Source organism: Microtus oregoni, unplaced genomic scaffold (assembly GCF_018167655.1).
Source record: "Microtus oregoni isolate MIOR12 unplaced genomic scaffold, Mior012 000062F_ref0000492, whole genome shotgun sequence".
Taxonomy (NCBI): Eukaryota; Metazoa; Chordata; class Mammalia; order Rodentia; family Cricetidae; genus Microtus; species Microtus oregoni.
Genome location: NW_024543872.1, coordinates 6,901,372 through 6,972,995, shown reverse-complemented (window position 1 = coordinate 6,972,995; position 71,624 = coordinate 6,901,372). Strand labels below are relative to the sequence as shown.

The 71,624-nt window shown below is 46.2% G+C and overlaps 1 protein-coding gene across 2 annotated transcripts; it reads left to right on the top strand.

The window, feature by feature from the left end:
- Positions 1-26,205: 26,205 nt before the first annotated feature.
- Positions 26,206-52,985, top strand: LOC121439690 (dnaJ homolog subfamily C member 27). 2 transcript variants are annotated; one of them, XM_041640271.1, is made up of 7 exons: positions 26,206-26,455; positions 29,849-29,931; positions 32,936-33,005; positions 36,979-37,143; positions 37,799-37,921; positions 45,488-45,648; positions 49,134-52,985. In XM_041640271.1, the coding sequence occupies exons 1-7, from the start codon at positions 26,366-26,368 to the stop codon at positions 49,264-49,266; spliced, it is 825 nt and encodes a 274-aa protein (XP_041496205.1). In that variant the 5' UTR covers positions 26,206-26,365; the 3' UTR covers positions 49,267-52,985. The 2 variants fall into 2 exon arrangements, with proteins under 2 accessions (XP_041496205.1, XP_041496206.1); XM_041640272.1 differs by lacking the exon at positions 45,488-45,648.
- The last annotated feature ends 18,639 nt before the right edge of the window (positions 52,986-71,624 follow it).

Genomic DNA, 71,624 nt, shown 5'->3' with positions numbered 1-71,624 from the left:
ACCAAAGTTACGAAGTATAGGACAAAGAAGGCGTTTGGCATATGAGCCCCTGCTTTCCAGGTCTGGTGCTAGTTAATGTTTCTGGATAGTGAGTGTGGAGCACAAACTTCCCTGGGTGCAAGCGAATCTGAGAAGGAAACCAGTGCAAAGGGGTGGGGGCTGGGCACAGAAGAAAAGGGGACACTGTGGTAAACTATAGTCACTATGCAACGTCACTGACGGGGAAGTGGATAGCCTCCCCAAATTTGTAATAGCCCGGTCTTTAGGTCTCTGTGTTTGGACGGGGCCACGGCCGTACCCCTTCCTCTCCTAGGCCCTATAAGCTTGCACCTCCGTTTTCGAACAATTGCCACAAGTTTTCATCCCTAGGGAGGAGGCAGAACTCTGGCTCTGAATGATACAAACAGACGGAAGTAAGGAGAGTGTATTTCCTCAGACTGCTTCTGGAGTTTTTCCTGGAGCCTGGAGATACGGCTCTAGCCGCAGGTGTAGGAAGCCACGCTTTTCCGGGCGCTTGCAGACTCTGCCACGCCTTTTATTTGAAAAGTTAGTGTCTCACTGGGAATAATGGTCCATACATCTACTCCCAGCACTCCAAGGGCAGAAGCAGGCAGATCTCTGAGTTCCAGGATGGCCTAGTCTGCAGAGAGAGAGAGTTCCAGGACAGCCAGGACTACATAGTGAGACTCTGTCTCCAAACTACAAGCTGGTGGTGGTGGTGCACGCCTTTAATCCCAGCACTCGGGAGGCAGAGACAGGAGGATCCCTGAGTTTGGGGTCAGCCTGGTCTAAAGCTCAAGTTCCAGGACAAACAGTGCTACATAAAAAAACCCTGTCTCCAAAAACCGCCGGGAGGTGGTGCCGCATGCCTTTAATCCCAGCACTGGGGAAGCAGAGGCAGGTGGATCTCAGTGAGTTCGAGTTCTGCCTGGTCTACAAGAGCTAGATCCAGGACAGGCCCCAAAGCTACAGAGAAACCCTGTCTTAAAAAAATAAAATAAACAAACCAAACCAAACAAACAAACAAAAAAAAACCCTAAAAAACCCAAAACCAAAGGAACAAACAAAAACACAACAACAATGAAAAGATAGGGTTTCATATAGTCCACACTGACCAACCTCAAACTCGCTGTCTAGCTGAGGAAGGCCTTGCACTCTGTTCCCTCAGTCACCCCTTCCCCAGGGCTTTGACTGCTATCCTGCCTCACCATGCCCAGTTTAGGCAGGATCCAATCCAGAGCCTCCTGTGTGCTAGCAAGCTCTCTGTTACTGACCTGCCACCCCAGACTGGGTCCCCTTTTATGTTCTGACATAGGCTGTTGATGAAGATGCGATAGCATGGCAAACCTAAAATTCAGAAATCAGCCTCCAAGTGGGGCTGGGATGGAGCATGGAGACCGGGAGAAAGAAAAGCCTATCTTTTCGTTGCAGGGTTGTGAGCAGCCCTGACTGTCTCCTTTGAGCTTTTCCTTGATACAATTTGAGCAAAAGGAATTCTAGGCACAGCCTCACATTGGATGTTAAAAGCCAGAATGCTTCTTCCCCAGGGGAGGCAGGAGCACTGACAACAGAGACGGCAGAGCGGAGGGCGGAAGAAGATTGGTGTGGGTGCTGCAGATGGCGAATTTGCCCTTTATGTCCTGCCTGTCCTTAGTGACACTCCAAGGATGTCATTAGCCTCAGAGCTGTCCCTCTCCACTCCTGCTTAGGGCAGGCACCTCCTGAGTCTCTGGGTTCCTCCCCCTTCCCTGCACAGCCACCAACATCAGCATCAGCAGCCAGTGCTGATTCTCCCTAGGTCACTGCTGCAGCCGTCACTGCCCTCCGTCTCAGCAACTCGGAAGCACAGAGGTTGTGCCAGCTGCCGGAGCTCTTTCCCTCTGATCTCTCCAGATGTCCCCAGACAGCCAGAGGAAGGCTGAGCCCACATCCCTGACTAATGATCACGCCTTCAAGACTGGAGGCAGCCTGTGACTCAAACTGTGGAGGCACACACAGCAAGGGGAAGAAAGAGTGGGTGGGAGACAGGAGAGGAACATGGAGGAGACAGCTTGGGGAGAAACCAGGAGAAAACAAAGAAACCACACTGTCTGAGTTTGGCCCCTGTAAGGACCCTCTTTACTGTGGTCTCTGCAGCCTACTCCATCAGCCCAGCAGTCCTATAGCTATCACTTTGGAAGGAGGAGGGGGCCAAGGCTGTAAAGGGTATTGTAACTGCAGATCAGGTAACTGGTAACATGGTCTCATGCATACCCTACATCCAAATGCAGATTTCTGTGGAAAATGGGAACTCCCCAAGGAGCAAGAACCATGGATCCTTTTACCACACGGAAGTGATTGTGTGCCCCAGCTGTCCTGGTTTGGTCATTGTCAAGAATATGAGTCTGGAGATGGCTCAGCAGTTAAGAACACTTTTCCAGAGGACCCAGGTCATTTATTTGTTTGTTTTGTTTTTCAAGACAGGGTTTCTCTATGAAACAATCCTGGTTGTAATGGAACTCACTCTGTAGACCAGGCTGACTTCGAACTCACAGAAATCCACCTGCTTTTGCCTCCCAAATGCTGGGATTAAAGGCATATGCCGCCACCACTTGGCTGAGAACCCAGGTTCAATTCCCAGAACCCACATGGCAGTTTACAACTTCCTGTAACTCCAGTTCCAGAGGATCTGACACCCTCACACAGACATACATGCAGGCAAAACACCAATCAATGCTCATAAAATAAAAAGAAACAAATAATAACTATTTAAAAAATATGAGTCTAGCTGTGCAGTGGTGGTGCATGCCTTTAATCCCAGTACTTGGGAGGCAGAGGCAGGTGGATCTCTGTGAGTTTGAGGTCAACCTGGTCTACAGAGCAAGTTCCAGGACAGCCAAGGCTAGATAGAGAAACCCTGTCTTGGGGGGGAAAATCTGAGTTTGTCTGAGAAGGATATAAGATAGGATATTTTAAGGAGTATTAAGTCCAGTCTTGGCACAAGATAACATCATATTGTAGGAGCTATCATTCAACGTCTGTTATATTTGATGACTGTTGATTGCAGCCATGTTAAAAGAGGCAATTTGTTCTGAATGCAGTATATGTGGACATGAGAGAAAGAGAGGGAGAGAGAGAGAGAGGGAATGAAAGAAAGAGAGAGAGACAAAGAGAGAGAGAGAAGAGAGGACTACAGGTCTACAGCTTTATTTAAAGTATTATTTAATCTGGGCATGTTGGCACAAGCTTACATACCCGGTACTCAGAAGGCTGAGATAGGAATATTGCAACTTTGAGGTCAGCCTAGATTTTACAGTTTTTGCCTTGAGGTCTCTGACCCATCTTGAAGTAATCTCTGTGTGCGATGTTACACAGTCCAGTCTCATTCTTTTGCATGAAGATAGCCAATTCTCTATTTGTCACTGGTTGCAGAGACTGCTCTCCACTCAAGGATCTTGGGATGCTTCTTAAAGATTATTTGACATTAATAATTAATTAATGAGAGTTAATTTCTGGACTCTCTCTTCTGTTGGTCTATGCGTCTGTCCTTATGCCAGTATCACACTGCCTTGCTCACTGTAGCTTTTAATAAGTTTTCATTGAAGAAAGTGACTCCCCAACTCTTTTCTTTTTTTTTTAAATATTTATTTATTATGTATACAATATTCTGTCTGTGTGTATGACTACAGGCCAGAAGAGGGCACCAGACCCCATTACAGATGGTTGTGAGCCACCATGTGGTTGCTGGGAATTGAACTCAGGACCTTTGGAAGAGCAGGCAATGCTCTTAACCACTGAGCCATCTCTCCAGCCCGCCAACTCTTTTCTTTTAAGATTATATATATATATGTATATATTTATGATATATAATAATATATATGTATTTATTGCACATATATATCTATATGTAGATATAGAGATATACCCAAACACACAATTCTATGGGCTTTGTTAGAATTAGACTGAATATGTCAATCATTTTGGATAGAAAAAAATGTCTTAGCAATTTAAAGTCTTATAATTCATGAACACAGAGATGTTTTTCCATTTATTTAACATATCCCCCTTTTGAATTTTAACCACCATATCAGACTTCTTTCTTTCTTTCTTTCTTTCTTTCTTTCTTTCTTTCTTTCTGTAAAGACTTAGTTCTCTAAACACCGAGGAATTGATCTATGCTCCTGTAGTGGTTTGAATGAACCTGTCCCTCATAGGCTCAGACATTAGAACATTTGATTCCCAGAGGGAGGCACTGCCTGGGGGGGGGGGCTTAGGTGGTTCAGCCTTACTGGAGGAAGTTCATCATGGGGGCTGAGATTAAAAGCTTCACAGCCCCTCTAATCCACACTCTATGTCCTCGTGGTTGAGGATGTGAGCGCTCAGCTTTCTGGTTCTGCTGCCATGACTACAGCTTACTGCTATGCTGCCCATCATGACCGACTCAGCCCTTGGGAATTGTGGGCCAAATGAATTCTTCTTCCTGTAAGTTGCCTTGGTCACAATGTTTTATCCCAGCAACAGAAAAGTGACTAATAGAGGCCCCAAATCCTACCCTTTCCCTCTGCCCGACTCAACACTTCTGCATCAGGAACAGGTCCTTTCTTAATTTCTCTAAGTGATTAGTTGGCTTTTCCTTAGCAGGAGAAACTTCCAACAAGAAACCTGGTGAGGTGACTTGGGGATAAAGTGAGATGGAAGATTTGCTGATGTACAAACTTCTCCAATTCAAGACCCAAAAATGGCTTTTATTTCCTCTTTAGAATGCGAAGCACAAAACATTTAAAACTAACATTCGTTATATACTTTAGGTTTTGCTGGTAACAAAATCTCAGCCACAACGATGCGATTGCCAATATGCTTTAGAAGAAGACAGAACCCCAACAAGAAGCACTGATGTGTGCTACACAAAAGATGGACCTTGAAAAAATTACGTTTAAGTGAAAGGGGGCTGACATCAACAGAGCATATTGTTGGTTCTAGTTATATGAAGCATCTAGGCCAGGTGTCTCTACACACCCAGGAAACTGATGAGCGTGTTCCATGGGCTGGGAAATGGGTGGTTATGGCTCTAGAGGCGGTGGGACCTGCGAGAATGGAGCCCATCAATGAAGCAGACTAGAGTCTCATGCAATAGCCAATTTTATTCAGAGCATCAGACAATTTATACTCTGAGGGTTTAGAAGAGTTGCCTGACAGAAGTGACAAGTCGTACATGGCCATAGAGACATATAAACAAATAACAATGGCCAGTTGTAATGACTAATCCAAAGTAAACTCACTCCTCTCCACTATGCCTTGGAGGGCATGAACGTATAAGCCAAGAAACTGAGGTCACGAGAGCCTTGTCTTCTTGGAGTTTTTTCTTTTTTTTTACAAGCACTCAGATTCCCCTCACAGGACTCCATTCCTGGGTGGTTTTTGTTTTTTTTGGAGGGGGATAATGAACATTCTATAATATTAGATGGCAATGATGGTTACAGAACTCTGCGTACACTGAAAATCCCAAATAGCAAGCTTTAAAAAGTGAACTCATGGGTCTGTGGTTAGGAACACTGGCTGTTCTCCCAGTGGACATGGGTTCAATTCCCAGCACCCACACAACAGCTTACAACTGTCTGTAACTCCAAGGCCTAACATCCTCACACAGATCTACACCAATGCACATAAAATAAAAATAAATTATTAAAAAAGAGTGAATCCATGATATGTAAAATTCCTATATAATTTTTAAAAACTAATAGACATGTGTGTACAAAATGGGAATGTTTGCGTTCCAATAAAGTTTTACTTATAAAAACAGTGGATTTGGCTGGCAGATTGTATTTTGCTGTGCCCTGCCCTAGGCCTTAGCATTCATATCATAACAGATTGTACCTTATTTAAAATTTATTTCTAGCACCCAATATAATCCCTTCCAAGTAAGCAGGTATCAGCATAAGTATTCACTGGGTGAATGAAGGATGAGACTGTAGGCTCCGTTGGTCAGCATGAAGTTGTGTCTGCAGAGAGTGCATGGTGACTTTCCTGCCCACCTGTGGGTAAAGCTCTGTCTGTGACCCACTTTTCAGCAACTCCTCTTCCTGATGATCCCAGTCCTCTTCCAGTCTCTCTTCCAAGATGGCGTCGTCTGCCCACTTGTACCTGCTCCTGATAGGTTTTGTTCTCTTCCTTAGATTCTCTCTATGATTTCATTTATGCTTTATTCGTTTAGCAAGTGTTTCTAAAGCGTGAGATATTGCCTCTACCTTAAAAGGAATCTCTGGTCTGTACATGTCTAACATGTACACGTGTGTGTGCCAGTGAGGGTACATGTATGTCATGATGTGCATGTGTGTGTGTGCCAGTGAGGGTACATGTATGTCATGGTGTGCATGTGTGTGTGCCAGTGAGGGTACATGTATGTCATGGTGTGCATGTGTGTGTGCCAGTGAGGGTACATGTATGTCATGGTGTGCATGCGTGTGTGTGCCAGTGAGGGTACATGTATGTCATGGTGTACATGTGGAGGTCAGAGGACATTGCCAGGTGTTTACCTTGTTTGAGTCAAGGTCTCTTCTCCCTATGGCATATACAAGGCTCACCAGCCCTGAACGTCCAGGATTCTGTGTCTCCAACTCCCATAGTGCTGAGAGTATAGTCTTGTGCTACTGACTTTGGGTTCTAGGGACCCAGCCCCAGGCACTTACCCTTGAACTTTTCCCATTGAGCCTTCTCTCCAGTTCTTCCTCTGACTTTTTTTTTTTCCTTTTGAATACTTGACTCACACCGGCCTAGTTTAGGATTTTTTTTTCTTTTTTTTTTAAATTTAATTTATTTATTTATTAAAGATTTCTGCCTCCTCCCCTCCACCACCTCCCATATCCCTCCCCCTCCCCCAGTCAAGTCCCCCTCCCTCATCATCCCGAAGAGCAGTCCGGGTTCCCTGCCTCTGACTTTTAATCCCCACTTCTTCCAATAATGTGGTAAAGCTTGAATGTGAACTTGAGTTCCATGGTCCCTACTTTGTGTGGAGTCAAACTCTATTAAAATTCCCCCAAAAACACAAACATTTGAAAAAAAATAAAATTCCAGTCTCGAAAAACCAAAAAAAATAAAATAAAATAAAATTCCACTAAATCCCACCCTACCTCTTGACTCCATGTCTCCTCTCTGCCTCTCCCTATTTTCCCTTTCCCCTGAGCCAAATGTTTGTTGTGGCTTTTTACAAAGAGGGAAACATTAACTCGGTCATCCACTGCTCTTTCATAGTTAGAAGCAGCATATTTACTCAGTTTGGAGAGTACAGTTCTCTTTGGAAGTCTCAAGGGATAATAACAGATTCTTGATTATTCATGGTGTGTGTTTGAAACCCTTAATGTTGAGGAATGGGGGACTCTATAGAAGTCGCTTTGTCATATACCAGAGAGACTATAGCCACTGGGTAAAGTCGTCAAGTCTATAGGCGCTGACCAGATGATCCTCTACCATGGCTAAAGCAAACAGGAAGCCACCTGCCATCTCCCCAAGGTCCAGACAGAACCAATTGGGACCAGAATAGTGCCAAGGGGTGAGTGAGTGGTCACATACTCACAGAAAGTAAGTCAGGCTGTGGCATCACCAACGTGAACCTCACCCACTCTCCAGGGCTCCCTGATGGGGCTGCTGCACAGCTGCTCCAGATCTGGCTCAAGAGGCAGAGATGTGTCTACACCACTCTTTGCTGCCTCAGTTATATTCCCCCCTTCTTCTTCCTAAGGGCCATCTTGTTTCGTTGTCATTGTAAAACTCTAGGATAACTTTGAAGCCATTTCTGACAACCCTGAGGACATTTCTCAGCAGTAGTGCCCCCCTCCCCTGGGAACCAAGGACCTAACAACTAGACATGCACATACTGAAATGCTGGGAACTTTCCCATCTCCCTGAGTCCTTGTGAGTGTTCTTCAAATAGAGCTTCATTCCTGAAATTGGAACAAGATAACCCACAGATGTCCGCAGATGTTTTGACTCAGTCCCAGGGAAAGGGGCAACCTAACTCTCAAATGTTCCCTCTTACCTCATCTGATCTGGCAACCGCTCTCCAACCAATTATTGGTAATACCCCTTTGAATAAGCCAATCATAATAGTTAGAGAACAATCCCTAGACTCCCCCCCCCCTTGTTTCTGCGACTTTTTGCCTTAAAAGTAGCCTGTACCAGCCATTCGGGGTCTTTCTGGCTTCTCGAATGCTGAAAGACCCTGTCATGACAGAATTAATAAAATCCTCATGCTTTTATATCAACTGTGGTGTGAGAGATGGTCTCTTGGGGTGACTCCTCCTGGTAGTTGGACTTCAGGGTCCAACAGTCATTTCTTTATCCCCAACAGAAAAAAAAATCACCAATTGTGAGAGTTCAATGGGGTCTTAGAGATCGTGATGTCTTTATTAAAGCTTTTTAGCCAAATGGGGCCTTTGAGATAGTGATGTCTTTATTAAAGCTCTTTAGTCAAACATTTGCTCTCAGCTGGGCAGTGGTGGCGCCTTTAATCCCAGCACTCAGGAGGCAGAGGCAGTCAGATCTCTGAGTTGAAGGCCAGCCTGGTTTACAGAACGAGTTCCAGGACAGCCAGGGCTACACAGAGAAACCTTGTCTGGGGAAACAAACAAGTAAATAAATAATGCAAATTTTACTCTTCTTACATGAATTCCACCAATCAAAATCCCCCTGTTCTCTCAGGCAGGCCTGTCCCATAAATGCTTGAGATAGCCCACTCCACACATGACTGAATCTATTTTTCTTTTCTTCATGACACGTGGTTGTGAATTTGTCACTCGTACCCTGTCCTCCTCCCAAAAAACTATCCGCCCATCTGGATTTTTTTTTTTTTTGGTTTTTCGAGACAGGGTTTCTCTGTGATTTTGGAGCCTGTCCTGGAACTAGCTCTTGTAGACCAGGCCGGTCTCGAACTCACAAAGATCCGCCTGCCTCTGCCTCCCGAGTGCTGGGATTAAAGGTGTGCGCCACCACCGCCCGGCTGGATATATTTTTCTTGAATAGTCAAGAAGCTTCATACCAAGCTGGTATGTTTTCTGTTGTGAAGCCTGTGTCCCCTTGCAGGGCAACCCTGGAGTTTGTTGCCTAGGTTGGGGTCACTTCTCAGCCTCCAAAGCTTTCTGTTCCTATAGCACGGCATTGACATGTGTTGGCTTTTCTAAGACCCCTTCCCTTCTGATGCATCTCTCCGGTTACTGGTGCCCACCGCCTGAAGCTGTGGTTCAGTACCCCCTGGATGTGGTCTGCACGGTGAGGTCAGCAGGCTTCCTCTTGTTCTGGCAGAAGCAGGCAAACATCGACTGTCTGGCTTGCAGCTACACAGGGAGACGTTTTCCCTTCCCCAGTTTCCTGTGTTGATTAGTTTGGTTCTATTTCTGTGATCTCTGGTATTAAGTAATCTGTTCTCTCTCAGATGCAAGTTGGATACAGGCCTCTTTTTAAAAGGTTTTTGCTTTTGCAGTGGTGACTTGGTCTCATGCCTCCTTTGCTTCCCACCAAAGTTCAAAGTCTCCTTGGTCAAGCTGAACGGAACTGCATTTCAGGGTCACCTGAATGAGGAGCAGGCTGTCCCGGGCTAGTATTCTGTTTTCTTCCCTACGATACAGTACAAAAATCAAAATTCTATTCTTTGTTGCCCTCTGACTTACCATTTCCTTACAATAGCTTGATTTCTCATTATTTTTTTCTTTTTCTTTTTTTTTTTAAATTTATTTATTATGTGTACAGTATTTTCAGTATTCTGTCTGCATGTATGTCTGCAGGCCAGAAGAGGGCACCAGATCTCATTACAGATGGTTGTGAGCCACCATGTGGTTGCTGGGAATTGAACTCAGGACCTTCGGAAGAGCAGGCAGTGCTCTTAACCGCTGAGCTATCTCTCCAGCCCTCATTATTTTTTTCTTGAACATTAATGTTTTTGGACAAGCAAAGCACAAGATACAAAATTCTGTTCAATAAAAAGCATATCTCCAATGTTTGGTCATTAGCGTTTGTTCTGCCGAGGTAGGAGTTCATATGGTAGCCCAGGCTGGACCTCGCTATGTAGCCAAGGATGACCTTGCACTTTCCTCTAATCATTCTGACTCCACCTCTGGAATGTTGGGATGTCCAGGTTTTTTTTAGTTTTTATTTTTTGACTGGGCCTCACTGTGTAGCCCAGGCTAGCCTTGAATTTTTACCAATCCCGACTCAGCCTCCCAAGGGCTAGGATTACAGGTATCAGCTACCATTATCTCCTTCTCGTCAGAGGACCTAGAACTCCCAGAATCTCTGTTCAGAATCACACATATACATATTCTTAGGACAAACAAGGAAAATCACACATGCTGTTCTGAACCTTACTTTTTATCTTGTCCATCCCAAAACTGACAGATAGTTCCCTCTCAGTGAAATGGAGTGGCCTCCTTTTCTTTCACTAGATGACCAAGGCTGTGCCCTAAAACCAGCTGAACTTCTTCTGATGGTCATGGAGGTTTCCTGATGGTCCAGTCTTCGGTTTGCGTGGATGAATGATTAAGCAGACCAAGAGAAGCAGAACAGCTCATATGTACCATTTATACACGGCCATAACTGAATCCGTAAGGTTTCTCAGACCAGAGGGCCTCACAGTCACTGGGTGAGGGGTAAGTGACTCTCTATCAGACCTTCAAAGCAGGCTCAAGAAGACCGCCTCATCGGTGAGATAGACAAGGCCTCTGCTACTAACTCTGAACACTCATTTCTATGTACCCCTGGCCCTTTCCGTCTCCCCATTTCTATGCCGTATGTGATTAAAAAATGAAACAAATGGTAGAAACAAAATAAAAATTGGCATAGACCAGGCAGGTTGGCACAGGCCTGAACTCTCAGCACTCAGCAGGCCGAGTCTGGAATATTGTGAGTTCAAGGTCAAGCCAGTATTACACAGCAAGAAAAAGTGGCATAAACGTTTTGAAGGAGGTAGGAAGATTTCAAGCATGTGTCAGTGGTAATCTTAAGTAGCGGGTATAAAGGTTAGAGTTGGTGAATTACAGGCAAGGAAAATAGAGAGGGCAAAGTCAGGGTAGACAACGGCCCACATGTGAGAAGATGCAGTAGTTGGGGGACAAAGGCGTCATGCTAAGGAGCAGGGGCACAGGAAAGAGGGAAGACCAGGAGGACCATTATGATGCAGGGGCTGAATCTACAGGTGAAAATTCTGTATCTACTGGAAGAGTTAAAATGTGTCTTCGTATGTGGTAGGGCATGCTTCCCCAACATATCCTTCTTTCTGACATATCCTACTAACAAACCTTTGTTCCTCGTGCATAACTTATGATCATCTCATCATGGTCCTTTTTGGGATTGTGCTTACAATAGCATTGACTCTGTAGACTAGACGGAAGTGACATTTGTTTATTTTGTTAGTTATTCATTGAGTATGTGTTCTGGGGATTGAACCCATAGCCCCATACACTGACATTTCTGTACTTGCAATTTTTTTTTCAAGACAGGTTTCTCTATAGCTTTGGTGGCTGTCCTGGAATTAGCTCTTGTAGACCAGGCTGGCCTCAAACTCACAGAGATCTGCCTGCCCCTGCCTCCTGAGTGCTGGGATTAAAGGCGTGCACCACCACCGCCTGGCTTGCTCATTATTTTATGTCCTCCAGTGAAGTTTATCTTCTCTTCCGGATTGTACTCAACAAACACTAACTGAGCTTGTAGCCTTCAGCAAGCCTTCTTCTAAGTGCCTGGAATATGAATGAAGAAGCGAGACACAGTCTGCTGCCTCGTGAAGGGGACAGCCTAGTGAAATAACAGCCACATACAGTCTGACAAGCACCACTGAAAAGGAAGTTCCCAGGGGTTACAGAAGCCCCCTGGAGCAAACTTGGGGTCCATGGATACAAAACAGGGGTGAGAAATGGTTTCTTGGAGGAAGGAGCTGGCAACCTGATTGCTCACTACTCGCTTGTTACCAACTTCCTGTCACTGTCAATCTTTCTGCCGCTTCTCTCCCCTTCGAGGCCCCTGTTAAGTTTCCTCCGAGGCCTCACACAAGATCTCATCTCCTTATGGTAAAGATGCTAACGTAATAGAGAGGCCAAGCCGATTCAGACCAGTGTGCACACACCGACGAGGCTGAGTCATACAAAAATCACTGAATATTTAACCATTTTTAGCCCACAAAAAAAAGGCGATTCCATATGGCTCAACAATATGACTCGAAAACCTTGCCTGAAGCTTTCCCTCTGCAAATCCACATGCAAACGTACAGTTTAGCTCAAAGGAAACAACCAACGTGGCCGAAAGTGCTGTCTCATGTTTCCTCTAGCGTCGCAAACATGAGCGTTCTCATTTGCATGTCTCCTACCCTACTTCACACACACACACATAAGCTTGCAAAGTGACAAGCTCATTCACACATGTCCTTACACACCACCCAGACAGTCCACACACACAAAACCAACAGATGCACAAGACGCCAGTGTGTACAGCTCTTTGACACACGTTCGTCAGAACCAACAGAGCGGCATACACAGCCGCCTCCGTGTGTGCTTGCCTCCGCGAATCCACACCCAGAAAGATCCAGAGCAACTCTCAAATGCAGCGAAGGCAGGCGCACGCACACCCTCGGGAGAACTTCACCCACCCACTTCTAATGTGTCTTTTGGTAGACCCAGAACAATCAAGGTGCTATAAGGATGTTTAAAATAGGAATTAATAAGCTCTGAAGAACTCTCCTGAGAAAAGAGTGTGTGCTTAGCGCACGGCTTCTGAACACTCACGGTGGCTATGCCAGGGCCTTTAGGTTTCACTTCAGAGCTGAGGTTCCAGCATATGAAATTTAGTGAGTGAGACGTGAAGAGTCCTCCACCAGAGAAGATGCTTTAGTATCAGATTCCTATCAGGATAATGGTGCTGTTGGGTTGGGTGGAACGGAAAGCAGAAACGGAGTGACCTGGAATTGGTCCAGGGCTGTCAACGTTGACAGGCAGAAGTGAACGGTGTGTGGCAAGTCACGTTGGCAGGGAGCTGGCTGAGTAGTGTCAGAAGCCGGGGAGAAGTCTTGTTTCTTGTTGCATGTGCTGCACTTCCCAGTCTCTGCTTCTTTCTTTCTTGTTTCCACGCTGTCTCTGTCTGGTTTCCATGGACACCAAGATCTGTTACAGGAGCAGCGCAGAGACAAACATCAGGCTCTGACTTCTTTCAAAGTCTCACGAAAATCAGGTAGAAATTGTTTCTGTAAACGGTTTTGAATTAAGACGTGATAGAGTAAAGTGCTTGGTTGTCCAACCAGCGTATTTCCACAAAGTGAGTGCATCTGTGTAACCACAGCCGGATTCACACATAGACCATGTCAGGCATGGTGGTACATGTCTGTAATTCCAACGTGGGGGATGCTGAGGCAGGAGGATCACAAGACATTCAAGACCAGCCTCAACTATACAGTGAGATGCTGTCAAAATAAAAGAGAAAGAAAAAGAGAGAGAGAAAAGCAATGATGACAACAACAAAAACTGAACCTGGCCAGCACTCACATCTTGTACTTCTTCATCCACCGTTCCCAAGACAACCATACCCATATTCCTCATACATGGGCACATTTAGTCTGGTTTAAACTTTATATGACAAAACAAATTCATTGTGTCTATTGTTTTTCTGTCAGCTTAGAGACTACACCTGAATCTACCATCTGTGGCCACGCTGCAGTCAACGCCACACCACTCAGGCCTTGGCCTGCTGGGAGTTCTGGTTCCTCCATGGGCCAGGTCTGCAGCAGCCACCAAGTCTCTATCATTCTATTCACCAATAAAGACTCGGGAGTCAGATGTTGGGGTGGAAACCTGCTAGTTCAGACAGGCTGAGAAGCAACCAGCTGACCCTCCTTTTTGGCTGGAGACCCAGCAAGAGAGCATCTCTCCAGCCATTCCAAATCAAAAAGACCTCGAAACTCCAAGTCTCTCCCTACTCCTTCCTGTGTGTCTCTCCACCTTTCTTCTTGACTCCTCTGTACTCTCTATGGCTAATTCCTGTCATGCTGGCTCTGCCCCCTGATCCAAAGTTGATTTTATTAACATAGTCTTGGGTTTCACAGTGTGATCAAATATTCTGCAACAGTCTATTTTAAAAAAAAAATGACATATTTAAGATGGACAGTGGTGGTGCACACCTTTAATCCCAGCACTCAAGAGGCAACGGCAGGTGGGTCTCTGTAAGTTTGAAGCCAGCCTTGTCTACAGCGTAAGTACCAGGACTGGCTCCATAGCTACTGTCTCAAAAAACAGACAAACAAACAAAAAGCAAAAAACAAAACAAAACAAAAAACCCAAGGAAAAAAAGAGAGAGATATAAAAATTTGACATTATATTCTGAGATTTCTGACAGCAGTAGAGAGTAGCATTCTGGTACAGTCTAGAATTGCAAGCCAGGACAGTGGTCACATCTGCAATCCCAGAACTCAGAAGACTAAGGTAGGAAGGTTGTTGTCGGGGTTTCTGTCCTGCCCAGTTCCCACAATCATTAAGTCCCAAAGGAATCACACAGAGGTCTATATTAATGATAAACTGATTGGCCCATTAGCTCAGTCTTCTTATTAACTCTTATAACTTATATTAACCCATTATTCTTATCTATGTTAGCCACATGGCTCGGTACCTTTTTCAACAGGGTAATCACATCTTCCTTCTTCTGTGATTGGGACAGCACTGGGGGGGGGGGGATAGGCTTCCTCCTTCCCAGAATTCTCCTGTTCTCATTGACCCGCCTCTACTTCCTGTCTGGTTGTCCCACCTATACTTCCTGCCTGCTACTGGCCAATCAGCATTTATTAAAACATAATTGACAGAATATAGACAATTGTCCCATACCAGAAGGTTGATGAGAGTTTGAGGATAGCCTGGAGTTATATAACAAGTTTTGAGCTATCCTGGACTATATAGATTGAGACCCTGTCTGAAACAAATAAACAAACAAACAAACAAACAAACAGAAAGCAAAAGAGGAATTACATCTTGAACATACAGGTTAGGTGGAGTGTCTCTCCTCCAAATATCCCAAATCCAAAATTTTCCAAACTCCAAACCGTGTTGAGCACTGATTTGAAGCCACAAGTGGACAGCTTCACACTACAAGCTTTCTTCCTGCTGTATGATTATTATTTACTGTATAAAATTATCTTTAGGGCTGAGAGATGACTCATTTGGTGAAGTATTTGCAGCAGAAGTGTGAAGACCTGAGTTAAAAAAAAAATTTTAGACTTATTTATTGTCTGTGGATGAGTGTTTTGCCTGCAGTAAGTATGGATACCGTGTGCATGCCTAGTGCCTGTGGAGGTCAGAAGAGGATGTTGGATCTCTTAGAACTGGAGTTAGAGATGGTCATGGATGTGGATGCTGGGGTCTGAACCTGGCCCTCTGCAAGAGCAACAAGTGCTCTTGACCACTGACAGTTCTCTAGTCCCAGGACTTGTGTTTCCATGACCAGGAGCCATGTAAAAGTTGTGCTTCTAGTGTGAGCCTGCAAACCCAGTATCGGAGGGTAGGGTGGGTAGACTCCTGGAGGTAACTAGCTAGTCAGCGTAACTGAATCTGTGAGTTCCAGATTCAGTGAGAGATCCTATCTCGAAAAATAAGGTGGAGAGCAATTGAGAAAATCTTAGTGTGGACCTCTGACCTTCACAATCACATGTATGTGCACACATTCAGATACACACACACAATGAACAAATATACATACACTGCACACACATACTAATTTCCTCCAAACTGTGTGTGCCAAGTGTATATGAAATTGAAATTAATTGCATTCTGAGGTTTGGCCCCTCCTACCCGCAAGATGTATGTGTGTGTGTGTATTTTTTTTAATCCACAAACTAACAAAACAAAAAAAATCTGGGGCTGGAGAGGTGGCCCAATAGTTAAGAGCATACACTGCTCTTGCAGGAGACCCATGTCAGGTGGATTTAATGCCTCTGCCTCTGAGGACACTTCCATTGACATACATGCTCACGTGTACACAAACATACACATATAGTTTTTAAAAATTATATTTAATGGAAAATCTAAACTCCGAAACACTTCTGGTCCCAAGCATTCCCAATAAGAGATAGTCAGTCTGTGTATGACATAGTTTACCCGTCTACCACTGTTAGAAAATTGATGACCGCCAGTGTTTTCCTTTTTTTGTTTTTACATATGGATAGATATATATGCATACTCATACATGTGTAGGTTTGTGTGTGTATACATGCATGCTGAGATTGACATTGAGTGTGTCCCTTAATCTCTATCTTATATACTGAGGCAGGGTTTCTTACTTGATTCTAGAAACCTACCCTGTCCTGGGCACCTGTCCACCAGTTCCTTGGTGGGTTCATGGAATTTTCTGTCAATATCACTGTAACTTGTCATGTGTGCCTTATTGATGTACCCACTACTTATTAGCATCAGACTTCCATTGCCTGGCACTTCCAAGATGTCTTAGTCCCAGAGCTGGCAAGTAAGGCTGCTTGTCATATGTGAACTCAGCTGTAGGTGTGCATGTGGGTGTGAGCGTTTCAGCTCCTGCCTCAATGATCTTCAAGGACTTCCTGTCTGGTGGCTGAATTCCAAAGGTGGGTATTACAAGGAAGTCTGAAAAATAATGCATTGCCTTTTACAACTAAGTTTAAGAGGTGGTATAATGTCAGTATAATAATAATATAATATAATATAATATAATATAATATAATATAATAGTCAGTCATAGGACCTTCCAGATTCACTAGAGAGGAAGAATCGTCCTTCTACGTCCCAAAGACTATGCCTGTAATCCCACTGCTGGGAGGTGGAAATGGGAGAATACTTGGGGCAGGCAGCCTATCCTGCTTGGCAAGTTTCATGCCAGCAAGAGACCCTGCCTGTCCCTACAAAAAAGGTGGATGGTTTCTGAGGAATAAAAACTAAGGTTGTTCTCTGGCCTTCATATTCACAAATATGTGCATGTGTGTACACACATACTCATACATATTTTAAAAGATAGTAAATGGTCAAAATGATCCATGTTACATTATATGTACTTTTTTCCACAATAAAAAATAGTCATCTGGAACTAGAGATATTGTGACAGGCATTTTTGAAAAAGGCAAATTGACACACGCTCAATGGAATGGTCAATAACGGATTAGCATCTGCTGTCTGGAGGGCAGCATTCTCCATCTCTGCCTCACTTCCCTGCTGCTGTAATCAAATACTCTGATAGATACTCTGAGAAATGGTTTGTTTGTCTCCCAGCTCCAAGTACTGCCCATCATGGTGGGGAAGTCAAGGCAAGAGATACTTGAAGCAGCTCAACACATCAAATCTACAGTCAGGAAAGAGCAGCTGGGCATAGTGGCACACACCTTTAATCCCCAGCATTCAGAGGCAGAGGCAGAGGCAGAGGCAGAGGCAGAGGCAGGTCCGTCTCTGTGAGTTCTAGGTTGGCCTAGTCTACATAAGGAATTCCAGAACAGCAGAGCTATATAGTGATATCCTGTTTCATGGGGGGGGGGGGGGGGAGAGAAAGAAAGAAAGAACAATGCATGCTGGTGCTCAATTTACTTTCTGCACTTTGTATAATCCAGGAAGCCTGGACTGATGTGGGATTCCCCTCTGTATGCTGTGAATACAATTGGTTAATTAATAAAGAAAACTGCATTAGCCTGTTGATAGGGTAGAATTTAGCTAGGCAGGGAAAACTAACTAAATGCTGGGAGAGAGAAGGCGGAGTCAGAGAAGTCATGTAGCCCCGCCAGAGACAGATGCCAGAACTTTAGCGAACTTTAGCCTATAAGCCGCAGCCTTGTGGCAATACACAAATGAATAGAAATGGGTTAAATTAAGATGTAAGAGTTAGCCAATAAGAAACTAGAGTTAATGAGCCAAGCAGTGATTTAATTAATACAGTTTCTGTGTGATTATTTCTGGAGGACAGGTAGCTGGGATGAACAAGCAGCTCCTTCAACAAGGGACTAGCCCTGTTCACAGTTAAGATGGGTCTTCCCTCGACAGTTGACATAGTCTATGTCCAGAGGCCGATGTCCCAGGTGACTCTGGATCCTGCTGAGCTGAGAGCTGACACTAGCCATCATATCTTATGATTTGGTCACAGTTTACTCAGAATGAAACCTCATATGAATCTTTAATAAATAAATAAATGAGAAAAACAAAAAGAAACCTCATGCGAGAAGATGACAGAATCACTAATCAGAGCCAGGATGTTCCAACGACCTTGTGTTAGTGGGAGAAATGTATCCTTTTGCCAGGTATTTCCACAGGCTTTCCCTCCCCGCCACCATCTGCCAGGCTTCTGGGCAAGTGTTCCACCACTGAGCTCCAGCCCCAGCTCGGCTGTTGGTTTCCATCACTCTTCAGATGTTCCAGGACATTGTTTGCCATCTTACCACAGCTTGTAGTACTTGGTGGGAGAGCTGGTCCAGAGGGTTTTCACTACCGTACTGGAAGCAGACCTCCTCAGAAAATGATTTTGTAGTCGTAAAAGAAACCGAAGACCAAAGAAACAAAACAAACTGCTCAACGACAGGAATTTGTGCTAACTTTTCACTGTGTGGATTAGTTCTCCAGGGGAGCAAAACAAATCACCCTGAAGCTAACAGCTTCAATCCTTAGACACTTAATGTTTGAAATGCATTAAGTTTCCAAGCATGAAATAGCCAGGTCTTCCCGATGGCCACTGAACTACAGGGTGGCTATTTCTCATCTGATGCGCAGGAGCGTCTTCCCAGCCCAGTCAGGTGCTGGGCAGGATTAGCCACTATTTTGAAGAACTGAGTACTGGAGATCAAACCCAGGGCTTCATGCATTTGAGGCAAGTCCTCTGCCCACCACAGCAGAGCCCCAGCTCCTGACTTGAGACTTCAGCTGCGTCTATGAAATTCCTCCATCCCAGTAGTCATGAGGCCAGAACACTAGCGACTGAGGGCAGCCTAGGCTAGATGTTAGGATCTTGTTTCAATAATCTGAAAAGATCCTTCCAAAGTAGCGCCTGAATTGGGGTTTGATTAATAAACTGGAGAAGATGGGAATAGCCCGGGGTCCAGGAATCTTGGAAGTCGTTTTGGAGTTATGCCTACCAGAGACATTATGCTTGTGTTTAAGAGTTTTGCATTTTAAACACGTAATGAAATATGTATGGTTATGGACAATTGTCTCAAAATAACCTGAGTGTGAGAGGGTGAAACAAAAACAGCTACATGTCGGTATCGCTGGGGCTGGGAATGAGCACATGGGATGCTCATCCCATTATTTTCGCAAATGTGTGAGTTTTGTCACATAAACCATCCCATATAAAGAAAGCTAAACAAAATTTCCAAATGTTTTTCATGAAGCAAGTGTAATAACATTTAAGCCAGGAAAAAAAATAACGCAGAGTTACATAATTTAGTGACATGTTTCTTAAGAGAATTATTTAATTGCAATGTTACTTAGGCATGGTATGCAGTTCAATAGCAGAGCACTTAGTTCTCATGCAGAAAGCCCTGGCTTCAATCCTAGCACCACTGCAAACAAACCAATGGGAAGAATGCGGATGCAGAACTATCTCAACGTTGTCTCACAGAATCTGCTAACAAAAGTGTGGCTATGCATTTGCCTCGGGCCCTGTTAGGTCCACTTTTTCCATCGTTGCCAGGTAGGGCTCAGGTCGCCACTGCCTACAGCTCCAGGAGATCCAGTGCCCTCTTCTGGCACCCGCAGACACTGCACCCACGTGTATATTTAAAACAAATATTAAACATATATTAAAAACAAAAATGTTTTAAAAGGGGGGACATTAAAAAATACACCCACAGGGCTGGAGAGAAGATTCAGTGGTTAAGAGCACTGCCTGCTCGTCCAGAGGACCCGGGGCTCAATTCCCAGCCCACGTGGCAGTCCACAACTGTCTGTAATTCCAAGAGCTGACATCCTCACACAGACATACATGCAGGCAAAACACCAATAAAAATGAATTATAAAAATAACCCCATACAACTGCTTATCTGTACAAAATGCTTAGGAGAGAACTTTAGTTTGCTTTTTGTTCTGAGATAAACACTGTGACCAAATGCAGCTTGAGAGGAAATTGTTTATTTCATCTTATATTTTACAGTCTGTTACCAGGGGAAACCAAAGCGGGAACTGAAGCAGAGACCGTGGAGAAACGCTGCCTATCGGCTTGCTCCTGACTAGTTCAGGTTTTTCTTTTTTTTCTTTTCTTTCTTTTTTTCTTTCTTTTTTTTTTTTTCGAGACTGGGTTTCTCTGTAGCTTTGGAGCCTGTCCTGGAGCTAACTCTTGTAGACCAGGCTGGCCTCGAACTCACAGAGATCCGCCTGCTTCTGCCTCCCAAGTGCTGGGATTAAAGGCGTGTGCCACCACCGCCTGACTCAGCTTGCATTCTTATATAATCCTAAACCACTTGCCCGGGGATGGACCAGCCATGGTGGACTGGCCCCTGCCATGTCAATCATTCATCAAGAAAATGTCCCACAGACCCATGTCCTATAGACACACAGGCCAATCTAACAGGTGCATTTTCTCGCTCGAGGTTCCCTTTTCCAGAGGACCCTAGCTATGTTAGGTTAATAATAAACAGGCAAAAGTGACCAATACAGAGAAAGACAGACTCAAAGAGGACGAACAGTCCCAGCAAGGGTCTCTATACCGGAAAAGGGTCAGAGGACTGAAATGGAGGACGGTAGCTTTGAAAGACTGTTCGTGCTTTATATACTAAATGCGACATAATATCTATAATAACCAGAAAATGGGATAAAGTTAAAAGACAATAGAAATAAACCCAACTCTCTTTTTTAAAAAAATTTATTTATTATGTATATAGTGTTCTGAGTACCAGATCTCATTACAGATGGTTGTGAGCCATCATGTGACTGCTGGGAATTGAACTCAGGACCTCCGGAACAGCAGTCAGTTCTCTTAACTTCTGAGCCATCTCTCCAGTCCCCCAACTCTCTTTTTAAAAAAAATGTTTTATTTTATTTTGAAAAATGTACATTGGTGTTTTGCCTGCATATATGTCTGTGTGAAGGTGTCAGCTCCCCAGGAACTAAGGTTGCAGGTGGTTGTGAGCTGGGAATTGAACCTGGGTCCTCTGGAAAAGCAGCCAGTGCTCTTAAACCCTGGGCCATCTCTCCAGCCCCCTACCCAACTCTATTTCAAAGTAATCTTAAGTCACGTTGAAGGGAAGAGAAACAATCTAAGTCAATGGCCTTGAGAACTTACACAGCAATATATCTGTCAGGTTAGGACAGAAACAGTCCCTAAGTACTGAGTTCTAGCTTAAACATTTTCTCTTTTGAAATGGCGCGCTACAATTCAGAAACGCTTTCTATGTATCGCACCTGACTAAATACACTGAGGCCAGCAACACCAGCTTCTCACTGTAAGAGGGAGAACAGTTATGAAAGGGAGACCCTCAGAACACATCCTTTAGGCTGAAATGCATACATGGTGTTTGAAAACACGGGTTTAGATGTCTATATATGTATGTACATGCCAACTGGAGGAGCCAAAAGCAGAGACATGTTAGTGCAGTGAGCACACCTAAGGCTGCTCTAAATGCCACACTGCTTGAGAAGGATGCGGCAAGGCAGGAAGGGTCGCTGCGGCAGGAAGGGGGAAACTGCTCAAGAGTGGCAGAGCCATAGGCAAGAATATGAGCAGGCGGGGTGTTGCTTGGGGATGGGGCTCTTGTCTAGCATACACAGTGGTGGGAGTCCCCAGAGCTCTCTGGCCAGTAAGTCTACCAATCAGCAAGCCACTCAGTGAAAGATAAGGGGGGTGGTACAGGAGGAAGATGCCTGATCCTGCCCCCCAACATTATTGGGACAAATCACAAGATTTGAGAATGAATTAGCTTTCCTAGTTTTCTTGGTTCGTGGTGTCTTTAAAGTCCCCCCCCCACCCCCGTGTGTGTGTGTGTCCTGGCCCAAAGAAACACCTAGGTGCAAGCAAGTCATTAAGTACTGATGACCTAATAATTCAGTAGTCACCTAAAACTATGTGTAAACTGCAGCAAGCGCTTACTGAGTACAGCCTGTTCCTTCTTTAAAACCAGTTACCTGAAAATGCGGCTCGATATGACATCTACAAGGGATGTGGCACCATCTACTGTCGAGATTGCAAACAGCACCAAAGCAGCATTTCTGCAGTTTGTTTTTGTTTTGTATTCATTTTTGTTTGCCTTGAAAATTTAGAACCCTACAGACAGCCCTCTGTGAATTCACTGTGGGAAGTGGAGGCCTCAATGAGATTCATGGGGTCATATATTAATGCTGTTTAAATGTTGAATTGCCTGAATTTAAAAAATCCTTTTACATTTTATTTTGTGTGCTTGTGTGTAGTGTGTGTGAGTGCCTATGCTGCAGTGTCTGTATGAAGGTCAGAGGTCAACCTTTGGGAGCTGGTTCTCTCCTCCACCACGTGGGTCCTGGGGATGAATTCAGGTTGCCAGGTTCGGCAGTAGGTACATCTACCCGATTTGGCATCTTCTTGGCTCTGTAGCGCCTGATTTTGATACATATATCATTGCTATGTAAGATAAAGCTCCTATTCTCAGAAATATATATTGAAGTATTTGTGGATTTAAAAAGTTTGCAAATTAATTTCAAATGACTGAGAAAATGTGCCTGCACGTATGTACAGATGGGGAACCCAACCCATGTAGCAAATGGGCTGAGATATTTAAAACCGAGGTCCTACAAAGAGCTCCAAGATTTACTTTTGTGCCATTCCTAAAACTATTCTTCATTAAATTATTTCAAAATAATATGGATTAATTTTTTGGGGGGGTTTTCGAGACAGGGTTTCTCTGTGTAGCCCTGACTGTCCCGGAATTTGCTCTGTAGATCAGGCTGTCTTTGAACTCATGGACATCCATCTGCTTCTGCCTCTGTGGTGCTGGGATTAAAGGCGTGTGCCACCACCGCCTGGCTCAAAATACTTGCAGAGATGAAATGCAACACTAAATCTTAAACTCCATAGAGTGAGCATTTAAACATTTCTAATGTCTGGACATTGGAAGTCCTAGTGCAGGGAGCTACAAGCTTTTGTGGAGGAAGAGGAGGCAAGGACTGGGAGAGAGGCTGGTGACAGTGATGTTTTACTTAGGTATCTGGGGAGCAGACACTCGAATATTCGTTTCTTCCCTTTCCCCCTTCCTTTATTTTTTTGAGACAGGGCCTCGCCATTAGCTTTGCCTGTCCTCGAACTCACCATGTAGACCAAGCTGGCCTTGAACTCACAGAGATCCACTCGCCTCTGCTTCCTAAGTGCTGGAATTAATGGTACCAGGTACCATTCATTCTTTTTGAGACAAGGACTCACTATATGCCCCTTTCTGGGCAGGAACTTGATAGAGACCAGGCCAGCCCCAAACCCTTCGGAGATCTGCCCACTTCAAGGTGCGTGTCACCATGCCCAACTCATTACTCCTTATACCTTTAAATATCTCCAAATATTTCAAATTTATTTTTTAAAATACTTATTTAAAGGGCCGAGAATACAGTTCAGTTGGGAGAGTGTTTGCACAACACACTCAAAGCCCTGGGTTCAGATCCCTGGCACCACATAAAGCCATGTGTGGTGGTAATATCTGCAATCCTAGGACTCAGGAGGGAAGGAAGGAGGACCAGAAGTTCAGGGTCGTCTTCTTCAGCTGCGTGAGTTTGAGGCTGGCCTGTGTTACATGAGACTGTGTCAAAAAAAAAGTATATATATATATATATATATATATATATATATATATCTCACAAGTAAGCTTAAGCAGACAGCTACTGTTTGCTGAGAGACCTCCAGGTACAATGCCCCCATATCTGTGGATTTCACAGCCATGCACTGAACATATTTAGGAGAAAAAAGAATGCATTTGTACTGAAGACAACCTTTTTTCTTCTCACTATGGTGTAGCAACTGTCTACACAGCATTTACACTGCATTAGTTGTTATCAATAATCTAGGGACAATGTAGAGTGTACGAGGAAATGTGCCTAGGCTGCACGCAAGTGCTGCGCCATTCTACATAAGGTCCTGGAGAGTCATAGATTTACAGATCTACAGGGGTCCGGGAGCTTCGTCCTCAGTCATGACTGTACTCATTCATCATCTCCCACAGCCCTTCCCATGGCCACAAATTACATGCCAGGTATCAGAATAGGTTGTATTTTTTAAGCATTTACTATTTTAAATCAAACATGTTTGACAACTGACTTAAAACAACTACTGAAACTCTAGCCTTCACTCTGTCTCCTCAAACATGTTTTACAATGTTTAAAGCCTATGGTAGCAGAAGCAATGCTACCTTCACCTTTGGGATTACTAAGAAATTAGCAACCATCTCTGCCCAGGGCACTAGATAACCATTTGCCAAGTTCTGTTTACATCTGTAGCTGAAATCACTGACTTAAAAAAAATATGGTGTCTGTCAGGCTGATTTCCATTCAAACAGTTGCTTTCCGATCTCTGAGAATAACAAGTTATTATAGAATTTATGATTCTACCTTATCTTGTCAGCTCAGGGGAAAGAGAACGGATAGCTGTGTGAAGGGTGGATGTCGGTCAGAGGAGGAACCAAAGAGATTAAAGGTATGATCCTCCACCTCCATTAGCTGAACAAACGTAAGGACATCCAGCCTGAGTTTTCCTCCCCAGGACGGGGCCATTAGACCCATGCCAGAGAGGAGCAAACTAAAACTCCTGCCTCTGCTCCAAACGGCAACTCTGTTTTTCAGCTAGTCTTGCCTAAGGTCCTTTTCCAGAACCACGGTCTGGCGCCCTCTTCTCATCTCCTGACGCCACCTTCTTAGCCGAGCAAAAGGAATCTTGCAGGTGGCCCTCTACCCTTCGGGCTGTCTGCAGGTTGATGCAACAGTCCATTAAAAATAACCAGGAATGCAAGGGTAGTGAAAGACAATGATTATGTATTAAACACGTGTGTGTGTGTGTGTGTGTGTGTGTGTGAGAGAGAGAGAGAGAGAGAGAGAGAGACAGATAGACAGACAGACAGAGACAGAGAGACTATTCCCTAAAAGTCAACAACAGAGAATGAAAACTATTTACATTGTAATAGCGTTTACCTTGTATTAGGTAGCTATGTTGGCTCGTTTTATGTCGAGGAGGGAAACTCCTCCATGCCTCCATAACATTAGCTTGTAGGGCATTTTCTTAATTAGTGATTGATGGGGGAGGGCCCAACCCATAGAGGGCGGTGCCATCCCTGGGCTGGTTAGTCCTAGGTGCCATAAGAAAGCAGGTTGAGCCCCAAGTTGGCACACATCTGTAACCCTAGCACCCTGTAATCCTAGCATTCGGGTGGCAGAGGCAGGTGGATCTCTGTGGATTCGAGGCCAGCCTGGTCTATAAGAGCTAGTTCAGGATAGTCAGAACTGTTACATAGAGAAACCTGTCTCGAAAAACTAACAAACAACACCCCCCACCCCCCCACCCCAAAAAAAAAAAGAAAAAGGAAAAGGTTGAAGAGCAAGCCAGTAAACCGAGCTCTTCCATGACCTCTGCCATAGTTCCTGCCCTAATCTCCTTTGATGCTGAACAATACGGAAGTGTAAGGCAGGTTAAGCCCTTTTCTCCCCAAGTTACTTTGGTCATGGTGTTTCTTCACAGCAATAGTAACCCAAAGCCAGAAGTACAAGTAACACAGAGGTGACTTAAAGGAGGCTGAGAACATGCATATATTAGATAAAGATTATACGGTTACCGAAAGATTATATATTTATTTTTGTTTGTCTGAAACAGGATTGTACTATATAGCCCCACTGGCCTTGAAAACACAGAGACCCACTTGCCTCTGCCTCCAGGATGAAAGCATTTGCCTGGACACCCTGCTAATTATGCCATCTTTATGTGACTGGAACATTCGCAGAATCCACTGCGATCCTGGGAGGTCAGTCCCCTGCAGAAACTGAGGGGTCACTGTAATGATGGAGAAAGAAAGAAAAAGTCCATAGTTTGCTTAGACTTTTTGGCGTGCCTGGGCCTTACACTAAATTTCAGAAACTCCCCGTGATGTTCACTCTTCTTTTTGCCACTAAGTACAGACCAACCCTGGGCCAAGCAAAGAAGCCCCGACTTCTAGGTGTCGTCGCCCACGTCGCCTTGGCCCACCAGGACCCCGAGACCCAGTCCTCCCGAGCCCCGCAATGACGTCACGGCACGCTGTCATCGCGAGACTCCGCTCGCCCTCTGCGGCTCGCCGCTTCCCAAGCGCCCGCGACGGTCCGCGGCCAGACAGCGGTGGGGATGGCGAGCCGCGGAGCCAGGGCGGTGACGAGCGCAGCGGCTCCGCCATTGGGCAAGGAGGCCTGAGGGACGGGCTGGCTGGGTGCATAAGGACACCGGAACCGGCAGCCTCGGCAGAGCGAGGGCGATGGAGGCCAACGTGCCTCCGAAGCGGAAGGAGCCAGCCAAGTCCCTCCGCATCAAAGTCATCTCCATGGGCAACGCCGAAGTGGGGAAAGTGAGTAACGCTGGTGCGAGGGGCGGGGCCGCCGCTTGCGGTGAGACATGACCATTGGCTGAGAGAGTAGCCACTCAACAGCCCGAAGCCCCGCCTCATCACTGCTCCGGGAGCAACCCTGGAGGCCTTGCAGCTTCCAGAGGAAAACTACCTTGACCTTTTTTGACCTTTGGGCTGCACGCTCTCGTCACCTCCCACAAGAAGGTGCCTGGGGTGGCCTCTGACCTTTGACTATATTTCGAAGGTAGTAAAGAGGCCTAGGTCCCAAATTTATACTTTAGATATCAAATTTGCTTTCCGAAAGAGGGGTCCAAGACATGAAGGTGGGGAGAGTCATTGCCTCCTAGCTGTGGCGTTTAAAGGGATGTCTGTGATAGATTCAGAAAAATGTCGCCGGGCACAGTGACATTCCCATCAGCAGAACACAACAACCTACTGCGTTTCAGGGAACATGCCCTGGCCGCCCAGGATCTTACGTTGTTTTTGTTATAAATTTCTCATGCTGTCAAGTCATTTTCGCAGAGAAGCCTTTATTCATTCATTCATTTATCCATTTCTTTGTTTATTGAACCGTCTTTCTGTGTGTTCCATCTGCTGTGTATTAGCTATTAAACTTCCTCCCCGATGGGCAGTGGTGACCTAAGACTTTTCCCAAATGAATTCAGATGCCTGTTCTTCTTACTCAAGTTTTCTCCCTTAATGAGGGGAAGCTGTTGGTTAAGAATCCCAAAGTGGGCAAATCAGTGACAGGGAGGGGGATTGGAAGCGGAGTCTACACTCTCTCAAATGCGGAAGACCTACTGATGGGAGTATTTAAACCAGTACACTGCACTTAGAAGACGTTCAGTGAATATTTATTAGTGCTTTACTGTTTAGCTCCCCCCTCTACTACTTAGGTACCATTGTGTATGTTTTAACCAAACCTTTGTTGAAATTTAACATGTATTGACTATTAACTATGTTTCAACTCTGGTTTACAAAGCTAAGAAAGTTGGGAGAGTCAGTGCTGGGCAAGCATGGAGAACAGGTCTATGCCTAGAACCCTGCAAAGACCTGAGCTAGTGGCACAGGCTTCTGAATCCTAGTGCTGGGCAAGCAGAAACAGGGGGATCCCTGGCCCTCACTGACCAACTATCCTAGCCGAGTCAGTGAGCCGCGTGCCACACGTCCCAAGAAAGACCTTGTCTCGCCAGGTGGTGGTAGTGCACGCCTTTAATCCCAGCACTCGGGAGGCAGAGGCAGGCCTAGTCTACAAGAGCTAGTTCCAGGACAGGCCCCAAAGCTACAGAGAAACCCTGTCTCAAAAAACAAAAAAACAAAACAAGAAAGAAAGAAAGACCTTGTCTCAAAAAGATGGCCACTGAAGAATGACATCCATGCGCTTAATTAAAACTCCCATTTCCACCTAAATTTTGGCTTTCTGGGTAGATAAAAATTGAACAGTTTTGAAAAATGTGCTTAATAGATTTAGTAAAACAGTAACCACCATTTTTATTCACTACTATTTTTAAAAATATGCTGTCGAAATTAACATACATATATATATATATATATATATATATATATATATATATATATATGAGAGAGAGAGACATGAGGTTTGTGGTGAATGAGAATGTTGGGTCAGATCCTAGCACACCTGTGAAAATTGGCACGACCTTTGGGGTCCATTGTCAGTGCAAGAAGTTGGATTGAATATTAATAAGGGTCTCTGAGAAATGTCAAGTTTCCCACATGGAAAGGAATAAGCCCTTGGGGTTGGGGTGGGCAGTAAGCCTGGTGACCTCAATCAGTCCCCAGAACTCATGGTAGAAGGAAAAAACCTTTATCCAAATTTCTAATTGCCCTCTGACACAGGGCACACATAGCACATACACACACACACACACACACACACACACACACACACACACAGTCAAATTGAAGGGAAAAAAGAAAAAAGATATTGGAAATAACCCCTTTCTTCCCTAAAGATTAAAAGCCATAAAAAAAAAGTCTTGAATAAAAACGCCTTAATGAGGGCTGGAGAGAGAAGCTAGTTCATCTGTTAGAGGCACTTGCTGCTTCTGCAGAGGACCAGTATGCAGCTCCCAGGACCTGTGTCAGATCGGGTGGCTCACAACTGCCCGTACCCCAGCTCAAGGGGAGCCAACGGCCTGGTCTGTATTGTGTTGCCAGCTGCATTCACATGTGTATACAGCCACAGACATACAGTGTACACGTGATTAAAAATAAGATTTAAATTCAGAACAAAGCCTTGGTGTGATGGAAGTCCCATAGAAATCACTTATTTAAAACATACAACTCGCTGACTTTCAGTTCACTTGCAGTTGTGAAACCGTTACCATCGTCAGTTGTAGAGCGTTTTCATCATCCCCTGAAGAAAAAGTGTAGCTATTAACAGACTCCCTATTTCCCCTAACCAGTAACCCACTTCCTGCCTCTGTGGATTTGCCTGTTCTGGCTATTTCATATGAATGGAGCCACATACTACATGATCTTTTACTACAGACATCTTTCACTTAGTGTAATGCGTATAAGGTGAATCTTTGTTGTGGTATGTATTGGATGTTCTTCATATCGTAGAAATACATTCCATCATGTGGATGTAATACATTTTATTCATCCATCTGGCCTGTTTCTGTTTTTGGATACTGGTACTTAGGATAATGATAATGTGGACTTGAAGACTTGGGCCTTGACTCAAATATGACTTTAGTATCTTGATCCTTTGTCATTGGGAAATGATGGCATGGTTAACAGGGCTCGGTGTCGGCAAGACAGGCTCATCTGGAGACATGCTGAATTGGATGACGGCAGGAGATGCTCAGACATGTGGATCTGGTCCCGGATGTGGCTGTTTGTAATGAAAGTGGGAGGGTGGGGAAGGTCTGCAGAAGGAAAGAGCAATGATTGGGAATAAAACCAGAAACATCCGTATTTGGTATGAAGGTAAGAATTAAAATTCTTTTCTTTAAGCTCTTCACTTGTGCCTTTGATCCCAGTGCTAGGGAGGCAGAGACGTGAGACAGCCTGATCTTCCTAGCGTTCCAGGTCAGCCAGAAATGAGACCTCCTCAAAACAAACGACAAGTAAAACCCTCACTTTTTATACTTGTTTCAGATGCCTTTTATTTTTTTGTCTTTTGGGGGTTTGTTTATCTTTGAGACGAGGTCTCATGTGGTTGAGGCCGGCCTCGACCTCCTCATTGTTCTATTTCTCTTTCTCGAGTGCTGCAGTCACAGCTCTCCACTGCCATGGCAGCTCGTTTCTGCATTTGAGAACACTTTCATTTTCACTGAGGTGGCTGAAGAAACCCTAATGAAGAAATGTACTCATTTGACACATCTTTCCAGTGTGTATTACTAAATGCATGCATTTCTATCCTCCTAGAGCTGTATTATAAAGCGCTACTGTGAGAAGAGGTTTGTGTCTAAATACCTGGCAACAATCGGAATTGACTATGGAGTCACAAAGTAAGTATACTGTTCTCTGGCCTGTTCGTTAGGCAGGTACTCAGAGTGTGTCCTGAGAGAGTCCGAGTCTGCATCAGAGCGTATGCATGGTTGCACTGAAATAGAGGCTTTGAAGATAAACTGGAAAGGATGGGGTAAGGGACTTCTTCAGGCATCTGGTGCCATCCTTTCAGCCGGCCGGTGTGTTAGGTACCTGCCAGCCCAGACCTGGTTTTAGACGTGGGCTTGGCAGCGATGAGCACAAGCCTATCTGGAGCTGGGGCGTCTGAGGACAGATTTCTGTGTGAGCAGGTCCTACCAGCAAGTGGGCTTTTAGGCTGCTTTGTCTTTTGTTGGTTTATGATCTTGATAGCTGGTTGGAATCCAGCAGATTTGAGAATAATGAATTTGGGGATAAGTGGGAATTTATTTGGAGTGAATCTAGAGTGGCTGGAGAGAGGATTAACGCGGCAAACAAAACAAAACAACACAACAACAAACTTTTAAAAATGCCACCAAAGAATAGAATTGGGGTAAACAGCATATTTCTTTTCTTTTTTTTTCCCCATTTTTTTGTTTTTTTGAGACAGGATTTCTCTGTGTAGCTTTGGAGCCTGTCCTGGAACTCACTCTGTAGACCAGGCTGGCCTCAAACTCACTGAGATCCGCCTGCCTCTGCCTCTCGAGTGCTGGGATTAAAGGGTGCACCCCCACTGCTTGGCAATGCCATATTTCTTCCACGTGGAATTTCAGGCCTTACTGTAGAATGCTTGTGCTACTTGTATCTGTTTATTATCCCTGACTTTGAGACAGGGGTATTCTTTTTTTTGTTAACATTTTTATTTATTCTTTGAAAGTTTTATATGTTTGCATAATGTATTTTGATCATATTCACCCACCATTACCTCCGTATGTGCATGGGTGTGAGGCCATTCACTAGCATGGGCTACCTACCAGTGGCCACATTCTCCTTCCCTCAGCAGCCATCAGCTGCCTGCCAGTAGCTTCTCCTACCAAAGACGGGGCCCCAAAGGTTCTCTATCCATGCTGGAATTTTGACTGTCTTGACTTGGTCTTGTCCAGGTGACACCAGTTCTGTGAGTTGGGTGTACAGCTGCCACCATAACCAAAGTCAGCATTTCACATCTTTGTTTCCCACCTGCCATTTCTTACATTCTCCTGCCACCTCTTGCTTGCTGGTCCCTGAGCTGGCTTAGTCGAGGCTGATCTAGACGATTTATCTGTAATTAAGCGTTCGTAGTTATCCTTGGCACTTTGACCAGTTAGCATTTATGTATCAACCATTACCCATTACAAGAAGCTTCTCTGACCAAAGATGAGAAACACACAGGTCTATGGGTGTAAACGTGAGTATTGAGAGGGCAGTTTGACATCATGACCTTTGAACAAAACAACACTAGTTCCTCCTCATCTGTCATCTCCTGGCCGTAGCTTTTGACCAGGTTTACAGTATCAGGCATGAAATCCCTCCTGTGGTAGCTGGTTACTCTCCTAACCGCCATGCCACTATTACGCCATGGACATATCTTGCCAGGCAGGTTGATTTTGTAGCATGTAGGGTCTACCACTGGGGGAGATCATGATCTCTTTTCTTCTGGTACTATGTAGGCTAGTCAGGAGAAAGGGAATTTCCTGGTCAGTCAAGATTGATTTTTTTTATGTCCTGCATCCAAAGTGAGTACTGTAAGAAGAATTTTTATGTTTTCTCCAAATGTCCAGTACAGTGCTTCTCCCTGGTGACTGCTTGGTAAATATTGTTAGAGACATGCACTTAAAGGTGAAAAATTTCCCTATCAGATTATGAAGGCAATATTCAAGGAGTTCAATAAAATTGATGGGGTATGTCTGTAACAGAATATCAGTTGTGTGAAGGACAGGGTCAAGTTTATGTATGTCCTTCCAGACTGTATTAAGTAGTTCAGGTCAGTGGAACTCAGGAGTTCTATGTAAATTCTCTCGCCATTTTTCAACTGAGAGCAGCAGAAGGTGTTTTGCACATTTTCTCTAAAATGTGAAACTTGTAGATCTTGACTGTGAACGTTATGAAGGCCTTCATTTGAAATCCACATTTCTTTCTACTTTTCCTTCCCATTTTCTACTTCCGAGCATACTCATCAGTGATGTGGTGGGTCATCCTATTTAAGACAACTTTGTTCAGAATCCATATCAGTGCTTAGTTTATCTAAGAAATGGAAATTGTTGTACGATACCATGGAATTGTAACTTATTTATTTATTGAGATGGCAAAATAGACTGTTCTGCTTCTTACAGATTTTTTTATTAAAAAAAGATGATTATTCCATGATAAGTATTGTGAAAATTCCTTCCCAAGGGAAACATAAGCCACGTTTACCCCTCTTCCCAAATCTCAATAACAAACCAAGGCAAGATTCCACCTAGGGAACCAGTGTGTTTCTTTGGCTTACAGAGCATAGGTGAGGGGTTACCTGTGGTGTGGGTACTCCTCTTCCAAAAGGTTGCAGTAGAAAGTCTTTACCAGCTGGGAGAAAGTCTTTCCCCATAGCTGCATAGATGACACCCCTGTTGCCCCCTGTGTTTCCTAGTCTGTATACTCTAGCCCTTCCCCAAGGTCATGTGCAATTAAGATTGTGGGGAGTGGCTGGATACTCTGATGAGGGTCTCATAACCCTCCCCCCATCTCCACCTTCCCACTCCCAGGACATAACCAGTCACCAAGCTCAGGTGGGATCAACCCTTCACTTGGGAGCAGCTTGTTGGTTCAGGGTGTGGATTGAAATATCTATAATGGGAAATGGGTCCTTAGTCAGGGCTCAGTGTTCTAAAGCAAGGCAAAAGGCTTCTCTTGTAAAGAATATCCAGAGTGTTGGGCAGTGGTGGTTCAAAAAACAAAAAAGATTATCTGGAGTTAAGAAGAAGAGGAAGAAAGCTTCTGGAAATGTGACCCATTTCCTTTTGAAATCCATAAATAACATAAATGTCAATGCAGAAACACAACCTTTGAGATGGTCTCTGAATATTTCAGGGTCCAAGTCAGAGACAGAGAAATCAAGGTCAACATCTTTGACATGGCTGGACACCCCTTCTTCTACGAGGTAAGAAGCTTTATATCCTGTCTTGATGCTGGAAACAGTAGAAGTTAGTTTAAATCACATGTAAAGTGTAGCTCATGTTGGTTGCTTACCTTCTGAGCCTCAATTTAGTGAATACTCTTTGATCACCTATGCTTTCCTGGAATCGAGATGGGAAGTTTTATGGCTAGTGTTTCAAACATTTGAATGAAAAAGACATTTCGCTTTTAGCGACAGCAGACCTGCGAGCTCTGCCCAGTGGAGGACAGCAGACAGCCTGGAACTCTCCAGCCTTTCCTCCCCAAGCCTCTGAATAAAGTGCTTTGACTCCGGAAAAAAAAAAGACATTTCCACTTTAAGAGGATGCTGGCCTTTCACTTCAGACCTCAATCCAGAGTGTGAGCGGATAATGATCACAGTCCCCTGTGGATGTAACAGCTCAGCAAGGTCCCTGCTTTCACAGCAGGGCTGCGACCTTCCCATCACTCCCCAGCCTTGGAAGAAGGCGAAGCAGGCCTGCTTGGTTTGTGTTCCTTGGTGTGGCAGGCCTGGAAGAGTCGCGCACTCTCTGCTGGTGACCTGTTTGCTGACTTGGCCACTTCACTTTAGTCCTTATCTTTGTTATTTCCTTCTCTGTACTTTGCTTTGCTTTATTTTGCTCTGGGTTCTGGGTTGCCAGTTGCAGACTCTTCTGTGTGCTGAGTGCTGTGGATTCTCTCCTCGGCCTTGCCTCGTGTGTCCACACACACCGAGATGTTTTTATTTTACTTTTAGTTCTGTGGATCTTTTTAGGATTTTGCTGTTTGGGCTTTTCATAGCTTGAATCCTTGAATCTGTAAGTTATAGCTTTTAGCACGTTTGGACATTTTCAGTCATCTTTTCTTTTCTTTTTCTTTCTTTTTTCTTTTTTTCTTTTTGTTTCGTTTTGTTTGTTTTTTGAGGCAGGGTTTCTCTGTGTAGGCCTGGCTGTCCTGGAACTCACTCTGCAGACCAGGCTGGTCTCTAGCTCACAGAGATCTGCCTGTCTCTGTCTCCTGAGTGCTGAGACTAAAGGCGTGCACCACCCCTGCCTGGCATTGCAAGTCATCCTTTCTTTTGAGGCAGGGACTGGCTATGCTGCCCAGACTGGCCTCATATCCAAATTCTCAGTTCTCTTGTCAGAGATGTCTGCCTTGCTAGGGCTGCAACCACCACGCTGCCCATTCTTCATTTGAGCACTCTCAGCTGTCTTCTTCTTATTGATCTTTTTAGTACAATAGGTTCATGAGTCCCTATTAGTTCATTCATAACCCTCCATTCGCCACAGGCACTCATGCGTACATACACACACACACACACACACACACACACACACACCACTCAGATTGGGTGATTTTTGCTGTTCCACTGATTTTTAATTTTTAAAAACTGCATTAATTTTTGTTTCTTTGTTTTCAAAACTGGGTTTCTCTGTAGCTTTGGAGCCTATCCTGGAACTAGCTCTTGTAGACCAGGCTGGCCCCAAACTCACAGAGATCCACCTGCCTCTGCCTCCCAAGTGCTGTGGTTAAAGGCGTGTGCCACCACTTCCTGGCAAAAAATTACATTGATTTTTGATATGTATACATGTGGGCACATGAATGCCATGATGTGTGTGTGTGTGCGCACACGTGCGTGCACGCATACCTGTGTGTAGGTAGGTGAGCTTTGGGGAGTTGGTCTTCTCTTTCCACCGTGTAGCTTTTGGGAAGTAGACTAAGGCCATCAAGCTTGGCAGGAGGTGCTTTACCCACCAAGCCACCTCCCTGGCTGCAGGGGCCGCTGTGACCACCACAGCCAGCAGAGCGTGACCAGCAGAGTAACAGCCCACAGGGGGCCAGAAAGCACTTCAGTTCACCGTGACTCGTTACCTGGTGTCAGATCAAAGTTTAGGACCTGAGTAGTTTAGTTTAGGTATGTTTAAGCACAGCACAGTTGGAGTAAACGTCTCTGGTGATAATTAACTCCATCCTGTATGCACAGTAAAGCACAAAGTAAGCTAAATAAAGATCAGACACGACTACATCAAAACTCTTTGTAAAGTGCATGAGATAGTTTGTTTGTTTGTTTGTTTTTGTTTTTCGAGACAGGGTTTCTCTGTGGCTTGGGAGCCTGTCCTGAAACTAGCTCTGTAGACCAGGCTGGTCTCGAACTCACAGAGATCCGCCTGCCTCTGCCTCCCGAGTGCTGGGATTAAAGGCCTGCGCCATCACCGCCCGGCGAGATAGTTTGTATAGATTAAAAAAAACAAGTTCAACTGGATGGTGGTGGCGTGCACCTTTATTCCCAGCACTGGGGACTCATAAGCAGGCAAATCTCTGTGAGTTCTGAAGCCAGCCTGGTCTACATAATGGATACCAGGACAACCAGGGTTCTGTAGAGAAACCCTGCCTCAACACCTACACCAAAGGGAAAAACAAAACCAAACCCCACCCTGTAATCCCATTTAAATGAGATTGAATTTTGGAGGACATGGGGGTGGGGAAACAACTGGGGAATTTTGAGCCAGGCTTTAAAAAGATAAGTTACAGTGTGGCCTGGTGCTGGGAAGCCAGCAGCAGTGTGGTGAAGGCCGCACTGGACTCTGTGGAAGGAAGGGGAGAGGTGGAGAAGCACGCAGACACGATCCATCCGCAGGACCGTGAGTCTGCTAGAGGGAGACAGAGCAGTGGAGGTGGACACTGGGTCTTCAGCCTTAGCACTGATGTCCCCACATGAGAATTCAGTGAGACCTCCAGCTATCCTGTGCTCGCTAGAAGGAAGCTGAAGCGGGGAGCAGGCTGATCTTGGAGCCTGTCATAGTTGAACCTATGCACGTGGTTGATGGTGCATAACTGTAGAGAAAGATTCACAAAGGAAGAGGGCCCAGGGCAGGATTTGGGGGGTGGGACTGAGAGTAGACAAAGGTAGAGAGAAAGAGTTGGTAGAAGTTCATTTTTATCTATTTCATTATATGTATGTTTATTACATGTATATGTCTATTCTATACTCTCACGTATGTCTGTGCACCATGTGCTTGTGGTGCCCTCAGAGGTCAGAAGAGACTGATGAATCCCCTAGAGCTGGAGTTCTGAACGCTGTAAACCATATTTGGGTGATGGGAGGCCGATCTGTGTCCTCTGCAAGAACAGTGCTCTTAGCTACTGAGCCATCTCTCCAGCCCTGGTAGAAGATACTTTAGGAAGCTAAGAAGATGGCTCATTGGGTAAAGTGCTGGCCACACAGCATGAGGACCCATGTTAGAGCCAGGTGTGGTAGTTCACGTCTCTGACCCTTGATCAGAATGTCTGGACAGTCAGACAGAATACCAGGAAGAAAGGGAGAAGGAGCTTATATGGATTGATTTTCCCAGCGCTATACTAAATGGATTGCCATCATGACCTCACCTGGTCCTAGTCCTATGATCCCCTTTTACGGATGAGGAAGTACAGAAGGGTTCTGTGATTTGCTCAAGGTCACACAACTTCTAGTGGTGTGATCCTAGAGCTGCCTGCCTCCTCAGCTTTGCTCCTTACCATCCAATTACTTTGGTCTCTGAATTTGGGGTTCAAATTGATGTATGGCCCTGGAGCATTCTGGGAAGCTGTGCCTGGAATGCTGGATGAAGTCTGGGATGTGATGTTTGTGTGGTGGAAGCCATTGCTCACAATTGTGTCATTTTCCTTTAAGTTCCTTTTGACTGTTTGCCCACCTCCCTGAGGAGATCTTGACACAACTGTCTTCCAAATCTGCCAACAGCTAGAGAGTGCTCGCTGAGGAGCCATGGTCTGATTTCAGCTAAAAATTCTCCTGACCTACAGATTTCCTTGTTTCATTTTGATTTTATATAAAGTCCTCTAAAAGTCAGTGACTACTGAGATATAATAATGAGTACCCTGACTGCAGAAAAGGACACACTTTGTTAAGTTAATGGCTGTGAAATCCATCCTTACAAAGATCGCAGAGCCAACACCTTGTGCCTCTGTTCTTCCATCTGAAGGTCCGAAACGAATTTTACAAGGACACCCAAGGTGTGATATTGGTCTATGATGTGGGACAGAAAGACTCCTTTGATGCCCTTGATTCATGGCTGGCAGAAATGAAGCAGGAACTTGGGCCTCACGGGAATATGGACAATATCGTCTTTGTTGTGTGTGCCAACAAGGTAACTATTTTGAATTGCTTTGCTAACGTGGCTGTTTGAGGACACGGAAAGGCAAGAGCTGGATGTATGGCTTAGCCTGTAACCCCAGACTCAGCAACTGAAAGCAGGAGGCTTCTGAGCCAGAGGCCAGCCTAAGCTATATAGAGAGTCCAGGCCAGCTTGGGCTAATCAGACCTTGTCTTCAGTCTACAAACATGGATGTACACACATGCACACTGCAGGGAGGCGCTGTTTTAGAACATAGAGTAATTGCCTCTGAGACAGAAACCACAAAACCCTGGTCTAACTGGGTTTTTATTCATTTATTTTTTTCCCTTGGTATCCAGCCTGAGGAAGCAAGCAGTCTGGGAAAAACTTGACCTGGTGGGAGGGGTTGTTCATGGCAACAGCAGAAAGTGGCCTCTTGGGTAGGGCAGGCCATGATGCAACTTTCACAGATGCACATACTGGCTGCTTTCCGGTGGGAGGAAGTGGGAAATGCAACTTAATTAGACAGAACCCAGTCAGTGGGCTTTTGTTGTTTGGTCCCATTTAGCCTGGTAATTTTATAGGTCGCTCTGACACTCAGAGAGGAAGACTTCACTGGGCCTGATGCAGTGGGACAAGGGTGGATCTTCTCTCTGCCCTCCCCCAACTTTCTGACTTTCTGTTTCAGATCGACTGCACCAAACACCGTTGCATTGATGAAAGTGAGGGGCGTCTTTGGGCTGAAAGCAAGGGGTTCCTGTACTTTGAAACATCGGCACAAACTGGAGAGGGAATCAGTGAGATGTTCCAGGTAACCAGACATCCTGCTGTGGTTTGTGTCAAAGCCAGCCATGCCTGTTTAGAGTTAAAAACTGTGAGAAGCAGAACAGTAATGAGACTTTCTCAAAAGAGAGAGAGGGGGGTGGTGGGGAAGGGAGGTGGTGGATCTGTCTGCTCTGTTGTAGGTCAGACCTGCTCATCGTCACAGTCACCTGGAGTTGTAGTTACTGTTCTCATTGCTGCCATCAAATACCTGCTAAAGCACATTAAGGAAGACAGGGGGTTGACTTTAGGTCACAGCTAGAGTACAGGCCATTGTGCAGGGATGCTAAGGGGACGGAGGTTGAGCGTCTGGTCCCGGTGCACCCACGCTCATGAAGCAGAGAAAGGTGAAGTTCATGCTCAGCTTGCTTCCTGTTTCTTCAGTCCAGGACTCATCCCATGGAATGGTGCTGTCATACTTAGGGCGAGTCTTCCTAACGCAGTCTAGAAAAGCCCTCACAGACATTCTGCAGTGAACATAATTCCATCAAGTAGACAGTCAAATGAACCATCACACACGGATGTCTGCTTCCGACCTCTGGAAGCCTCACATTGCCATGGAGACTAGGAATTTTTACTTTTATATTTTGTTTTTTGAGTCAGGGTTTCTCTGTATAACAGTCCTAGCTGTCCTGGAACCAGCTCTGTAGACTAGGCTGGCCTCGAACTCAAAGAGATCCACCTGCCTCTGCTTTCTGAGTGCTGGGATTAAAAGCATGTGTCATCATTGCCTGGCTTTGGATTTTTACTTTTATTTTGGTTGAGACATGGCCTCACTATGTAGTCCTGGTTGTCCTAGAACTTGCTATGTAGACCAGGCTGGCCTTGAACTCACAGAGATCCACCTGCCTCTGCTTCCCAGGTGCTGGGCATGTACCACCACCCCTGACTAGAGTCTAGGAATTTGTGTCTAGAAAACAGTCCAGGTGATTGTGATGGTCTTCAGGTTTAGCAAGTTGCTGTGCTACTTCCCTGGGATGGAGATTTTTCTTCAAAACCATCTTTGGATAATGGTGTTGCATTCATATGAAGCTTTGCTGTGGCAGAATTGCCTTGTTACACACAGATGTCTAACCCTGTACTCACAGAGGTTACAGTTAGCTTAGAGAGTTGGAGACAGGCTTTGCAGAATCCAGTTGGTCCCACATAACAATCCAGAAGGCAGTAGAAGGATGTGCTCACATGGCAGCCTGAGTAGATGGTCATTTCTTGTTATTGTGTGTATATGCATGCACAAGCACTTGGGCCTGACCATATGTGTATAACTCTACTCTCAGGTGTGCAGAGGTAGATGTCTAGTGTCTTTCTCTCTTGCCCTCCACCTTTGAGTCTGGGTGTCTCGATGAACCTGGAGTTCAGCTGTCCAGATTGGCAGTATCCACTTGTCTACATCTTCCCCACCTAGTGCTGGGGCTGTGGGCACCAGCCACTGCTCCTGGCTCCCTAGCCCCAAGTGTCACTCTTTATTTTTTTTTTTTTTATTTTTGTGACAGGGTTTCTTTTTCTCTTTCTTTCTCTCTCTCGGGGTGGTTTTTTTTTTTTTTTTTTTTTTTTTTTGAAACAGGGTTTCTCTGTATCATAATCCTAGCTGTCCTGGAACTAGCTCTTGTAGTCCAGGCTGGCCTCAGACTCACAGAGAGCCACCTGCCTCTGCCTCCTGAGTGCTGTGATTAAAGGTTGCGCCACCACTGCCAGGCTTCCAGATGTCACTTTTTTTTTTTTTAATTTTTAAGGTGCTGAATCCTTTGTATGGGGAACAGTTTAGATGAACACTCTGGGACCTTTTTTTTAAATTAAAGATTTATTTATTTATTAATATACAATATTCTGCCTGCATGTATCCCTGTGGGACAGAAGAGGGCACCAGATCTCATTAGAGATGGTTATGAGCCACCATGTGATTGCTGGGAATTGAACTCAGGACCTCTGGAAGAGCAGCCAGTGCTCTTATCCTCTGAGCCATCTCGCCAGCGCCCAGATGTCACTTTTTAAAGCCATTAATTTTGTATAATTTTAAGAGATGTAGGCTACTTGAAACAATAAGTCATAAAATCAGGGCTTGATCCATTTGGAAGTGGAGGTGTGAATAAGCTATTTGTCTTCTTTTTTGTTTTTGTTTTTGTTTTTGTTTTTCGAGACAGGGTTTCTCTGTGGCTTTGGAGCCTGTCCTGGAACTAGCTCTGTAGACCAGGCTGGTCTCGAACTCACAGAGATCCGCCTGTCTCTGCCTCCCGAGTGCTGGGATTAAAGGCGTGCGCCACCATCGCCCGGCAGCTATTTGTCTTCTTATGACTGTCTGGCGTTTGAGGAATTCCAGCCTTTTGTGTAGTGGAGCTGTCCTGCACTGTCGGTCTTCACTGCTGGGTGGGATTGTACTGACCGTTTCTCTGGATTTTCTTCTCCCAAGAGGTCATCCTGGGCTGGCAGGGTGATGCTGGGTCGCCATGCTTCCTATTCATTTGTGCACACTGGTCTGCGTGTTTGCCTGTGTGTATCTGTGAATCATGCCCGTTCAAGGGCCGACAGTCCTGGGTATTTACACGTCTCACCTTATCTGAGACGTGACAACGTGTGGCAGCTATTGTTTTTGTTTCACATATGAGAGCATCTCAGGGAGTGTATTAGTAACTGTGAGAGATTACAATTGTGTTTTTTTGTAATTCAGAACCTTTTTTTAATAGATTTATTTATTTATTATATATACATGCTTACATGTATGCCTGCAAGTCAGAAGAGGGCACCAGATCTCATTATAGATGGTTGTGAGCCACCATGTGTTTGCTGGGAATTGAACTCAGGACCTCTGGAAGAGCAGGCAATGCTCTTAACCTCTTAACCTGGAGCCATCTCTCCAACCCCTAATTCAGTACTTTAACTGTACATTGTGTGTGATCATTTGATATGCGTATATAATGCTATACTCTGCAAATCAGGAGGCCCTGCTGGTTGGAGGTTGCAATCTACCCTGGCCTGACAGCAACATGGATGACACCCCCTCCCTATCCCTACTCCAGGCAGAAGGTGCTCTGTTCTCCACCTGACCTTATTTGGAGACTGTCTCTAGGCCCAGATGCCTGCCTTATCTCCAGTGTGACCCTGGATGTAGTTCCCTGCTGCCCGTGTGATGATTAGATATTGTGCTAGGAACTTTTGATAGGACTGTGCTTCCACAGATGATAACTAAGACTTGTACTGGGGGCCTTATGATAGGTGTGTGCTGTTTAATGCAAGTTAGGTGATTCGCCACTACCATCCCCAGTCCTTTATATTCCCTGAATGTGGAATAAACCTGAGTTGACTCACTGAAAAAAAATCTTCGTAGATTAAATTCCATTCTGTCTGGCCTCTGTGTGTCTCATAAGGTGGAAGCCATGCTCACTCTCTACGTCTCTGTCCACATTGCATCTTCTTCCATTTCTGGATGCTTTGGAGAGTCCGTCTGCACCTTTGGTTTGCAGCAGCAGGCTATGCTGGGGTGTGTCTCTCTTCATATGTATCCTACCTGGGGTTTATTCATTTCTGAGAGTGCCTGGTGCCCACAGAGGAGCTGGATGGAGTCACAGGCTGTTATGAGCTGCTAGGAATTAAACCCAAGTCCTGCGAGAGCAGCACATACTCTGAACTTTTTTAAAAGCTTTTTTGTTTTTTTAAGAGTAGGTATTTTTCATCAAATGTGGGAAGTCTTGCTGTTTTATTTCTTTGTGTGTGTGTCTGTGTGTGTGTATGTGCACGTGTGCACGCGTGCACGAATATGAAGACCAGAGAACAGTCTTGGGTGTCATTTCCCAGGTTCCATCCCATTGTTTTTTGAGATGGGGATCTGTCACTCATCTGCCACTCACCAATTTACCTAGGCTGGCTGGCCGGCAACCCCGGCACCACCCGTCTGTGGCTCCGCAGTGCTGGGCTATAAACACAAACTCCTATGTGCCGCATTCTTAGAAATGAGGGTCAGACTGAGGGCCTCGTGCTGGTGCAGAAAGTCCTGCCAACTAAGCCATCTCTCCAGCCCCTAGTTTTGTTTTTGTGAGACAATGTTTTCTGTGCAGCCCTAGCTGTCCTGGAACTAGCTCTTGTAGATCAGGCTGGCCTCAAACTCACAGAGATCCGCCTGTCTCTGCCTCCCAAGTGCTGGGATTAAAGGTGTGCACCACCACCACCTGGCTGTCCCCATCCCACTTTTTAAAAAGATTTATTTAATTATTTATTAGTTTCTTATTTTATGTGTATGAGTCTGCCTGGTACCACAGAGGCCAGAAGAGAGTGTTGGATCCCCTCGAGCTGGCGTTGCAGGCAGTTATGAGCTGCCATGTTGGTGCTAGGAACTGAACCCAAGTCCTCTCCAGAGCTTTTAGCTGCTAAGTCATCTCTCCAGTGCCCAAATAAGATTTTTTTGTTAAAGACAGGATTTTTCTGTACTTTGGAGGCTGTCCTGGAACTCACTCTGTAGACCGGGCTGGCCTTGAGCTCACAGAGATCTGACTGCCTCTGCCTCCCAAGTGTTGGGATTAAAGGCGTGCGCCACTACCACCCGGCTAAATAAGATATTTTTTCAAGATATATTTTCCTTTAATTCTTTAAGTGTATTTTTCTTTATTTCCTTCCAGTCTTTCTTATAGATAGCTGTTTTGAAGTCTGTCAAGTCCAGTATTTGAACCAGCATGGGTTTAGTTACCAATGACTGCTTTCGGCTGACAATGGGTCACCTTTCCTAGTCCCTTTGTATGGTAGTGATGTTTTGATCGGGTACCACATCTCTGGAGAGTACATTGTAGAGACCCCGCAGATTCCTCTGTCTTTGCTGGAAGAATATTGCTTCTTATTGCAGGAGGAAGATTGCAATGAATTTGATTTTTGTTTTAATGTCAGAGTTCTGAAGGAAGCCCTAAGTGTTTCCTAAACCTAATTTGGCAGGTTTCAACTTCCAAATTCTGCCTCTAGCCAGTCATGTTGGTCTTGGCTTTGGTATAATTAGGATGGGTGAGGTTCCTGAGATGCACACAACCTTTCTTTGTGCCCCAGGGGGATTTCAGGAGTATCTAGTAGGTGTTCTGGGAAGGCCAAGCTCAGGTAGGTGTCTTGGGCTAGCTCTTCCCCTGGAAAGTATGGATTATATTCTCGGCTCCTGTCTGACAAGCCTGAGGTGGCCTCCATCTCCGTATGAGTAACCTAGTTCTTGGTTAAAAACCCACGAGGAAGCCCAACCTAGAGTGGGCCCAGCTCTGCCCAGTTCCCTTCTGCCCAGTACCTTGCTCTGCTGATTTTTGCTACTGCTATAGCCTCAGACTCTGGTCTCTGTCTCCTTCTCTCAGTGGAACTTCGTGTCTGTAAGATCCAGATATGGCCGCTAGGAAGAGAGTTGGTATTTCACCTCCTGGTAGTTTTTCTGTTGTCCACTCCTGAAAGTGGCTGCTTGTGCTTTTGTTGACCGGCTGACAGGAGGCCTGGTCCAGCTTTCTACACTAGATGGACTAAGCTGAGGTTACCGCTTTGACCGCACGCCTGTGGAGACTAGACTGGGCGTCAACACCGTGTGTTCTCACAGCTGCTTGTGCTCCTAGAATCTATCTGTTTCTAGTTCAAGTTAATCCAGCCTACAGAAGATGTCAACCCTAACTCTGGCAACGCTTGTGAACTGTGAGCCCATCTTCATCTTTTATTCTTCAGTCTGGTTCTTAGTAGACAGGCAGGTAAAGGAGTCTTTGTCCTTGACAGGCTGACAGGAGCACAGCGGCTGCGCTGCTCTGTAGGGAGCCTGGAGCTGTGCTTTCCTAGTGACTCAATTGGATAAACATTCTCTTGATTTCCTACCTGTGTAATAGAGACTTTGTGCCAGGAGGAAGGTGGTTCTGCCTGATCTAACATTGCTAGCAAAGGGTAATGCTAAGGCCACCACACGGGAACCGGCACCCTTTGGTCCTGGCCTGGTGGCTTTCCCCATGGTATTCTTTCTTTCCAGATGTCAAGACTTCTTATTAGGTTCCCAGTTGGTTTGCAGTTAGTAGAAATGAGAAAGAGAAGCTTAAGGGAAAGATACATTTTTAAAAAACTTATTTTATTTTTAATTATGTGTATATGTTTTTGCATGTGATATAAGGAGGCCAGAGGCATCAGGTGAAGGCAGTTGTGAGCCATCTAGCATGGGTGCTGGGATCCAAACTCCGCTCCTCTAGAAGAGCAGTGCACACTCTCAACCTCTGAGCCAGTTCTCTACCCCAAAGATACCTTTACAAAAGGAGATAAAAGGTGCTGCTGAAGAATCTGAAAGAGAGGAAAATATTTTAAGAGAAACTAAGGGAAGAGGAGATACACCAATTAAAAGTAGTTATAGGCACTGGGAGTTTACAGTACTTGCCTAGCAAGAAGGGCAGGGAGAAAGGAGAGGAGAAAGAAGGGGAAGAGAGGAGAGGGAGGAAGGAGAGGAGAGACAGGAGGGAGAAGAGACTTACTGTCCTTATAATTACAGAAATGTGGGCTGGAGAGATGGCTCAGAGGTTAAGAGCTCTTGTTCTTGCAGAAGACTCAGGTTCCGTTCACCCAGGAATACATACTGCAGAGCTGCCTGTGGTAATGGCATGTCTATCATCCTAGCACTGAGAGTTCAGGATCACCCTCTACTACATAGCTAGTTCAGGGCCTGCCTAGGCTATGTGAGACCTTGTCTCAAAAACAAAAAACAAAACAATTCAATATTGTTTGCAGTGACCAAAAGACTTAACTGGCTAGTCCAGGAATAGAAAATTGAATAAACTGTGGTAGAGCCACAATAGGAAACTGAGGTTGCCATAAAACAAAGAAGGTCTGTAAAGGTAGGTCGATTCCAAGGCAGATCTAGGGACCGGACTCAGGTCCTTGCTCACACTAAGCCATCACTCTACTGCTGAGCTGATCCCCAGTCTCCTTAGTTTTACTTTTTGTTTTGAGGCTGGGTCTCATTAAGTTACTGAGGCTGGTCTTGAACTCACTCTGTAGGTTGGGCAGACCTTGAACTCCTGCCAGGTAGCGTGGATAGCAGGCATGCATCACCAGGCCTGCACAAGATGTATTATTGGGAAAACCTCTAGGCATTGTGTTGTGCCCGAGATCTTGCATGTAAATGTTTGTGTAGGACATGCGCTGGTAGCCGATGTTTCTGTAGGGACACCAAAGTATGCTAATGACAGCTGTATCAGGGGAAAGGAAGACTCAGGGTAAAGAAAATTCTTAGATTTTACTGTTGGGATTTTTCTAACAGTGTTCATCTATTAGCAGCCTAAAATGTGCTTCTCTGAGAGTAGGATTATGAGTAATTTTCATTTTTAAAATTAAACTAATAAATTTTAAGTTAGCTGATACTTTTCTGCTTTAAAAATATGTAGTTAGGGGGTCGGGTAGAGTCCTAAGGCCCTGGGCTCTGTCCTCAATGCCAAGGGAATGGTTATAAATACAGTTCGATCACATGAGGAAAGTCTTGCAAGTGAGGGGATGATGACTCGTGACTCTGGAGAATCACTGAAGCGTGTGAAAGGAGCTCATATTTCACACACTCACCTCTCTGGGTGTGTTCTCTTCGCAGACCTTTTACGTGTCCATAGTTGACTTGTGTGAAAATGGCGGGAAACGTCCTACTGCAAATAACTGTGCTAGTTTCACCAAAGAACAAGCTGACACCATTCGCAGGATTCGAAATAGTAAGGACAGTTGGGACATGCTGGGAGTCAGACCTGGGGCCTCGAGGTAAGCAGCTTTAGGGTGCTTAGTGCGGAATTCTGGAAGAGTCCCAAGGCTTTGTTGCCAAAAGTACTACCCAATCTTTCTTCTTCTAATTGGCTGGACACTTGAGGATGTGTGGAAATAAGTTTCAGAAGGACTCTGCCCCACTGACTCAACACAGAAATAGAAGGCGCGTTTCCTACTGAGCGAGCCAAACACTTGGTGAAATGGTCTGCTCCACATTTGATGGTGTTGAGCAAGAATCGGACACAACCTAAGAAAGCTTTACAAAAAGTCATTCTTAAATCATAGGATTTTAGAAGAAGAAAGATATCTCAACTTGCTCTCATTTTTCTGGGGAAACTGGTGTTCACTGAAGTGATTGTTGAGGCCCCAGGAGACAGTGGTGTCTCTCGACCCAGGAACAGTCTGCCCAGCTGCCTTTCTCATGAACCCTGCTTGTTCTCATCTGTGATTGGGTTATGTGTAGTTACCTGTTTTGTTCAAAAGATTTATTTAGGAAGAGTTGGGCATGGCAGTTGAAGAAGAAAAGTTTGGCTCTTTATTGACTTTGGTTAACTAGAATCTACCAGAGCTCTGGTAAATTCCAGGGCCTCTGTGATTTCTGTTCCCTAGCCCATATAAACACAAGTTTATCTGTACAAACTGTGTCTATCAAACGACATTGGCACATTTGGGACAAATCCTTGAACATTAGAGTGTTAAGTTCTAGAGAATTCTGTTCGTACTTGTTTCGGGTCAAATGTTCTTACAGTTCTTGGACTTTAAAGAGATCTCACCACCTGTAGGTGAGACATTGTTGACACACACACCTGCGCCAGTCTTGTTTCTCTAGAACTTTCCTTTGAGAGTCTTTGTTTACCTGTAAATCTCAAAAGGCACTCTGTGCAGGGGCCACGAATAACACTGAGCCCATCTAGACATATCCCCAGAGCAGTGGCTCCCCTGGCCCTACCCCAGACTCCATCTTGGAGAAGGAGGGTATCCTGTACTACCTCAAGAACACAGGGTCTTCAGCTAAATACAAACTCTGGCCATTCAAATTTCTTCCAAGAAGGAAAATGCTTTTTGATAATACCAAGTCGTATATAGCGCTGGGGAAGGTGGCTCGGCGGATGGAGTGCTTGTTCTACATGCATGAGAACCTGTGTTTGGACTCCCAGTACCCACACAGAAGCCAGCATGGCAGCATATATGTATCCTGGTTTGGGAGGGCAGAAACAGGTGAATCCCTGGAGTGTAGCATGATTTCAAATTTGTCTTAATAATAAAAACCTCAAGTCAGACAGAGGGGTAAATGCTGAAAGAGCAGAGAAGCAAAGCAGCCAGCCACTAGTTCTTATCACTATGAAATCCTCAGACTGGGGCATCCTGTCTCTACAAGTCCTCAGACTGACTGGACTGAGCTCCTGTCTCCTCCTGCCTTATATTCCTCTCTCCACCCAGCCATTATCACTTCCAGTCTGCACCTCCCCAGTGCTGGGATTAAAGGTGTGAGCCCCCACCCCTTGGCTCTGTTTCTCTTTTAGACTGGTGTTACCTCATCAGTTACCAGGGTGGCCTTGAACTCACAGAGATCTGTCTGCCTTTGTCTCCTGTGCCACCACTGACTGACCTCTGTAGTTAACTAGTGTGGCTGGTTCTGCACTTTGATCTTCAGGCAAGTTACATTTGTTACAGCACAAACAAAATATCACAGCACAAACAAAGTATTACCACACTAGTTCACAAGCCACCCAGCCTAGCCAAAGCAGCCATGTTGAGGCCTAACAGACCCATTGACGTCTGGCCTCACACGTGCACAGACACAGGTACACACCACACAAACACACACTATAAGCTGGCTGTGGTGGTGCACACCTTTAATCTCAGCACTCAGGAGGCAAGAGGCAGGTGGATCTCTTTGAGTTTGAGGTCAGCCTGGTCTACAAAGTGAGTCCCAGACAGGCTCCAAAGCTACAGAGAAACCCTGCCTTGAAAAAGAAAAAACAACAACAACAAAAACCAAAAAACACTCTCTCACACACACGATAAAAGACTGCATATTGCATATGTAGAATATAACATGCAAACAAGAACAAGAAATTCAGAAGGACTCACCTGGCAGCAGGAAAAGCTCTGACATGTATGCCTGAGGCACATGGACTTATTACCGTGACCCCAGACCTTAGTCTCCCAAGATTACACCAGACTCTACCATCTCCAAGGCAGCCAAAGGCATCTCTGTAGTTGGGAGAGTTCTGTGAGAAGTCCTGCCAACAAAAAGACCCAGCATCATGCCATGCCCCAGGATCGCAGGGACTCTGGTGTCGAAAGGAAGCTTGGGAAGGAAAACCATGTGATACCGAGGATGAGTGGGAGTGGGATGGGGAAGGAAAACCATGTGACACCGAGGATGAGTGGGAGTGGGATGGGGAAGGAAAACCATGTGACACCGAGGATGAGTGGGAGTGGGATGGGGAAGGAAAACCATGTGACACCGAGGATGAGTGGGAGTGGGATGGGGAAGGAAAACCATGTGACACCGAGGATGAGTGGGAGTGGGATGGGGAAGGAAAACCATGTGACACCGAGGATGATGGGAGTGGGATGGGGAAGGAGTCTGCAGACTCTGGGCCCTCTCCAGCCCGTCCCTGCTACTCAGGACCATGGAGTCCTCTCAGCAGCTCCCCCTTCATCTTCAGCTGCTTCCACTGACTTTTTTTCTTTTTTTGGTTTTTCGAGACAGGGTTTCTCTGTAGTTTTGAAGCCTGTCCTGAAACTCACTCTTGTAGACCAGGCTGGCCTCGAACTCAAGTAAATCCACTTGCCCCTGCCTCCCGAGTGCTGGGATTAAAGGTGTGCGCCACCACCGCCCGGTACTTCCACTGACTTTTGCTTCATGTTGTATGAGCTCCCTTCCCTTGGCTGTTCTCACAGATGCCTCCATCTGAACTGTTGCTCTCAGGCCTGGGCTGCTGTGGCAATCTCCTCCCCGTCTCTCAACGTTGAGAAAACAGCTTCCTCAGTGCCCACTGCCACAAAATGCCTCCTCCTGTTGCTGCCAATCAAATCCAGTGTTTTTCCTTGTTTTGCTTTGGAGGTGGTAGCATCTACTCTCTGCTCCAGGCCTCTCCACCAGTTCCTCCCTGGCACTCCAAATCCTCCACCAAGAGCTAATCACATGCCCTTCTTCTTCCAGAAGCTTCTCCCAGGGGATTTTTCCTGGTGCCCAGGCTCTCCTCCCTTCAGTTAGTGAAGGCTTGCTCTGGGCCCTTGGTGTCTAGAGCTGCCTGGCAGTGGCTGACCCTTCTTGGTCTGTCTTCTAGACTCACAACCATATTTTTCTACTTGTATAGGACCATCTGTCTGTTTGGTTTTTTTAGTCTTTTAGTTCTACCTTTCAGAAAAGGAAATAATCCCATGGGAGATGTGTAGTATATCCAGAGAGTTGGAATGCAGGATTTAGGGACAACTCAGTTACTGACAGAACGTGGTGCTTTTCACAGGGAGGAAGTCAATAAGGCCTACCGGAAACTGGCAGTGCTGCTTCACCCAGACAAGTGTGTGGCGCCTGGCAGTGAAGATGCCTTCAAAGCAGTTGTGAATGCCCGGACAGCCCTCCTGAAAAACATCAAGTAGAAGGCAGAGGAAGCGACATGCAGGCTCAAGTGCAAACAGACTCCCCTTGAGGTGACATCACCAACATGGACTTTCCCTTCACAAATGCTCACTGTTCGGTTCCCTCATGTGCTGTCATTTGTAAGTGAATAGTGGGGGTACCTGTGGGCCTTTCGCGGTGAGATGACCTGCTTCTGTGTGGGAGAGAGCCCCCATCTCATGCACTGCACTTCATTTCTTACTGCCAGATAACTCAGTTTCCATAATTGTAGCATCACCTAGGCATTGGCTTCTCAAATCCATGAGGGTTCTTCTAGAGAGGGGGAGGCCAGCAGGACACTTTGACTCAGCTGTTTCTCCTCCCACCGAGCAATCCATCCATATACCATCATCAGAGAAGGGATAAAACCAGGAAAGAGAATAACAGCAGCAAGCGGACAGCACCCAGCCCCTGAGAGCTTAGCATCCCCGCTTCTTAGCTAGTATTTTAACCATCAACCTGTGGTTAGATCCAGGCATGGGGACATGTGCCTACAGTCCCAGCACTGAGGAGGATGAGGCAAGAGGATTGTGAGTTTGAAGCCAGTCTGGATTACATGGTAAGAGTCTTTCAAAGAAAAAAGGAAAAACAAACACCCCTGTAGAAGAATGTAAAGTGAGGTGGTACTGGTCTGTCCACTTGCCTTTTTAGGAATTCTCTCTGTTCCTTCCTCAGCCAGCAGGGGGAGAGATGAGCCAGGGCTTAGAGAGAAAGATAGTGTCCTGAAGAGCTGGCGACCTGAAGCACACCGTGAATCCCAGGTCTTTGCTCTGCCCCAGACATAGTTGCTAGTAGAAGAGCAAGGAGTGCCGAGCCCCTGGGAACAAGGGACCAGAGGCCAGGACAGAAGCACTTAGAAGGCGTGCTATAGATTACTCGGGGATGTTTGTTCAGCCACACCATACAGAGGGAAAGGCCAGCTGAGCTCAGGTGTGTTGGGCACTAGACTTGTGTGCCTCCTCATGCCTGCCATAGGTGGTGGGAGAGGCAGGCAGGGACTTCTCCACAAGTGGGTCTCTTCCTTCCACACCAGTGTTACTCTGCTTCTCTTCTCGCCCCGTTCTGTTGTCATTCCCCACCTCTGCTATGGCCTCTCTTCTTGAGTCCCTAGTTGCCCTAGGCTCAGCTGTTGGGGGCGCAGTGTGACATCTTGGGCCTGTGCACGGCAGAATCTCTACAGGTTTTCTCTTTGGGCTCCAGATTTCTGAAGAGAATTTTAAATTACAAGGATGAAAACTCATTCCGCATAGAGAAAGCATCCTCCCTGCCTGGTGGACACATAGCTGGACGGAGCTGGATGGAGCTGCATCTCTTACAGTGCTGGCTCATTGCTCGACTTCTGTCTCTTAGCTGTGTTTTTCATATTTTTAGCTGCAGCCACTGTGCTAACTGGAGCTTTGCAGGACAGAAAAGCATTACTAGGCTGTGACTTTAAGCACCTACCTCCTAATGGCTGCCAGATAAGAGTCCCACCTAAGAAGACACTCCTGTCTTAGAGTCCAAGCCACTGCAGTCTCATGAACTGCTTTTCTCTACCGTAGTAGCCTCGCTCTGCATGGCTGTGCTCAGCGACACTGAGCTTAAAGTGCTGTCCTTCATGGATTCAGATCTGTGTAAAAGAGATAAAGAGATCTGGGGCGTGGCTTTGTGATTTCTTCTGGTCCTTGAACTGGCTTCTCGGATGATAGAACTCTATCCACCTCCAGGTTCCTGTGGGCCTCAGTTCTGCTTGAGACTTTTCCCATGCCTAATGTACCCCACTATCCACCTGCTCTTGGAACAGAAGGCGAGAGGCATGTGGATGAGGGATTGTGCTTGGCGCTGTCAACCCGAGTGAGGGGCCCAGTCTTCGCCATGGTTGTTAAAGACACCTCGTTCAGAGCATGAGCAGGTGAACCAGTCACAGCAGGACGCTCGAGTGTTCCCGTGCTGATCCCTCAGAGTGACTTGCTGAAATGGAGCCTCAGCTTGATTCTTACATCTTGAGACTTTGTTTCTGAGATCTTACTTGTTAACATTTGGGTGGCTGTATACTACTTTATAAATGTAATTGTGAGAAAATGAAAAGGCTGAGCCTCAGGATCCCAGGGTTTTTCTGGTTTTCATAATCCCATCAGCAGGGCTTTAGAACCATTGATGCTTGCCTCGAGATGAACCTTAGCTTCTCGGAATCCCTTAGAGACCTCTGTGCTCAGTTAAATTCTTGGCACATGTGTGTGCTTTGTCCTTCACCCTCTTTACAACTTAACCCAGTTAAGATCTCAGAACATTAGCAGGAGTCCAACTCAATCATTTCAGTGACTAAACGTTTTTTATAAAGGACCTTATTTCCCCCCAGAAGGGGTAAAACATCTGAACAGTTGTTATTGAAGAAAAGCCATTTCTTCTGCATCTGAGTCACCAACAAGTGTCACTTCTTTAACTTATTGGAAGTCCCTGGAGATGTGTCAGAGTTAGCTTCCAGTCATCTCAAGCACTTTAGAATATCCTCCCCTTTGTCAGAGAGATCCCCTCCTTTGGTGCCTCCCAGGGAACGACTCTTCTCCACTGTCAGTGTCTCTTACTTAAGCACGGCCACTTTATTTCCCCATTTCAGCGTGTCCTTGTTTGACCAGCCTGTCAACTTAAGAGTCCAGATGTGGAGGATAAATTCGCAGTCATTCTATAATCTGTTCACCATTCTTTAAGGCTTGTGTTTCATCTCAGGAAACTTGTTCTCACTGATTGAAGTCTCAGGTGGGAAGTATTTCTTTATACCTGCAAACTGGTACCTAATTCTTAGTCCAGTGAGCCAAAGGTTGGGTAACCAACTGGTCAGTGAGCCATAGGTCGGGCAGCCGGATGGCCAGTGAGCCATAGATCGGGCAGCCAGATGGCCAGTGAGCCATAGGTCGGGCAGCCAGATGGCCAGTGAGCCATAGGTCGGGCAACCAGATGGCCAGTGGGCCATAGGTGGGGCAACCAGATGGCCAGTGGGCCATAGGTGGGGCAACCAGATGGTCAGTGAGCCATAGGTTGGGCAACCAGATGGTCAATGAGCCATAGGTCGGGCAACCAGATGGCTGAAAGCTCAGTAGTGTAAGACAGGAGTGCCTGCCAGCACTGCATTAAGGGCAGTGGCAGCTGCCACCAGGAGGATGAAGGAATTGCTTTTGGCCATGACAGTGTCCTCTCCAGGTCTGGACTGGCACTTCCCTCACACTGCGACCCATGGAGCTAGGTCCCCCAGCATTTTTGGGAAACTTTTGAAAATGAATTTAGTTGCAAAATCAAGCTAAGCAATTTCCACTGCAGGCTTCACAAGCAAGGAACCGTTCATCCTTCTCATCCCACTGCCGAGCACAATTTTAGACATGGTTAGTGCCCCTTGGACATTGATTGCGCCATGAACTGTCTCTGGGGCGGATGAACGTGTTCCCTTGTGGTGTGGCTGTGGCTGTCATGCAGTGCGGTGCTGGACTGTGATACGGCTGTTGGTGGAAGGCCTGGTCCTGGGATGCTGGGCAGCTGGGGTCAGCTCCCTGCACTGATCGCCCTCTGCACACCCTTCCCCTTGACTGTGAATGCTCTTACAAATTTACATATTTGCTTTCTGTTGAAATAACCGAAAGTGTTAAACCTACCAGTTGTTTATGTCTTGTATACAGAGTGTCATATGTATTTAAGTTGTGTATTTTTATAGAGTAAAGTCAAAGAGCAAACACTGGTCTGCTGGCTGCATTGATTTGTTGAGCCCCTGATTTTTGGTGTAAAACTAGACTAAACAGGAATCCAGTTCCTCATCAGCTGTGACCTTCATTCAGCAAGACATTTTGCTCACCATAATCCCTGCACTCAGGAGGCTGAGGCAGGAAGATCATGAGTTTGAAGCCAACCTTGGTCACAAAGGGAGACCCTATCTCAAAAACATGAGCCAGGTGTAGTGATGCCTGCCTGTACTCTACCCACGCCCTTGGGACAAAGGGTCATGGAAATCCTGGTCTGTGCAGCCGGTTCCAGGCCAGCCAGGTTGTAGAGCAAGACCCTGCCTCAACAAAACAAAGCAAAGCAGAGAAGGACCACTTAGTTCAGACTCCAAAGGGAAAAATGCAGAAAATTGTATTTGTTGGTCCCTTAGACCAGTCTGACTTGATTAAGTGTGGCTTTGTAGCTCACATGAAACTATTAACTTATGTTGAAATAGTGCAGACCAAGCGAAAGGTGTAGCTCACTGGGGAGTCCTTGCTAGCGTAGATGATGCCCTGGGCTTGATGCTCAGCAACACCACCCCCAAATAGTAATGCTGGTTGGCTGACTAATGTAGTTAATTGAGTTACCAAAGCCTTAAGCTGGAGGATTGCATCACCGGAGTCTGAGAGTGTTGCAGGACCACCGTGCAGAAAGCAGCCTGTCTCTGAAGACTGCAGACCAGAGCTTTGCCTTCCATTCTCACGTAGACTCTGGTCTGCCTAGCATCCCAGGACCCCAGAAAATGGCCTGCTTCACTCTCAGAACCACACATCTTTCAGACACGTTCCAAGTACTTCACTTCTTACAGGACCCATCTGTCCTCCCTGGCCACGGAGACAAATCCAGGGGAAAGGAATGTAAGTCCTGGCTCAGCCAGTCAGCACACCATATCGTTACCCACATTGTGTGTATGTGTGCACGCATGTGCGTGCCTGTGGTGCACGTGTGTATGGGTACATGTATGTTGAGGCTGGAGGTCATTGCCAGGTGTCTCTCTTTATCACTTTATTTTTTGAGACAGGATCTCTCACTGAACCTGGAGCTCACTGGCTGGCCGGCAACTTACAGTGAGTGCTAGGATTACAGGCTTGTAATTACCTGGCTCCCCACCTTCCCCCAGTGTGGGTCCTGGGGACTGAACTCGGCTTTTGTGGCAAACACTTTACTAACTGAGTCATTTCCTCAGCCCTGTTACCTGCATTTTACAGGTGAGAGAAACTGACCCGGAGTTTGATTTTTCCCAAGACTGTGTAGAAAAAGCCAGTCAAAGCCAAGGCTACCTACCCAGCTTTAGAATTCACACTCTAAATCTATTCCTACAGACTCCTCAATTTACCAGGTTATATTCTGATTTTTAAGAATCCCTTAAGCTGGTTGGAGAGATGGCTCATGGGTAAAGTGTTTGGTGTATAAACATGAAGACCTGAGTTTAAATGATCAGAACCCATGTGCGTGGTTTGAATAAAAATAGTCCCCATTGTCAGGTGGTGGCGGCCTTTAGTCTAAGCACTAGGGAGGCAGAGGCAAGTGGATCTTTGAATTTAAGACCAGCCTGGTCAGCTGGGCGGTGGGGGCGCACGCCTTTAATCCCAGCACTTGGAAGGCAGAGGCAGGCGGATCTCTGTGAGTTTGAGGCCAGCCTGGTTTATAAGAGCTAGTTCCAGGACAGGCTTCAAAGCTACAGAGAAACCCTGTCTCAAAAAACAAACAAAGACCAGCCTGGTCTGCAGAGGGCTACACAGAGAAACCCTGTCTCGAAAAGCAGCAATAACAAAAGAATAGCCCCTGGTAGGCTCATATATTCGCTTGGTCATCAGGAAATGACACTGCTTGAGAGGGATTAGGGGGGTGTGGCCTTGCTGGAGGAAGTGTGTCATTGGGGTGGGCTTCAAGATTTCAAAAAGCTCAAGCTAGGCCCAGTGAGTATCCTTTCTTCATGCTGCCTTCAGATCAGGATGTAGCTCAGCTATTTTTCCAGCACCGTGTCTGCCTATGTACCACCACGCTCCCTGTCATGATGACCATGAACTACACCTCTTAACTGTAAACCAGCCGCAGTTAAATGCTTTCCTTTTTTCTTTAAGGTGATTTTATTGAGCCCTACATTTTTCTCTGCTCCCCTTCCTCCTCTCCCCTCCCCTTCAACCCTCTCCCATGGTCCCCATGCTCCCAATTTACTCAGGAGATCTTGTCTTTTACTACTTCCCATGTAGATTAGATCTATGTATCTCTCTCTCAGGGTCCTCATTGTTGTCTAGGTTCTCTGGGATTGTGATTTGTAGGCTGGTTTTCTTTGCTTTATGTTTAAAAACCACTTATGAGTGAGTACATGTGATAATTGTCTTTCTGGGTCTGGGTTACCTCACTCAATATGATGTTTTCTAGCTCCATCCGTTTGTCTCCAAATTTCAAGGTGCTGTGTAATACTCCATTGTGTTTAGTCATCAGAGAAATGCAAATCAAAACATTTTTGATTCTGAGATTCCATCTTACACCTGTAAGAATGGCCAAGATCAAAAACACTGATGACACTGATGATGATGGATAGGTTGTGGGGTAAAGGGAACACTTCTGCATTGCTGGGGGAATGCAAGCTGGTACAGCTCCCTTGGATATCAGTATGGCAATTTCTCAGAAAATTAGGAAACAATCTTCCTCAAGACCCAGCAATACCACTTTTGGGTATATATCCAAAGGATGTTCAACCATGCCGCAAGGACATGTGCTCAACTGTGTTCAGAGCAGCAGTGTTTGTCATAGTCAGAACCTGGAAACAACCTAAATGCCCTTCGACTGAAGAATGGATAAGGAAAATGTGGTGCATTTACACAATGGAGTACTACACAGCAGAAAAAAATGATGACATCTTAAATGTTTTCCTTTTTAAGATTGCCGTGGTCATGATGTAGACCATTGACTAAGACACCATGTTAAAGCTGGATCTACAGTAGCATGAGTTTCTCAGTTAGGGTTTCTATTGCTGTGAAGAGACGCCATTACCACGGCAACTCATAGTGGGAGACATTTAATTGGGGCTGGCTTATAGTTTCAGAGGTTTAGTCCATTGTCATCATGGGGGGCACATGGCAGTGTGCAGGCAGATGTGCTGGAGAAGGAGCTGAGTGCTACATCTTGATCTGCAGGCAACAAAGTGAACTGCCACACTGGGCATGGCTTGAGCATATATGAGACTTCAAAGTCTGCCTCCTCTAACAAGGCCACACCTACTCCAAGGAGTGCCACCTCCTATGGGCCAAGCATTCAAACATATTAGTCTGTGGGGGCCGTACCTATTCAAACCACCACCACAAGTATCCACTGTATTCCTCCAGTGAGATGGAAGGTAGAGATGAGAGTCCCCACAAGTTTGTGGGTATGTAGCCTGACATAGGCAGCCACAGACAGACCCTGCCTCAGGGCTGTAGATGAGAACTGTCACCTGAGGTTGTCCTCTGGCCTGCACACATGTGTCATGGGTGTACCTGTCCCCACAATCACATGAACAGGCATGTTCATACACACAAAATAAATGAAACACACTTAACTTGTGGACCATAGCCTGCACTCTGGATTGGTCTGCCTGTGCTCACAGGTTGCCATGGTTGCCAGTGGGTACTCCCAGCTGCCACTTAGCATCCTTAGAGGACTGGGCAGCCTGGCTTCAGCCTAGGAGAGGTTCAAAATCTAATATTTGATGACGTCCTCACTTCTATTGAAGGTATGTAATTTTTGCACCATCAGGATGCGGGGAATCATAACAAACCACTTTCAGCAGAGGACTTCATGTATTCTGACTCAGTAACATCCTGTTTGCCAGGTGACAAACTACTGTAGAAAGAGGCCTGTACGTTTTCACAGATAACAGCACTGAGACCAACAGGTTTTTTCTTTACAGTAATGGTCTAGATTCAGATCCTTCATGGATGCAGAACAGTGACATAAACTGGTACTGAATAAGGCGTTTCAGCTCCCATATCTGGTGCCCATCACCAAAACCAGTTGTGTGAGAACAACGTCTTTATTCACAAGTCTCCAGGCTTGGGGAGAGCTAGTCTCAACTCCCTGCCCTTGTGCAGTGTTTAGGGGTAGTTACAGACTGAGGTGTGGGGGAAAATGATTGGAGCGAATGCTGTTGCCATGGTAACCTTTGGGGCAGAAGGGGTTACCTATAGTTAACCAAGAGCAGGTGACTTAAGAGTAGGTGGCACATGTTAAGTCTGGAGAAGCAGGTGACTCAGCAAAGGAAGCCCTGGGAGGTTAGGCGCCTGAAGTAAGCGGAGCCATTGTAAATGGTTCCCCTCAGCTCAGAAAATGTGTGTGGTTTTCCAAGCCAAGATGGAGTCCATGTGATGGCCTTTAGTGAACTGTGTAAAAGTTTATACCACAAAACATTTGGACAGCTGGGCGGTGGTGGCGCACACCTTTAATCCCAGCACTCGGGAAGCAGAGGCAGGCTGCTAGTTCCAGGAGAGGCTCCAAAGCTACAGAGAAACCCTGTCTCGAAAAACAAAACAACAAAAAACAAAAACACAAAACATTTGGACGGTTGTTCCTCTTTTGTTTGCAAATGAAATTTTGAACAAGCTTGCAGGGCCCCAGTCACATCTTACAGGTTGTCTAAGTTGGCAATTAAGGGGCGAGGCATGGACTAAAGGGTGATAGCAAGAGAATGGCCTCAAGGACTCCCTTCTTGGTGACTTTCCTGTCCCCTGGCATTCTTTTGTCACGCAGCAGATGGTTACTAACCTGAACCTTCAGGAGTGGGGTTTGGGTGGAGTGGGGGTGGAGGTGGGGCTGTTGTTTTTTTCTTTGCCCTCTACTTGTCTATTTGAGTTCTCTCCATAAATGTGGATTCCTTAATCCTCTATAAAGCTACGAGAAACCAAAAACTAAATAGAACACCAGTTGGGGTTTCTTTTAAAGGCTGCCTGTGGGACCTGTGGCGTGCAGCGGCTCCGGGCTGTAATTAAATCTTGCATCTTCACATAGGAGGAAACTTCAGACTAAAGAGGAAGAGGCTTTTAGGCACTTAGATTTTTTTTTTTTTTTTTGAAACCCTAACAGCTATCAGTGCTCAGTGGCTGGAATTTCAAGTCCATTTAATGCAATTAGAGCCCGCAAACTCTCAGGTAACACGGAGCAGGAAGAATGAAATGGAAGGTTTGCTGTCTACTCTTCTGCTAATTAATAGTGGTCGTGGGCAAGCTGGAGGGAGCTCCTTCTTCTGACAGGCTGTCTGGTTCAGCCATAGTGCTGGAGGGCCTTTATAAAGCTGGGCCTGGTGTGGCCTAGAAGCACCCAACTCCAGAGGCTAAGTCAAGAGGATCTCAAGATCAAGACCATGCTTCGACCATTTAGTGAGACCCTGGTTTTTTTTTGTTTTTTTTTTTAAAAAAAATGTGGCACATACCTTTAATTTCTGGAGACAGAGAGACAGATCTCTGTGAGTTTGAGGGCAGTCTGGTCTACATAGTGAGTTCCAGGACAGCTAGGACTGTATAGTGAAACCATGTCTCAAAAAAACTTAAAAATTATAATAGAAAAGAAAAAATTACTTATTTTTGAGACAAGGTTTCTTTGTGTATCCCTGGCTGTCCTCGAACTGGTTTTGTAGACCAAGCTGGCCTCGAACTGCCTCCCGAGTCCTGGGATTAAAGGAGTGTGCCACCACCACCTAGGAAGAGAAATTTATTTTAATAAAACAGTGAACTAGGCTTCTCTGGCAGTTTGGAATAGCAGGCATTGTTGATCCCATGGCTCTTAATCCTTGTCTTCATTAAATAAAACCCTAAGCTCCCTACGTGCAACTGATTACAGCGTCTGGTTTTACAGAGGCATGTGATGACTGAGTGAGCTGTCAGGGCAGGGTTTCTGTAACTCAGGAGTTATCTTGACTGCCGTGCTTATATTTCCCCCCAGGACAACAAAGTGAAAATGTGCTAAATTCAGCTTGTCACTCCAGATTTAACCGTGGCGGAAGGCAGATTAAGATGCAGTCAGGACAGGATCCCCAGCCGTCTCCCGCTCTTTGCCCTTCCCCAGGCATGCAGGAGTTGGGACTGGTGCTGATCACCTGACCCTTCTTCTCTCCCCAGAACCTCCATAGCTCCCGCTGTCTCTGAGGTCCATGCCTCAGGCCCCTCCCCAGCTGTTGCTCCTCTCAGCCATATGAGGTCAGGTTTATGCCAGGATTTCTTTGGAGTGGCACCTCCCATGTTCTCTCAAGAAGCCTGCATAAGTCACCTGCCAGGCCGTAGGAGTTACTGCTGAGAGAGTGGCGTGTCAGCATTTGAGACAGGGTCTCTCACGGAACCTGGAGCTCACTGATTGGGCTGTCCTTAGCATTGGGATTATGGGTGTACCCCACTACCCCACCTGGCTTTTTACATGGGTGCTGTGGTTCCAAACTCAGGTCCTCGGGCTTACACGGTATTTTAGGGTTCTCCAGAAGAATAGAAGTGATTGTGTGTGTGTGTGTGTGTGTGTGTGTGTGCTTATCAGAGTGACTTACGAGCTGCGGTCAGCAGCTCTTCCCCCGACCTGATCTCTGTGCCCTGCTTCACCCTGGACTGCTTGCCCTCATCACTGCTCTCCCAGGGGAGCAGTAGCCTGTGGTCTCTCGTCCTCAGAGCACCTCACTGGGCACGACCCAATTCCCCTTTGTGTAGGGATAAGTCCTGCCCCTAAGGGGGCGTGTTCGCCTCAGGCTAATGTTTGCCTATAAATTTGGCGAGCATGCTCCCAGCTGCTGCTTCTGCTTTCCTGGTCTCCTCCGGAATGGTGGTTCTGTAAGTCTATTTCTCCATTAAAGCTGTATGTATATATATATATATATATATATATATATATATATATATATATATATTTACAATCTGTCTGCATTTGTTTACGCCATTACACCTTTGCTGTTCAAGGAGATGTATTTGGGGAGAGGCTTTGTTTCCTCCTCCACAAGCACTTACTTTCTCAAGCCTCCATTGATCAAAGAGTGGAATCCAGGTTTGGTGCAGTTGAAGTCCTGGTGTTTCCGGAGCACCCACCACACACTAGGAACGCCCTAAGCAACGAAACTGCCCTGTCTCAGCCTGGAGCTGCAGCTCAGAGCACCTACCAGTGTGAGAGGCCTGGGTAACCAGCCTCAGTACAGTAGGGAGAGGGCAGGGGACTCAGTATTAAATCCCAGCATGAGACAGAGACAGAGATGAGGGGAGAAGGAATAATGGTGAGTGAGAAGACAGGCAGGTAATTTGTTAGTTCCTTTTCTGGTGCCGTGTAGAATGCCCTGGCAGAGAGCTGCCCTAGGGAGGGTCTATTTGGGCCATTACTTCCAGAGGGTCCATGGAGGTGGGGAGGGCATGGCAGACGTGTGAGGCTGGTGGGTCAAATTTCATCAGCACACAGGAAGAACAGAGAGGACAGGGACTGTGGCCAGGTTACAGAAGTCCAGAGCCCACCCCCAGTGATGTACATCTTCTAGCAAGGCGCTGCCACCTGCAGGTTCCATATATCCCCAAACATTGCCACCGACTGGGGGCCAAGTGTTCAACTACACAAGCCTGTGTGTGCACATGCACATTTTGCATTTCTGCCCCAACAGACAGGCAGGCTGACTATGGTGTAGGAGGTTCTTCTGTCTGTGTGTTGCTTTTATCGGTTAATGAATAAAGAACTGCTTTGGGCCTGTTGATAGGGCAGAACTTAGGTAGGAGGCGGGGGGGGGGGGAACTAAACTGAATGATGGGAGGAAGGAGGCAGAGTCAGAGAGAAGCCATGGAGCCTCCGGAGACAGACTCTGGGAACTTTACCAGGTAAGCCACAGCCATGTGGCGATACACAGATTAATAGAAATGGGTAAATTAATATGTAAGAGTTAGCTAATAAGAAGCTAGAGCTAATGGGCCAAGAAGTGATTTCATTAATATAGTTTGGGTCTAAGATAGCCAGGCAGCCGGGGAACATCAGGAGGCCTTCTCCAATAAGGCTACATATTTTATTTGTATCTCAGTGAGCCCTTGGGCTGTTTTGTCTCTATTTTATGAATAAGAAAAGGGGCCTGCCCTTGTCCGGTAAACTACCCAGCTTGATGGACCTCAGAGTGTGTGACCTCTTCTGGATTAGGGTCTGTACAGATGTCATTAGGGCAGGGCATCTTAACATGAGATCATCCTGGAGGAAGAAGGTAGGCCTTAAATGTGATGACAGACCCTTAGAAAAGACCAGAAAAAGCAGCAGAGAGAAGGCCAGGTGAAACAGTGACAGCTTGCTATGTTTCAACCCCCATTTTTTTTTTTTTTTGAGTATTGATAATGATGTTCAAACAGTTTCCTATTTACAGCATTCCAACTTGGCTTTTCGATTATGTTTAGACTATAATTTGTCCTGGCAACCCAGCAAACAAGCCCAGCCCTGGAGCTATCGGAAGGACAGGGCCTGGCCTGCACCTGGCCTGGGTGTCACCACGACACTTGCTGGCAGAGACCTGAGGAGCCCTGCATTCTCTGTCCTTGCTCTATGTTTTCATCTTCCCTGTATTCTGAACACAATGGACTTAGTGTTCCCAGCCCACACTTGCTGCTCATGGCCTTGATCCTCCATCCAACATAGCCACCTCCCTCTCCTCTTATTTGGCAACTTCTTGGATTTTTTTCTTCCTTTTTTAGCTTTTCTGACTCAGGGTGGCCCTGGCTGTCCTGGAACTTGCTCTGTAGGCTAGACTGGGCTTGAACTCACAGAGATCCACCTATCTTTGCCTCCCGAGTGCTGGGATTAAAGGCATGTGCCACCACCACCCAGCAATTTAGTGGATTTTTATACCTAACTTGACAACTCTGCCCTGTGAAACTTCTTAGACTTGACTTTGCTGCCTGGGCACCTACCCCGGACTTTCTTCTCAGCAGGTGCAGGCTTTCCTTTCAGAACCTTGTTGGCAAGAGCATGCACCATCATTTCCTCTTTGTGACAGAAGAGGGCGTGAGGAAGGCATGGTGAGCACTTGATGCCGAGCTGTGCCATGCGCTGTGGGTCCCCCAACAGTGTAATGCCCAACCCAAGATGAAAGAAGTTACAGAACACAACCGAACGTCCCTAAAAAGGAGCCTGAGACGATGAAATAGATGTGTAATACCACACTCACTAGCCAGTCAGACTGTGGGGTCGCGTTCCCAGTGACATTTGCCTGAGTGTTTCCTGAGTTTATACAGTCTCCTGCGGGAGCTGGCTTCCTGCTGGAGCCCTGCCTGGCCTTTGAGGAGCAGCAGACCCACACTATCAAGAACGTGCTCAGGAGCCGGTCCTCCCACTTTCTAGCTGGAAGTATCTGCACAGCCCAGGAGCCGATCAGGAATGGCGGAAGCCATCTGTCTTGGTACCAGTTCTGTTGTCAGGCATTGGTTTGGGAATGGGCATCTGGCCCTGCCCCTACAGTAAAGGTATAAATGGACTCGCTCCCATACAGCTCCCACAAAAGAACCCTGTACTCCTCAACAGGAGGCACGGAAAGTGTTTCTCCTCTCCTGCCCAATAATACCCTCTCTTTGTATAACACTTGTGTTTTGGCAGCCGTCTTACAACCATGAAGAGCGTAAGCACATGTGCTAAAGCCAGGCATCTGAAGGTGGCAGGGTAGAAAATGCAAAGCACTTGGATTTTATTTGTATAGTGACTTCTCACTTTTACATTTTATTATTTTGTCTGCATGTGTGATGTGGGTGTGCGTAGGTGTGTGTGCAGGTGCGTGTGTATACAGGTGCATGTGCATGTGTATACAGGTGCATGTGTGTGCAGGTGCATGTGTATACAGGTGAATGTGTACAGGTGCGTGTGTATACAGATGCATGTGTATACAGGTGCGTGTGTGTGCAGGTGCATGTGTATGCAGGTGCGAGTGTATACAAGTGCATGTGTATGCAGGTGCATGTGTATACAGGTGCATGTGTATGCAGGTGCATGTGTATACAGGTGCATGTGTGTGCAGGTGCATGTGTGTGCAGGTGCATGTGTATACAGGTGCATGTGTATGCAGGTGCGTGTGTGTGCAGGTGCATGTGTATGCAGGTGCATGTGTGCGCAGGTGCGTGTGTATACAGGTACATGTGTGTACAGGTGCATGTGTGCCCAGGTCCGTGTGTATACAGGTGCATGTGTGTGCAGGTGCATGTGTGTGCAGGTGTGTAGCCTTCAGAGAGTTGGTTCTTCTCTTCTATCATGGAGTGAGTCTAGGAATCAAGCTCAGGGCATCAGGTTTTTACGGCAGGTAACACCTTTACCTGCTGAGCCATCTTGCAAGCTTCCAAGTGGGTTTTAAAGATGTTTTTCAGGGGCTATGGTGGCACTCAGCAGTAGAGCACATGCAAGGGTTGATTGCCCTTACTTAAAAAAAAAAAGCAGCCGTGTTAAAGTCCCAGGAATAGGCGGCCTCAGCCTCCCCCAGCTTCGTTTACGGGCTGCATTTCCTTCTCCACTGTCTGCATCAGCAAACTAACACTTGAGGGTGTATTTGTGTCTGTGCCAGTCACTCTGCTGTGCTCTGAGGAAGGAGGGGAAATAAAGGGAAGTGTGAGCGTGAATTTGTAGCTGGCATCGAATGTCTCCTTCGTACCACTCTTCGGAGCTATTTCAGTGCGATTATTTTCAGTTTCGAGGCACATTTGAATTTAGACATGGCTTGTAACAAAAATTCCCTCTCTAACTTCCTTAATGGGAAACTGTGAATGATCTGCATGCCGGGCCGGGGGAAGTTTTTCTATAAAGAAAAACGTGCTCTTAGGGACTCTTGAAAACCCATCCCAGACCTGTGTAAGGATAAGGAAGGGGCTGCAGACCCGAGCCTGGCCAGGAATGGGGTAGGGTGGTCCGCTCACTCTCTGAAGATTGGAGCCAGTTGTTTCTTCAGGGAAAGAGCAGGCAGAGGGTGTTCAGCCAGTGGAAAGATGGGCTGAACCTAACAGCTGCTAAAATTAGCAGAGCTTCCCTCTGCAAACGGATCTGACACTGGTGGGGAGTGCAGGGTCCAGGGCGGAGGCTGTGAATGAATGGAGGCACCGCGTGAACCAGGGAGCCCTGCACCGTGTGCTGGATCCCCAACCCAGCCGTGAGTCAGGGCCTCCCTGGGCAGGGGTTGGCTGCCTGTAGAGTGCACAGCATCAGAGAGAAACTGGCAAGACCCAAGATTAATACAGCCCACTGAGTCCTCTGCACAGAGATGAAATGGAATGGAATAGAAAAAATGCATTTAAAAATAAAATAAAATCTCTCTGTCTCTCTCTCTGTCTCTCTCTCTCTCTGTCTGTCTCTCTCTCTCTGTCTCTCTCTCTCTCTCTCTCACACACACACACACACACACACACACACACATCTTTCTAAGGTCTGGCTTTGCAAATGCTAAGCACACATTTCATTGGTTAACACTTTCTGAAATGGGCCTGCCATGCTGGGGCATCCCTGTATGACACAGCAGGATGGGGAGGGAGGGAGGGAGAGAGGGAGGGAGGGAGGGGGGCACATCAACCCCCCCCCCACACACACACACCTCTGGTGTAGCACACACTGTCTTTTTCTTCTTCAGAGTGAGTGACTTCACAGTTAGGGAAGTTGCTCTCTCAAAAGCAGGGATTTGCTCAACAGAACCCTGAATGTGCCTCCCATGGGTGAGAGCCCACCCCTTATCTGCCGCCGGAAGCCTGCGCACTTTGACGAAAGAATCCTAGGGCACATGACCTCTGACTCCTGTCTGCTGTGGATGGTTCCTGGCTTCCTCTCCTGAGTCCCTTCCCTGGGCAAACTGTGCTGTATCCCCAGGGAATCCTCTGAGAGGATGGAGTGAGTAGGACAGGTCATTTGCTCAGCAGAATCTCTGATAGCATCTGTAACGTTCATGAGACACCTAAGCTCGGCATTCAGGACCTTCTGTGAAGTGGCTCTTTGCTGTCCCTCTCTGTGTGTGAGTGAGAGTTTGTGTGTAGGTGTGTGTGTGCACATGTGTGCATGTGGAAGCCAGAGGGCACCCTTGGGGCATTTTTCCTCAGATGCCATCACTTGCCTTGTTTTGAGATAAGAGCTCTCATTGACTAGGGACTCACCAAGGAGGCTAGACTGGGTGGCCAGCCCCAGGTGTCTACCAGCCCTCTCTGCCTCCTTTTACAGACTCACATACCGCTTTTCCATCTAACATTCTATAGTCCCAGGGCAGGGGCTGCCCTCCCAGGCATGTCTGCCCACCCCACATGCTGAAGTCCAGAGTTGAGTTTTAGTTATCAAAGCCTATGCACACTTGGGCCCCAGCTGCCAATTCCACTTTCAGTCTGTGTAGACCTGATGGGCTGTGCCCACCTGTCCAGTTCCTGGACATACTTCCTGAATGGTTTAGAGACAGCAGTAGAAACTGAATCATGACCCGATCTCAGCAGTAATATGTAGGCATGTACACTGACTGGGTCAGCAATACATAAATCAGGCTGGTTTGAGCCCTCCAGGCGAGGCTTGGCTGTTGCCCTGCAGTGGCTTAGCTGTGTCAGTCCCTACCTTCTGATTGGGTGCTTCCCTCACTCCAGGTTAAGAAGGATGAGTGGATTTGTGCAGAGAGGGCAGCTAGGAAAGGCCCTGCCACCCAGCTGCCAAGTCCCCTGCTTGGATTTTCCCATGACCCCAGTTTCAGAGCTATCTTGGTTGCTGCCGAAGCAGATGGGATGGCAGGAGTCCCTTATTCTTCCGGCAGTAGGTGATGAAGCTGAGCAGGTCAGAGCCCCGAGTGCCAGACTCCGGAATAGATACTTGGGTGGAACTTGGGCATTGTCCTTTACTGGCTGCAAGAGTTTGGGTGAATGCAAAATCCAGCCTCAGTTTTTTACATCTAGAAAATGGGCATGGTCATTGCTCTTCCCACCCAGAACTGCTGTGAAGATTATGTGAGGGAAGAAGACTGGGAGCTAGCCAAGGAAACATCTGGATCCTGGAGCCTGGACTGGGAGCTAGCCAAGGAAACATCTGGATCCTGGAGCTTGGACTGGGAACTAGCCAAGGAAACATCTGAATCCTGGAGCCTGGACTTGGAGCTAGCCATGGAACCATCTGGATACTGGAGCCTTTAGAGTGTGACCTGTAGGCAGTGTGAAACTGTGAACATTTTTGGAGAAAGGGATATAGCCTGAACCATGCTTCAGGGGAACAATTCATAGCAGCTAGAAGGAACTTTGGAGAAATGTATCAGTCAAGGCCGTTTCAAGAAATAGAGTGGGCGGAGTGTGTGTGTATATATACATATATGTGTGTCTATATTAAGATTTATTCGATCAGATCACATGATGCAGTCCAGGCAGTCCAGCAATGGTTGTCTTACCCCGGAGGGCTGAGAACATGGTAGCTGCTCAGTCCACGAGGCTGGGTGTCTCACTAGTCCAGTCTGGCACTGAGCCCTGGAGAACCACTAGCCTTGAGCCAGCATTAGAAGCCTGAGGAGGGGGTTCTGATACCAGCAAAGAAGCACCGCAGCAGGACAGATGGACAGACAGCCGACAAGAGTGAAGGTGAGGGAACTGGAGAGGTTGCTGCCGAGGACCTGGCCTTGGTCCACCCACATGTGCTTCACCACCATTGGCCACTCCAACACCTGCTGATTTCCCTGGTTACCAGGCATGCACACATGTGGTGCACACACACACATGCAGGCAAAACACTCATCCACATAAAATAAATAAATCTTAATTTTTAGAAAAGGGAAGGCGGCAGACAAAAAGCAAGGCTTGCCTCTGTCTCCATCTCTCCGAGCTGCCACCAGAAGGTGCCACCCACATTAGGACGATTCTTCCCACTTGAAGCTATCTGATGGAGAGACTCCTTTCCCACAGGAGTGCCCCGCAGCTTGCCTTTTAGCTGCTTCCGGATTCAGTCAAGTTGACAGCCACGGTTTGCCACCATAGAGGAGTCTCACAGTCTCAGGCATCCATTCAGCTGCTGGTCTCTGCAGCCTCTCGTTCCCCATCGATCTTTGTGGAATGAAGTATACATCATCTGGATGCAGAGTGAGGACACCTAAAAGGGGGTGTGGGGGAGAGCTCTCAGGCACGTACCTTCCAGTTTTCTCCTGTCCCGGATGCTTTAGAGGCTTTCCCCTCGTGGGATGCCTTTCTGTGCTCAGATATGAGTGTTGCGGGGTACTCATCAGGGAAGACTGCTTGGATGTGGGTTTAAGCCAATAGAAAGTCTTTATTGGCCAGCTGTCGACTATGCTGGATGTTTGGGATCCCAGTGTAGCGCTGAGCCTGACTCAGGGTGAGCTTTTAATCATGTTCTGGGTTGACAGACTTCAGTTAACAAGAACAGTTATCCAGAGGCAGAACTACAGAAGGAAGCTAAAAAGTGAGGTTAGTATATTTTGAGACTTTCCCAGAACTATGGACTTTGGCCGATTAGGTCTTTTAGTTTTGGCAGGTGGTGCTGTCTATGTGCTGAGTGTTACAGCCTGAATGGCACTTCCATCATGGAGTCAGTTGTGCTAAGGTTTGGGAGTCTGCTGTAGTGAGCACCCATGTCTTACAGCATAGACTTGAGACACTTGGGAGGAGCTGAGTCTTGTCTCTAATAAGTACTAACAAGATGTCATTATGAACCAACTGTACTAGGCAGAATGATGCCACCATCCCCCAATGTCATCACCCTGGTCTACAGAAACTGTGATGATGTTGCCTTATATGGCAAAGGGACTCTGAATGTGACTGGGTTAATTAAGGGCCCTGGGGTACCTAGGAAAATACCAGGGTCCAGTGTAATCACCAGGAACCTTTGGTTTGCCTCTTTGTTTTATTTGAGGCAGGGTCTCATGTTGCTGCTGTGTCTAAGGGAGACCAGACTACTGAAGGAATTTGAGGACCCCAGAAGCTAGGGAAGGCATCCTCCCTCCCCGTGAGCCTCCCAAAAAGAAGACAGCCCTGACACCACCTTAACACTGGCTCCAGGAGGCCTCTGTGGGCTCTGATCTCCAGAATGGTAAGAAAGGGTCTCAGTTCAGATGCCAAGCCAGTCATGTGTTGAGGTGGCCGTGGAAAATGAATGCACTTCCCAGGAAGTGAACGGGGGTCGCCTCATTTTCCACTGTGGAGAGCTCACCCAGCCAGGGAAGCAGACAAGAGAACTCATCCTCACAATAGGACTGTCTAGAGGGCCTCATTGGCTGGGGAATTAACTCTGCCTGGGGATCAGAGAGGCACAGAGCAGGTGAGCTGGGGCATCTTTAGGATAATAGCAAGTTTGTTTGCTTTTTTTTTTTTTTTAACTTCCCGTCGGGTGGCAAAAGGGGGAAGGGAATCTAGGCTGAGTGGACAGTCTATGCAAAGACACTGGGGTAGGAAAACTGCAATGTTTCTAGCCACAGCTGCAAGGACAGTGACAGTGGAGCCAAGGATGCGGAGAGGCAGTGTGTGTGTGTGTGTGTGTGTGTGTCTGTGTGTCTGTGTGTCTGTGTGTCTGTGTGTGTGTGTGTCTGTGTGTCCATCCTTGAGTGTCCTTGGAGTGAGTGGGAGGTGGGCACCTCCAGGCTTTCTGAAAGAGAAGGAACCTTCCTAGAGTTGTGCATTCTGGTCACCAGAAGCTCACTCCTGTCTTTCTTTATGGAATCTTGTTTTACTCCTTAGAAATGGATGTGAAGGGCCTGGGGAACCGATTCAGTCAGGAAAATACTTGTCACAGGAGCTAGGACCCGAATTCAGATCCCCAGAACCCACATAGAAAGCCAGGCACGGCATTGCACCCCTGCAACTCCTGTGTTCTGTGTGCCTGTATGTATATGCCTAGCTAAAGGACGTGCTTTGGGTTCAGTGAGAGACCTGTCTCAGAAAACAGAGAGGGATGGAGGACCACTGAGGTTGACCTCTGACCTCTACATGCATGCACACACAGTCTCAGGGTTACTGTTGCTGTGCTGAAACACCATGGCAAGGCTTAGAGAAGAAAGTGTTTAATTGGGGGCTTGCTCACAACTTCAGAGGGTTAGTCTATGACCATCACGGTGGGGAGCCTGGTGTAGGGCAGGGAGGCATGGTACTGGAGCAGGAGCTGAGTGAGAGCTTACATCCTGATTCACAGGCAGCAGGCTGAGAGCAGGACTGATATGGGCTTTGAAGCTTCAGAGCCCATCCCTGTGACACACCTCCTCCAACAAGGCCACACCCCCTAATCATCCCTAACCAGTCCACCAAGTAGGAACCAAATATTCAAATATATGAGCCTCTAGGGGCTGCTCTTATCTGAACCACTAACACACGCACATGCCCACACACACACAAATACATACACAGAATTTTTAAAAAGTGGATGTATATTTGTGCCTTCTATTCCACAATGAATCCTTGATGACTTCAGAAGAGACTGGAAAGATGGCTCAGCCATTAAGAGCACTGGCTGCTCTTGCAGAGGACCCAGGTTTGGTTCCCAGCAGCCATAAGACAGGTAGGTCACAGCTGTCTGTAACTCCATTCTAGGGGATCTGGATGATGCCATCTTCTGGCCTCTTCAGGCGCCAGACACACATATAGTGCACAGACATACATGCTGACAAACACTCATACACACAAAATAAAAGTTAGTGTATCTCTTTTAAAATGTGGTGGTGGCGCACGCCTTTAATCCCAGCACTTGGGAGGCAGAGGCAGGCGGATCTCTGTGAGTTTGAGGCCAGCCTGGTCTACAGAGTGATTTCCAGGACAGGCTCCAAAGCTACAGAGAAACTCTGTCTCAAAAATAAGTAAATAAGGGGCTGGTGAGATGGCTCAGTGGTTAGGAGCACTGACTGGTCCTCCAGAGGACCAGGGTTCAATTCCCAGCACCCACATGACAGCTCACAGCTGTCTGTAGCTCCAATTCAAGAGAATCTAACATCATTATACCAATGTGCATGAAATAAAGTTAAATAAAGTTTTTTAAAAAAAATAAGTAAATAAATAAAAATAAAAAGAAAATGACTCCACTACTTAGCAGTTGTATGGCTCAACTTCCCTCCAAGATAAAATGAAAAACAAAATCACTTCCATTATAAAGGATAGCTAGGGGGGGAAAAAGTCACAAGCTTTATGGTTTTTGCCTTCTCCCAGCATGCCCCAGGATAGCCTAGGGGTCCTTAAGTCCACATTGAGAAAGAGGACTGACAGAATTTGGCCCTTTTCCCTGTCTCTGTGTCTGAGTGAATTTGCATGTGTGTGAGTGTGTATGTGGAATCCAGAGGTTGATATCCAGTGTCTTCCTCTGTTGTTCTCCATTTTATTTTTTGAGACAGGGTCTCTTGTAGGCAGGTGTTTCTTTCCCAGTCCCAGCCTCCAGGCCCAAATAACCGACACAGAGGCTGAATATGAATTATAAATGCTTGGCCAATAGCTCAGGGTTGTTACTACCTAACTCTTACATTTTAAGTCAACCTTTATTTCTTATATATGCTTTGCCACGTGGCTTATGGCTTGTTACCTCATTTTCTACATGTCCTGTTTCCTTAGCAATTGGCTGGAGTCTCTTCTGACTCCACCCTTCTTTCCATCATTCCCCTAAGTTTGGTTGTCGCGCCTATAATTCCTGCCAGGCTACCAGTCAATCAGTTTTTTATTAAACCAATCCAAGTGACAAATCCTAACAGCATAAAGAGAATTATTCCACAGCAGTCTCTCATTGAACACAGAGCTCCCTGTTTGGCTAGACTGCCTGGTCAGCAAGTTCAAGGATCCACCTGTCTTCACCCTCCTCTCAGGGTTGGAGTCATGGGAACATGCTGCCATAGCTGGCTTTCACCTGGCAGCTGGGGATCCGAGGTCACGGCCCCATGCTGCACACTCAACTATCTTCCCAACCCTTAATTAAAAAAATACTTTCATTTTGTGTGTATGGATGTGTCCATGAGAGTTCATGTGTGCATATGTGTGTGCGTGTGTGTGTGCATGTGTTTTGCATGTGTGCGTGTGTGTGCATGTGTTTTGCATGTGTGCATGTGTGTGTGCATGTGTATGCATGTGTTTTGCATGTGTGCGTGTGTATGTGTGTCTAGTCTTTACCAGTCTAGTCCCTGAACGATTTTTAAAAATGAATTTAACAAAGCGTTGCTGAGTGTCTATCATGGATGTCACTCCATGTATAAAAATAGCATCAAGGTCTTGTTCCTGGGCTCAGTGTCTTGGAGTGGGGTGAAAATTACAATTAAAATACAAGTGTGGAAAACTGTGCTCCTGGATCCCACTTGGGCCTCCTGTGGCTGTCACAGCAAGTTAGTGCAAGCCGGGGGGCATCAGATTAGAGTACTTTCTGCCTTCACAGCTCTGGCAACTAGCAGTCTGAAATCTGGGTACCAGCAGAACTGTTACTATCTAGGGGTCTTAACCAAGTTTGCTCTCTCTGACAGTTAAAGAATTAAAAGGCAGGAACAATCTTCAAGGCAACAGGTAGCAGAAGAGAAATCTCAGGCACCACAAACAGAATCATACAGAATCAGTGACTGAAGAAACACTTATTGGGGTGAAGAAATACACACATGCAGCAGGCTCACAGGGAAGAGACCCCCTACAAAGCAGAGAGGGGACCCAGGAAGCCAGAAAAAAAGTTTCTTCTGGAATTTGTAAGGGCTCTGAAGAGTTTTCCTCCCTAA

Excerpts from the sequence above, each read along its gene's own strand:
- LOC121439690 (XM_041640271.1), top strand. The coding sequence starts at position 26,366 with ATGGAGGCCAACGTGCCTCCGAAGCGGAAGGAGCCAGCCAAGTCCCTC. Across the intron at positions 29,932-32,935 it reads ATTGACTATGGAGTCACAAA|GGTCCAAGTCAGAGACAGAG; the intron begins GTAAGTATACTG and ends TGAATATTTCAG. Across the intron at positions 33,006-36,978 it reads GACACCCCTTCTTCTACGAG|GTCCGAAACGAATTTTACAA; the intron begins GTAAGAAGCTTT and ends TTCCATCTGAAG.